At 32.7% G+C, this 61,548-nt stretch overlaps 3 protein-coding genes and 1 long non-coding RNA gene across 6 annotated transcripts; 3 read left to right on the top strand and 1 right to left on the bottom strand.

Moving 5' to 3' along the window:
• The first annotated feature begins 1,260 nt into the window (after positions 1-1,260).
• On the top strand, positions 1,261-5,581 carry LOC147393362 (uncharacterized). Its single transcript, XM_086456757.1, has 3 exons — positions 1,261-1,629; positions 3,369-3,423; positions 4,928-5,581. Exons 1-3 carry the CDS (start codon positions 1,402-1,404, stop codon positions 5,374-5,376), a joined length of 732 nt encoding a protein of 243 aa, XP_086312883.1. The 5' UTR covers positions 1,261-1,401; the 3' UTR covers positions 5,377-5,581.
• Positions 5,582-7,171: 1,590 nt separating this feature from the next.
• LOC147393361 (uncharacterized) lies at positions 7,172-8,609 on the top strand. Of its 2 annotated transcripts, XR_015182192.1 has the most exons (3): positions 7,172-7,303; positions 8,017-8,135; positions 8,222-8,609. It is a non-coding gene; the product is annotated as an uncharacterized LOC147393361 (long non-coding RNA). The 2 variants fall into 2 exon arrangements; XR_015182191.1 differs by lacking the exon at positions 7,172-7,303 and having other exon boundaries at positions 7,998-8,135.
• On the bottom strand, positions 7,763-15,276 carry LOC147393360 (cationic amino acid transporter 9, chloroplastic-like). Of its 2 annotated transcripts, XM_086456278.1 has the most exons (9): positions 14,976-15,276; positions 13,989-14,109; positions 11,931-12,343; positions 10,921-11,097; positions 10,603-10,827; positions 10,339-10,515; positions 9,454-9,690; positions 8,260-8,349; positions 7,763-8,099 (listed from the first exon to the last, which is right to left on the bottom strand). In XM_086456278.1, exons 2-9 carry the CDS (start codon positions 14,098-14,100, stop codon positions 7,968-7,970), a joined length of 1,563 nt encoding a protein of 520 aa, XP_086312404.1. In that variant the 5' UTR covers positions 14,101-14,109; positions 14,976-15,276; the 3' UTR covers positions 7,763-7,967. The 2 variants fall into 2 exon arrangements, with proteins under 2 accessions (XP_086312404.1, XP_086312402.1); XM_086456276.1 differs by lacking the exon at positions 13,989-14,109.
• Positions 15,277-27,501: 12,225 nt separating this feature from the next.
• Positions 27,502-34,038, top strand: LOC147393359 (nudix hydrolase 8-like). Its single transcript, XM_086456268.1, has 9 exons — positions 27,502-28,108; positions 28,379-28,650; positions 28,729-28,794; positions 29,563-29,700; positions 30,120-30,197; positions 30,338-30,388; positions 31,445-31,479; positions 32,522-32,630; positions 33,685-34,038. The coding sequence occupies exons 1-9, from the start codon at positions 27,976-27,978 to the stop codon at positions 33,889-33,891; spliced, it is 1,089 nt and encodes a 362-aa protein (XP_086312394.1). The 5' UTR covers positions 27,502-27,975; the 3' UTR covers positions 33,892-34,038.
• The last annotated feature ends 27,510 nt before the right edge of the window (positions 34,039-61,548 follow it).

Here is a 61,548-nt window from a genome sequence, read left to right as displayed (position 1 = left end):
CCTCTTTTTTTTTTTTTTTCTCTCCAAACCAAAAAAAAAAAAAATGTTCATGACTAAGAACACTAAAAATTACAACTCTACATTTTTTTCTTTCTAAACTTAAGTTTTTTCTATCGTAAAATCAAACAAGATGCAAAGAAACTAGATTTCGTCTTTTTTTTTTTTTTTAATGAGTTTATTTTCTCTTCATTTCTCTCTATCCAAACAAAGGGTAGAAGTTGGTGTGGCAATAGAAGTTCTCGATACCAAAGAAAATACTATACTCTAAAGTATCCTTGCAACTTCGACTAAACAGGTCTGGACATATCCATAGAGGAGGTTAAATATGTTTCAAACCCAACAGAAAACCTTCCTCTTTCCCGAGCCACTTCTATTGTTGCTTCTTGCCCTCATCTTCACCCCCAAACAAGAAGAGAAAGGTTGATAATGTCAAAATCCAATTACTTCAAGATATGTGCGCAACTTATGTCAAAATTCCGGTTTGGGTACACTGTTGGTTTTTATTCCAAAAACTTGCAATTCGAGTGAATTCGTCACTTTTATAATCAATGAATTCACTGGTATTCGTAGATGTTAAAAGTGACAAATTCACGAGTTCGACAGTTATAACAACGACGAATGCATGTTTTGGGAATTAAAATAAACAGTAGAATGAACTTGAAATTTTGTTATATTCTACATACGAAATTGAGATTGGCCCTTAAAAATATAGTGAATGGTGAGAATAAGTAAAAGTTGGGGTCTAAAAACGTGTGCAACATATGACAAAACTCCATTTTTGGTACAATGCTCATTTTAATTTCCAAAACATGTTTTCCCAGTGAATTCGTGAGTTAATAAATTACCGGTAAAACCATTGATATGACAAAATTGTTAGTATTTTATCAATGAATTCGTTGATTATAAAAGTGACAAATTCACTAAAAAAGATATATGTTTTGGAAATTAAAATAATCAGTATATTAAACTCGAAATTTTTTCATGTCCAGAGTATGAAATGAAGATTCACCCTATGCTATATAACTGACACCAACAAAGAATGATCGCACATTTTAGGTTACTCTTTGTAATGGTGTGTTTGGATTGAGAGATCTAGAGAGAATATAAAAGAAAATAATAAGTTTTTCTCCATTTCTTTTGTTTGGATTGTTTAGTGAAGAGAGAAAAGAAAAATAACGAAGAAAAAAGTGGATTAATTTTTTCTCTCCAAATTAAAAAAAAAATGAAGAGAAAAGAAATGTTCACAATTAAGAGCACTAAAAATCTCTCTCTAGTTTTTTTTAATGAGTTTCTTTTCTCTCCATTTCTCTCTATCCAAACAAAGAGTACGCTCTCGATACCAAAGAAAAGACTATACTCTATCATCCCCGCAGCTTCGACTAAACAGGCCTGAACAGATCCATGGAGGAGGCAAAATCTGTTCCAAGCCCAACTGTCGAAACCCCAAAACCTCCAAACCCAACAGAAAACCTTCCTCCTTCGCAAGCCACTCCTACTGTTGCTTCTCGCCCTCCTCTTCATCCCCAGAACAAGAAGAGAAAGGTTGATAATGTCGAAATCCAGAAGCAGAACTCCAATTACTTCAAGATCCGTGCCATTGTTAGAGACCTTCGCCCCCATTTCATTGAGGTACAAAACCCCATTAAAATTTTCTTGATTTTCTTTTATGGTTTCCTTTGTTTTGTGTGATTAATGATTATTTGAGTTTGCCTTTTTTTTGGGGATATCTAGGTCATTGTAATTTGTGCATTTTAGTTGTGTTTCAAGGCAAAATTGTATAATGGATCATTAAACAAGTGATTTTTTTTAAGGTATTGGTTAGTGTTCTTGATGGGTAGGAGAAATTTGTGATGGTTTTTATTGTTTAGGGATTGTACCCAATTTGAAGAGTGTGATGATTGAGCCTTGTCTATATGTTTTTTTTTTTTTCCTGATTTAATGGACATAAGTAATTCTTATTATGGATAGTAATTATTTATTTATTCTTTTAAAGCTCAAAACTGGTGCAATTGTGATCTGGATAAAAATAGATCTCATTGTGAAACATGGATGTGGTTTGAGGTTACTTGGTTGATTGGATGGGTAAATATTTATAATTGAGGTACTGGTAGGCATGATCCTTTCTGTCGGACAAAATGCAAGCAGACCATGGCCTTCTAAGAAGATCTACATATAATACCAATTAGACTGCCCAATTTGTTCCCATAAAATGGGTTATTGATGCTTGGAAATTGAAGTTGAGTACGATGAATGGTTTTGGGGATTGTTTTGTTGGAAAATAATTTGAATTTGGGAAGGATATAGAGTTAGAAAAGAAAAAAGGAAGAAAATTGAGAGTCCACTTGGACTTCAAGGGAAGACAATACCTTTAAAATGAAGTTTTAGGATAACATTTACAGATTTTCAACCTGAGATGTTCAAGAAAATGGTTTAAATCACCTTTTACTTGTTCATTTTATATATTAAAAGTCACTTGGAGGAAGGGGAATGATTTTTGGGGAAAATTTTAAAAAATAAAAGTAAATTATGACCTCTGTTTGGGCTGTTTCCTTGCACCTTGCATGCTAGATCTTATGCCTCAACTGGGTGAGGCATTAAAACTCTGAAGGATTAAGCCTCAAATAAAATGTCATGTTCTTGGTCTAGAGGGGTGTTTTTTAAACAATGCTAGATACTTTTAGGGGATGGGTTGGTTGCCTACAAATAGGCTTTCTTATTCAAGGTATGATTTATTTATTTATTGGATAAGGTATGATCATTTGGTTCACCCTTCTCCTTCCAGTATCCAAGATATCCAACTGTACAAGTTCTCAGAGGTGGTAGAAAGCCAGCAATGGTCTACCTGATTTTCACCCAAATTACTTTAATTTTGAAGCCTCCATATGTTTATTTGTGGCTTGTTAGTGGAAAAGGGACTCAACCAATGCCCATGGAGATTTCTAATAAAATTGACCAAATCCTTGATTGGACCTGAAGCATTACTATTTATTATTTTTCACTCTTAGAAGTGCCAATGAATTTTCCAACTTGTTGGCCGTGTAAAGTAAATCTTTTTTGCAAAGGCATCTCTATTCTCTAATTCAGAATACTTTGCTTGATGTCATAGATTTTGATTACTTATACGTAAATATTTTTTTTTTCATGAACTGATTTTAGCCAGATAATGCTGCCCTTTACATACAAAATGGTGCACCACATTCTGATTAATCACTAGGAAGTGAAAACCCCGTTTGTGGCACTTCATATTACCTATATTTTATTCACTATTTCACCTTTCTATATCTCTCTCTCATGTCATCGTATTTATCTTCAGCATCTGTTCATTATTTTATCAAAAATATTAAAAAAACATTTTTGTTTTCTTGAAGGTTCTGCGGACCCCAGACTTTCGAAATAGTAAAGCGGCTCATGAAATTCGAAAACGTAAGATATTCGAGATATACTTTAGGCTTCGCATTTACTTTGCATAAATGGTTATATCATGTTCACAAATGTTTATTCTCTATATTGATATGTTTTTGCTAACTCAATTTCAAGCTCTTGAAGTGGAAGGGTTGCTTTCAGTTAGCATGCATTAAAATGTTCAAATTTTTTAGAGAGTTTCTATTGCCACACCAGCTTTTGCTAATGCCACCCCAAGATGTGCGCTAATTCTCTTTGGTGATTTACATGTGAATTGGGGTGGCATTAGCAAAAGTTGGTGTGGCTAATAGAATCTATTTTTTTGTTCAACACCAGAATGGAGTTGATTGGTGGGAAATCAAGAAGCGACATGCACTTAGATTGGGCATAGCAGAGATGAGGTGGATGAGTAGAAAAACTAAGAAGATGAAATTAGAAGAAATGAACGCATTTGTTAATAATGTAAGGATAGCTCCAATAGGTGGACAAATATTAAAAAGTTGATTGAGATGATTTTTTCATGTGCGACAAAGGGCAGTTATAGCCCCATTTAGAAGGAATTTTCAAGTTGAAGGTTCTAAAAAAGAGTTAGGAAGATAAAAAAGAACGTGGATTGATGTGTTGTGAGTGGATATGAAAACACTAGAATGAACATAAGAGACGGCTTTAGATAGAATTTAATGGAGGAACAAAATTCGTTCACCGACCATTTTCTGGATAGATCTTTGGCAATGATTGATATGTTTCTAGGGTTGTTGCACACAAACTAAAAAGGGTCTCTGGTGTACGTGTGATTGTGTGAAGTCTGTTTCATTTGTAATTCTAATATCAAACTCTTATTCTTAATTTATTTTCTTCCTAATTGGACCATGCTTTACCCATCATGGCTAGGGCTCATGATCTAGGACTTGAGTTCAGGCTTGGCTCTCAAGCCTCCCTCCCCACACTCCCACACACTGGCAAAAAAAGATACCACAACCATCACGAGGCATAAAATGGGTTTTGCACCCAGCCACCCACATATAATAATTTGATGTAATTTTATAATAAATAATGATAAAAAATATTTTAACAACCCGATCCTGATCCAAGCTGAGCACCAAATGCTCTCTGTGCCCATTTATTTTGAGCCTAACTCAGCTTTTAATAGTTCTTGAACCCTACTTGACGCTCTTGCACAAGCTTCTAGGTTAGGCTTAAGAGTCAAGACAATGGACTTGAAAGCTCAGGGACCTTGGTTGGCTTCTTTAAAACCCTTGTTCCCAGATCCTTTAAATTTTACTAAGAGAGATTCTATTGCCACATCAACTTTGACTAATAGCACACCAATTCATATGATTTTAGCACACATCTCTGTGTGCTCTTAGAAAAGTTGGTGTGGCAGTAGAAATTCTCTTTAATAAACTATTTACACAATCTTTTTTTCCTCCCCTTCTTTTTGTGCTTATAGTTTGAGTCAAGAAACTAGTGACTATGTTAGTTGAAATATATCAGTGCTAATTATTTCATAAACTAAAATTTCCAGAGATGAAGCTTGTAATGGATTGTTGCAAATTGATGACGGTTGAGACAGTCTCTATGGGTAAGTGTAATAAACCACCCGAGGGCCGGTCTTTATCTGGTGAAAGCAAGCATGAACAAAAACCCCTCGAGAAGCACTCGTCAAGTGAAAGTAAGCATGAGCAGAAACCCCTCGAGAAGCACTCGTCAAGTGAAAGCAAGCATGAACAGAAACCCATGGAAGGGCCACAAGAGGAAAAGCAGGGCAAGCAGCCTCATCCTGACCGTGTTCAAGAGAAATCACTCGAGCCTCCTTTGGTCGAGAACAACTCTGAGAAGAAGTTGGTAGATGACGAGATACAAGGGATGTATGTTATTGGAGGTTCGAACTTGGGTTGGAATTTTATTTTGTATCCGGGTGGTGAGCCAATCTATTGTGGAGTAACAAAGGAGTCGCGACGAAAAACAAAGTGAGCTTTTCGTCTTTCCATCATGTTCAACTTTTGTCTGACCTATATGAAACCACCCTGATTTTGAAAACCAACATGTACACCAAAAGTTCCAAGGAAGTGCTTACCTTAATGGGTATCTTCTTGTTGAAAGGATTTCAATATAAAATTTAGACATCTTTGCATTTGTTGTCATTTTGCTTTAAACTGGAATGAAATGTTTTGTATCACTGGAGTTCCGTTTGCGTTATAACTGTTTTTGTCGAATCAAGAATTGTATATATATATATTCAGAGGCAGAGCCAGGATTTTGCCCAGGTGGGGGCAACCAATTTTTTTTTTTTTTTTTTTTTTGTGGGAACAGCTAAGAGTGAAAAAAAAAAAAAATTGTGGGGGCAGCTAAGATTAGTGTTCTTTTATGAATAAACAAATGACCTTTTATGGATAGATTTGTGATTGATTGTATGAAATTTTATGTTTGTTTTTTCGTTAAAAAATATTAGTTACAATTTATAATATATTGGCAATCCGTAGAACTGAACCAAACCGATTTTAATTTGGTTTAGGTTGGATTGGTTCCAATGGAATTTGATTTGGTTTTGGTTCTTATTTAGTGGAACCGACCTATATTGGTTCAATTCTAATTTGAATTCAAACCGGACCAAGTTGCTCTCCCATTTGTAACTGTTTGGCATCTATATATTGAAATTACAACAATGACCCAAATATATAAAAAAAAATTAACATTTTTGGTCCCATTAGATTTAGAATTTTTAATTTTGTGAGATTGGATACATTTGAGAGAAATAACTGTTTTATCTCAAGATGGGAATTGTTAATATGAGGATGTTTTCAAGGTTTTAACATGCTAAAACCGTTTTTATGCAATATTTTCACTAAAAAACAATTTTTCATGTATTTTGAAAGATTTCGGTTTGGAAATGGAAACAGGCCCTAGTAGGGGTATTTTAGTCTTTTAGAAAAAAAATGAGATTTAAGAAAATGTTAGATTAGATTCTAAGTATATAATTTCTATGTTTTGGGATGATTTTTTCCTTTACGCAACTTGGTTTCTAAATGGTATATGGGTAAACGGTATTTTTGTCATTTAAAAAAAAAAAAAAAAACCTCTTATTGCTTTGTGATATTGGGGCTACAAAAATGTGTGTTTTTAGGGCAGAAGGTTAACGGCATTTCTTGCACAATTGCCGGTAATTGTAAACAAACAATGACATTTTATGTTGAATTGTCGGTAATTCCTCTTTCAATATATTTTTTAAAATTTATTAATTATTAAAATGCAACTAATGACGATTAATAAATGCCGGTAATACCAAAAAAATAACAGCATTTTTTTTAACACTGCCGTTAATTCCCTTGATTAATGTTTAAATTTATTTAAATACATAAAATAGATTTAACGTCGGTTTGTTTGTGTTGATAATACTTATGATATAATGACGTTTTATGTTGAATTGTTGGTAATTCCTCCGTCAAATATTTTTTTTTTTTTAATTATTAATTATTAAAATGCAACTAACGGTGATTTATAAATGACGGTAATACCAAAAAAATAATGACATTTCTTAGCCACCATTGTTAATTCCCTCCATTTATTTAAATACATAAAAGAGATTTAATGGCGATTGATTTGTTTACATAATTACTTCTGATAATTAAATCTGTCATTTTTTTTTAAAATTAATTAAATATATAAAATAACCTTAACAATATTTTTTAAACGTCGGTAATACATCATTTAACGATATTATTTAAGGATTGGTCATTAATACGCTAGTTACATGTTAAGTTAAGGTGGCAAAATTTTCCCTCTCATTATTTCCCCTCTCTCTCTCTCTCTCACACACACACACACTCTCTCTCTGTCTTCTCGCTCACGAATCTCGCGGATCCATGATTTTCCAAAATCTTTCAGCAATTGAAATAATCAGGTTCGACTCTTCATCTCTGTTTTTTACAATTATTCATCAAATCAAATTTGATGAGTTAGGTTATGAGTTTAGAAGAAATTGGGCATGCCCTCAGGTCATGGAGTTTTGAATATTCTTATCTTGCTAATGGAGGCATGAGTGGGATGTAAGAAATCTTCATTTCTTTCTTGAGTCTCCTTTTATTTTGCTGTATGACATTTAGAGAGTTCAAAGGGGACTTCTCTGAGGGCTTCCTCATTCGTTGGGATAGGGGGGAGCATTTCAAATGTGTAATCTTGTTTTTTTTTCCTTTTCTGTGCGTCTCAACTAGCTGTTCTAATAAAAATTTCAATCATCAAGAAAAAGAAGCCCATCTAGTTGCCAATGCCATACCTTTAAGGCTTCACAACATGGCTGGTCATTGTGGGAATCCAAAGGGCAAGGTTTTTTCCCTATATTTCTATTATCAACATCTCTATGTGGCCAATGTAGTAATCATTTCTGGCGCAAAGCCCCCATTTAAAGGAAACCATGTATTTATAATACAAGAATATGACTGTGCTACCCTGACTTAAAGAAATACAAGACCATACATTATGAACCAATGCCACAACAATATAACATAAGTTCAATCAAGTGGGCATATAAATCATTCTTAAACGTCATTGGTAACTAAAAGTTTCTTCTACGGTGCCCTCTGATCAACAATAGTCTCATTTGAACTTACCGGGCAGGCATGATACTGGCCGTAAAATGCATAGATACCAACTGAGATGATGCTGAGGACAACAAACCTTATCCATGCTTCATGGTGTAGCTGCAAAGAGGACAACGAATGGGACTTGTGTTTAAGGTTAGAGATATATTTTCCATTTTTGTTTGAAATTTTGAATCACGTATCTTTTTACTCAATTATAATCCAAACTTTATTGTCAAAAGTTACAGGTGTTCTAGGGTGGATGTATAGGAGGCAAAACCTGAGCAAACAAGAAGATGTTGAAGAAGATACAAATGGCCGGCACAACAGGAACTCCTGGACAAGAAAACCCTGATGGATTCGCATAGTCCTGAATTAAATTATGAAATAGGAGACCGTTTAGATAAAGGAAACAGTGAGAGAACTAAAACATAGACAATTATGCATGGTTCATTCATAGGTTTGGAAAATATGTGTGACTCCAGCTGGAAGATACACTCTGCATGAAAATACTAATTCCTTGACTACTCAACAATGCTACTTTTACGAAGCCCAATTTATGTAATTTACTTACTCCCGAGGGTTTACAAGTTTGCACTCACACCCTAGCGTGAGTCTTTTTTCCTTCTATGTTACTCAACATCTATTTAGAACCAAACAGAAGAGATACTTCAAAATTTTCTCAACTTCGCTCATGTGGACATCAACCAATCTAAGTAGCGAAATCAATCTTGACACCCTCAAAGCTCTGATATAGAACCAAACAAATGGAAGATTAATTTGGTAGTTATCAAAAAGGGTTTAATTCTGATAATTTTGGTCTCTTACCATAACAAATCTGACCACCCCAAATGCCTTTTATGGATTAATAGAAGATTCCAACATTTATCGTGGGTCCTATGGAGTTTGATCAAGCTTGGAGTCCTCAACTTGAAATTTTTCATTGGTTGACTTTTTCATGTCAACAATATGTTTGGTACTGCTTATCATAGAGTTTTGGGTTGCATAATATTTTCTAGATAAATTTGACAAGTGTTTTGTAGCAAATTTCTAAGTTTCCAAACAGGACCTCAATAAATTTGGTAAGTGATTAATGTCTGATATAGTTTATGTACTAAGTTAGTCTTTAAAGGTAGGATGTAGGATGCTCAAGTCTATTAATCTTGTTATAACGGAAAGTTTAGTATGAATGAAGAGAGATTTTAATTTGGAGGATCATCACCCTTGAAGTAATTGTTTAGGAGGTTGATCCCCTTGAAGAACCTTTTCTAATTTCCCCTGGAAATTATTTTCAATTCCACGTTTCACTTAGATAACATCAACGCATTGTGCTTAATATAAATACATATGTATATAGATTCAGTAACTCAAAACCGAAAAGGTTTGTAAACTAGGTAATATAATGGAACAAAACTTGCATGATGGAAGTCATAAAAATTAACATCTAGTATTGATAGTATAGAATAGTACTCACTTGACGATAATGAAGAGCAATAGCAGCAAGTAATGCAATCAGGACGACTACTACCACAAAGATAAATGAAGCATTAAAACGATAGCAAAGTCCGGCAACAAATCCACAGCAGGCAACTGTGGCAAGGCAAATGAAACCTTCGCTCCAGTTTGAGATCCACTTTGTAGAAACTTGACTTGCTGCCTTATCCTTCCAACGAAGGGTTACGACACAGGCCGCAACAACAGAATAGCCTGTCTGCAAAACAACCAAGTAAATGTCTCTACAAAGTCCATATGATATGACCCATTACCACCAAACGCTTGAGCACAATAGTGCGTCTGAATACCACACATAAGGTCCAAAACCATATAAAATAAAGGGTAAATTACGCTTTCATCCCCTATGGTTAGGCATAATTCTATGTTGACCCCCTAATGTTTTGACAATTGCACTTACCTCCCCTATAGTTATCTAACAGGCTGACTTACCTCCCTTTCGCCTATTTACAGTTGACCAAATAGTTAAAAAATGATTTTTTTAAACATATTATACAGACCATTTTACCCTGTTTAAAATTTTATTCTTTTTTATAAATAAGAATATCGTTGTGAAAAGAATGGATTCACGCGTGAAAATGTGAATGCTTAGATGGGAACATTCTTGTAGGTTTGAAATTAAAATTTTTTTTAATTAAAAAAGAAGATAAAATAAGAGGTAAAATATTAAAATAACAATTGAACTTTAACATTGTCTGTGAAAGGGGAGGTAAGTACAATTGTCAAAATGTTGGGGGGTCAATATGGAATTGTGCCAAACAAAAGGGGGTCAAAGTGTAATTTACCCTAAAATAAAATTAAAGAACAATCTTAGCACATACCAGGGAAGAGTTGGACAACACCGTACCAATGAGCCAACAGAAAGAATGTGTGAGAGTATGTGCACATTAAAAAGCCCTGCCAATATGCCAGCAACAATACCAACCCAGACCTGAGAATGGATGGGAGTATGACGTGTGGGGTGTACTTTTGCAAATAATGAAGGTAGTAAACCATCCCTTCCAAGCCCAAGATACAACCGGGACTGCTCAAGAGAAACACTACTTCATTAAGTAAATGACACAATATATATTGATGGAAAATCAAACACAATAGTTACTAAGTGATTCACCTGAACATATAAACCAACCAGAAGGGTTGTGGTAAGTCCAACAACAGCGCCTATGCTGATCAAAATGGAAACATACTTCAAGCCTTTGGATGTAAATGCATCAGCCAGAGGAGCATCTTCACCAAGTAATTGGTACGGTACCATTCCAGTAATTACTAGGCAAACACCAATATATAATATTGCACAAATGACAAGGCTTCCAATAATGCCTATTGGCAAATCCCTCTGCAATGTTGAAGGAAAAACAATGGATGAAAGAGATTAGGTCATGGGGCACTCAGCACAAAAAGGGACTAGGTCATTCTCATGTCGACATACCCGAGGTCTTTTAGATTCTTCAGCTGAATTAGCCACAGCATCAAACCCAACATATGCAAAAAATGCTACAGTTGCTCCAGTCACAATTGTTTTAAAACCATTTGGAGCAAAAGGAGACCAGTTAGATACATCAACCTCAAAAGCTCCAACAGCAATGACAACGAGGACGATGATTACCTGCAACACAATTGTTCTCGTATCAGTTTCATCTAACAAAGCATTTAATTGTTTGTATGCTGGTCTTTAAATAATGATGTTGACAAGACATAAAATTTGAAGATCAATAGGCCACTTATGAGGTTTCAGAGCACTACAATGGTCTAATAAGATGGTAAGCTAGAGGAGTCTTGACTACACAATTATTAAATGCAAAGCTATGATAAGGTATTGGTCCAGGGATAATTATTCGTTTATGTGGGTCAGAGTGAGGATAAAACTCCAAAAAAAAATTGGAGCCCTAGCTCTTCTTCATTACTAAACAAAATCATGGTCCAAGGCAAATCTAGTAGCACTATTTGGTGGGATTTTGAGGAGAATAGGTTCCCCAAGAATCTTCCATACTGTCAGAGAGATTATAGGACTCAGTTTCATCTCTGAACATATAATTCTCATGGCATTGTGGCAAGGTTAGCTAATTCAAAACCAAGGTCAGCTAATTCAAAGATTGGTTTATTAACCAACAAAAGAGTTCACAAGGAAGGGCACACTTCACACACAAAGCAGTTATGCCTTGTAATTAAGGACAGTTCCAGTGGCAATATAGTACAAAGCAAACATAACGGGGTTGAGCCCACCAAGGAGACCTCTTACACCAAAATAGTTATGTCCATATGATCATTTCATCAATGGTGGTGGATCCAACACTACGGCACATGTTCGATACTATCGGTAGACTATCCTTATGTTCCACATGAAAGGTTCCTTAAACTTCTTCCCCAACCATGTTTGACATCAACCAACTTAAATAACACTAATAGGTATGATAAGACATTCTAGAATAAAAATGCCACCTTTGTCGCAGTCATGATTGAGTTCACGGCCGATGATTCTCCAACACCTCGACATAGAATAATTGTCAACAACGTGAGAAGAATTGGAGCTAATATATTAATTGATATAGCTCCTCCAAAGAACTCAATGCCCCCATGTCCAATCCACCTTGGGATGTTACCCTTGAAAAATGGAAAAAGCTCTAGTACCGTCACTAGATAGCTTGCTAAGCTTCGGGCTATGCTAGCTGCCCCAATATGGTAATCAAGCATCAACTGTGTGAAAACAAGGAAAGCAGTGATCTCATTGAAAGCCGTGTATGAATACATGTATGCTCCCCCAACAACGGCAGGAAAACGAGAAGCCAACTCGGCGTAACACAATGCATTAAGTACACATGCTGCTCCAGCGAGAATAAAACTGATTGTGACCCCTGCATGGTAACAGTCAAAAGATAGATAAGAAACATAAATGAATAGAAAATAAACTTGAAGATGGAATAAAATATAGCGGTAGAATCCAAGATCCGAATGTTTCCTTACCGTTTTAGTGGGTTCAGATGCTTGGAATGGGAGCAGATTTGGATGAAGTGTAATATAAATGATTTTGATATGGTAGTGGGTCCTAAATATGTGAAGTGGGACATTAAAAGAGATCAGTTAGATTTTTGGGGAAACATTTCTTCCACCCTAGTTTTCAGTCTGCAAGTTTCACCCCAATTTTTCATTAAAGAAAAAAAAGCCCAAATTGACCCTAAGACTTGAAGATGTTACAACACTGTTTCAAACTGCCTGAAGAGCAGAAAGGTATTAGGGCACTCCACATTTTTTCCTTCTTAATTGAGCTTTTTACTGGCAAACCCCAAATGTAGGTGCCATTTACACATTCTCCCCCGCAGTTCATAAAATTCTGTTCACGCGCAGCTTTATCGATTTCATTACAAATTCTCCCTTCGAGAGCCACTATGTTATATCTTAAAAGAGACAAATTACCTCATTTACCATCAATTGAATCATCTATTCACTTGCTTTGTAATGATAATTAGACTTAAAAAAGTAACTTTTTTTACTTTCAAAAGTTTTTTTGATCCCGTTCGTCAAAGATTACTATATATAATATATAATTATATTATTGATTTTTTTAGATTTTTTTTTTCTAGGGTTATCAGAACCTCTTTGTTTAGATTTATAATATATTTGTTTAGATTTATAATATAAAATATAAATAAGAAAAAGAAATAGTGGGCAAGCAAAACAAAAAATTGGGGGATTGAAAAGTTAAAAAATGTTGTTTGAGTTAACTTTAAAAGTAAAAAAATCTAAACATTAAAAAAAGAAAAAGAAATGACTTTCTACTTTCTAAATAATACTTTCTCCCACAATTACTTTCTACTTTGTATCCACATAAGGACTTAGTATCCAATTGTATCAGACACAAAATCATCCACCCAACTAAATCTTTATGAGCGAGCCACTACATGGATTTGAAACCATAGAGGATTAAGTTTTGCCTGCCAAAGGAAGGCCCAAATGACTATGACATTGGCATTCAAAAAGATATGGAGTTGTGTAGCTACAACCTAGCTATCTGAATGATGTTGGATGCTTTGTATGTCTTAACAACCTTGGATGCTATAATTACCTGACTTGTATTTCATCTAAAAACTAATTGTTCAAGTGATTCAATTGGTTGTAATAGAGGGATATTTGAGTCTGCTGAAGATAAATAACATTGTGGGGCCAATCTAAAGGTGGGTGTGGAGAGAGTTTTCTGAAATTATGGAGAACATTCAAATTGCAGAGTTTCTGAAATAATTACGTCGTTTCAACTTTCAAGTCATATGTATTTGTCGTCAAATGAAAGTAGTTAGTACGAATTTAGTTGTATCCAGAACAACAAATGCAGCTCCACATCTAGACCGGACCTGTTTCATGCCCTAAATTCAAAGAGAATGAAAATGATTTTTTTTTTTACAAGTTTAAATTTTATTATGACATACTGAAATAACATCTGCAAAATCAACTTAATTTTCAGAAATGACACAGAAGTGGCTAACAAAATCAAATTTCAGAACTCACAACCATGGTTTTTAAACTCGGTATAGCTTTTGTCTCGTTCAGCTCCAATACCGAGTTGACTCGGACAATACGTCTCGTCTCGTTCGACATTGAAACAATGGTTTTTAACCATTTAAAAAATCTGAAAAATTCTGAAAAAATTTAGAAATGATTCATATTAAAAAATGAACCCAAAAAAAATATAAAATTAAAAAAAAACCGATTTGGACGAGATTTTGAAAATCTCGTCAGATACGTCCCGTTTAACTCATGAGTTAATCATGTTCTGCGCTGTCTCGTTTGTATCGCCCGAGATATTGGAAAATATCGTCTGAGACGACTCGCTTATCTCACGATACATGGTCGTCTCAAAATACTTTGTGTGTTGGTCTCGTTCAGCTCTGATACCGAGTTAACTTGGGCGGTACATCTTGGTCTCAAACGAGTTTAAAAACCATGCTCACAGCATAGATAGTACAAGTTCCAGTCAAATCAGGATCAACAAATGCGATTTCACATCTTGAATGAAACTATTGCATACCCTAAATGCTATGAGAAGAAAATGCAGAAAATGAAATTGGAATTAACATTATGACATCCAACAGATCCAAGCCACAATATCGAAATCAAAATTGACATCAAGTGAGGAAATTCAACGTAAATTTCAGAACTGATACCAAAGATATTAAACAATCAAACAAAAAGAGGATCAAATTAGCAAAAAAATGAGACCGAAGAGATTCAAATCTACATCTAATGAGGAAATTCAAAGTAAATTTCAGAACTGACACCGAAAAGATTAAACAAACAAAAGGATCAAATTAGCAACAACAAAAAAAAAAAAAACGAGAGATTCAAAGCTAGAGAACTGATACCGAAGAAAGATTCAAAATCTACATCTAGTGAGGAAATTCAAAGTAAATTTCAGAACTGATACGGAAGAGATTAAACAAACAAACAAACAAACAAAAATAGAGATTCAAAGCTAGAGAAAAAGAGGGGACTAACCAGGTCCAGCATCACGGGAAACAGTACCAGTGACAACAAAGATACCAGCACCAATCGAAGCGCCAATGCCTATAAGAATGATATCGAAGAGGCCGAGGCGACGAACCAGAGATTCTCCAGAAGATGTGCTGCGGACATGAGGTTCTGCTGAGTAAGGAGTTAGGGTTTTGGATCTGAGAGCTGAAGAACATAAATTAGATAACCATGACGAAGACGAAGACGAAGATGAAGAAGTTGAGTAGTTATTCCCCTCTCCCATTTTCGTACCAATTAGACCTGAAGCTGGAAACATGTTCTCGTTATATTACAGTAACAAGAAACATAGGGATCAGAATTTAGACATCTGATGACATGATTTCTTGACTTCTGTCTCTTAGCAAAGATTAATACAAAATGACCTAAATTTCCTTAACTGCAATTCCCTTAACTAAGTTGATTACTCAATGAACCTTAGAATGGCATCCACAACTTATTAAAAAATAAAAATATTAATACTTGTAATTCCCTTAATTCTTTCTTTAAAATAATACTTCTTTTATTTAATTATTTTAAAAGATGTGAATCCTATTCTAAGATTTAATTTATATTATTAAAAAAAAACCACTTTCCATATTAAGGAAAGTTTGGTACCCAAAAAAGCATGATATGATATCAAAGGATTTTCAGATGAAAATTTCTATGAACTTTCTAAAATAGAAATTAATTTTCATCTTAAATTTTAATTTTAAATTGGGAGTTCAGTAGCAGTCCATTTTCAACATATTGGATAGACTCATTCGAGTTTTTGAATGAAATCTAAAAGACTGTAAAGTTGGATTATCCAAATGGGCGCAATGAGTCTTATTAAGATTTGAAATCTTACTATCTTAGTGAGGATAGACTTTGTTCATAAGGTAAGGCTTGTTAAGTTACAAACTACACACGATTCTTGGGCTGAGTTAATGTGATTTTCATTAAAAAAAAAATGTTTAATTTTTAATGTTTTAAATATTATTTTTTTGACAAAAATAGAAATATGATCTTCTTATTGAGCATATTCTAATTGAACACATTTTAGGAAAAAACATTAATTTCTGAATATAATATATTAATAAATAAATTTAGATAAATGATTTATCTCATCTGAATCAACTAAGTATTCATGTGGCACAAGACGAGAAGGAATGTGGATTTTAAAAACCATGTCTTCAATCTCTTCAATAAATTTTTTACTTTCGTCTTCAACGATTTTTTTTAGCCACCGTCGTTGATTCCTTCCATTTATTTAAATACATAAAAGAGATTTAATGGCGATTGGTTTGTTTTCTTAATTATTGCCAGTAATTAAATCCGTCATTTTTTAAAACTAATTAAATATATAAAATAACCTTAACAACATTTTTTCATTTAACGGCATTATTTTAAGATTGGCCATTAATATGCTAATTACACGTTTAGTTATGGCGGCAAAATTTATCCTCTCATTATTTAAGATTCGACTCTTCACCTCTGTTTTTTTTATTAATAATTATTCATCAAATCAAATTGGATATGCCCTCTGGTTATGGAGTTTTGAATATTCTCATGTTGCTAATGGAAGCATGAGTGGGATGTAAGATGTTGATGTGTGAGAAATCCCTTAAATATGAAGAGTGGGTGGAATGACTATTAGAGTGGGGAAAAGTGCTTTTGATTATTTCAAAGTAGAAAATAAGGCAAAAGGTAACAAGTGTACTTCGACCATTTTAACAAAAAAAAAAAAATTTATGATTTTTTTTTTTAAAATGTTGGCGTGATCCTAAAAGAGTCGGTTTCTAATCTTTGGAAGATATTTTAAGCGAAAAGAAAATATCTAAAGTTTTAGAAAAGATCTAGAATGACAAATAATACTTTTAGAACACTGGCCATCATTGAAAATTTGTTGCAATGGGTGACGAGTTGATAGGTCAAGCGAGTGTCAAAATGAGGGTGTCTACAATGTATTACTATAGCAAGCACTGAGGGTTATTTTTGTAATTTAAATAATTTATTTGATAAGGGGTGTTTTTATCATTTTGAAGCTTATTATGGGTTCTTTATAATTTTCTAATTTTTAGTGTGGAGGGTATTTTTCATAAATACATATGCATGTTACTATGACAAGTAATAAAGGCTATTTTCAGAATTTTAAAAATTTCTTCGCCGAGGAGTATTTTTGTAATTTCAATGTTTAAGTTAATATATTTTCTATGAGTGGTATAATTGTAAACTAACATACAAGTTAATGTAGAAAATACAAAGATATATTTTGGTAATTTGACTAATTTCTTTGATGGGAACATAATTTTTAAATTTTGATATGCAAATATGTGTATTTGATGATTTGTAATTTTGATATTCAAATTAATAGATATTTGATGAGGAGTATTTTCATTAATTCATATATGCATGTCTTTGTATCAAGTACAAAGGGCTATTTTTCGTTATTTGATACGGGATATTTTTAATTTTTAATTTTTTATGTTTTTTTGATAACCGAATATCTTGTAGACAGCTGATCGAGCCGTATATGAGCTTTGCCCAGGCCATAAACCATTTCTTATCCAAGGACTAGTCTTGGGGCACGTGCAACACCCGCACATCACATGTACAAGGTAAAATTATGCATTATTCATTAAACCTTGAAAAAGAATATATCATGATAGTCTATCTCATTATCTCATGTGAGAGAAGAGTTTCTTTTAAGTATAATGGACCCTATGGAAAATATTATTTTTTATAAATGCACTTCGCCTTTTAGGTGGCTGCTTAATAATCCAGGTTGTCAAATCTTTATTTCTTAATGCCTCCAACCTTACGAAATCTTTAGAGTGGGGAAAAGTGCTTTTGATTATTTCAAAGTAGAAAATAGGGCAAAAGGTAACAAGTGTATTTCGATCATTTTAAAAAAAATTATGATTTAAAAAAAAAATGTTGGTGTGATCCTAAAAGAGTCTGTTTCTAATCTTTGGAAGATATTTTAAGTGTAAATAAAATATCTAAAGTTACAGAAAAGATCTAGAATGACAAATAGTACTTTTAGAACACTGGCCATCATTGGAAATTTGTTGGAACGGGGGTCAAGTGAGTGTCAAAATGGGGCTATTTACAATGTATTACTATAGTAAGTATTGAGGGTTATTTTTGTAAGTTGAATAATTTATTTGATAAAAGGGTGTTTTTATCATTTTGAAGCTTTTTATGGGTTATTTATAATTTTCTAAATTTTGGTGTGGAGGGTATTTTCATAAATACATATGCATGTTACTATGACAAGTAGTAAGGGCTATTTTCATAATTTTAAAAATTTCTTCGTCGAGGAGTATTTTTGTAATTTCAATGTTTAAGTTAATATATTTTCTATGAGTGGTATAATTGTAACTAACATGCAAGTTAATGTCGAAAATACAAAGAGATATTTTGCTAATTTGAATAATTTCTTTGAGGAGAACATAATTTTTTAATTTTGATCTGCAAATATGTGTATTTGATGATTTGTAATTTTGATATACAAGTTAATAAATATTCGTCGAGGAGTATTTTTGTAATTTCAATGTTTAAGTTAATATATTTTCTATGAGTGGTATAATTGTAACTAACACGCAAGTTAATGTCGAAAATACAAAGAGATATTTTGGTAATTTGAATAATTTCTTTGAGGAGAACATAATTTTTTAATTTTGATCTGCAAATATGTGTATTTGATGATTTGTAATTTTGATATACAAGTTAATAGATATTTGATGAGGAGTATTTTCCTTAATTCATATATTCATGTCTATGTATCAAGTACTAAGGTTATTTTTATTTTTATTTATTTGATAAGGGATATTTTTTATTTATTTATTTGATAATCGGGTATCTTGTTGACAAGAGATCGGACATTATCTGGGCTTTGCCCAGTCCATAGACCATGGTCTTGTTAAAAGACTAGTCATAGGAACCATGCAACGCCCGCACATCACATGCACAAGGTAAGTAAGGGTGCTCCCTCGCGGGTGCTCCTTGAGGAATTAAAGCTCATACTAAGTATTGATATGAGCGTTAACCGCTTATCGGTCCAAAATTACCATTGAGCTAATCCCTCGGGGTTATTTATTTATTTGTTTTTTTAATTTAAATGTGTAAGCTAATATATATTTGATTAATGGTGTTTTTGTAAGTTCACATGCATGTTGTCGCACGTATAGAGGGTTATTTTTCTATTTTGAATAAATTTTAATCAAAGGCATTTTCATATATATATATATATATATATATATATATATATATATATATATATATGGGAACGGATGAAGGGATCTATGTAAAAATAATGTAACATTAATAAATTTTCAAAATATGAGTTAGAAGTTTCGGATTGAACTGATTTTTTGTGAGGATGATCTCTATGATGGGAAGATCATCCGAAAAAAAAAAAAAAAAAAAAAAAAAAAAATCAATCCAATCTGAAACTTGTAACCCCATTAAAAATGATTTAGAATGTGGATAGTTGATTTTTTGTCAATAATTTGTAAATCACTTTTGATCGATTTAGAAGTTTCAGATTGAGCTAATTTTTTATGAGGATGATTTTCTCATCATAGTGACCATTCTTGCAAAAAATCAACTAAATCCAAAACCTCTAACACCATATTTTGAAAAACCATTGTTTTTACATATGTCCCATGAACCATATGTTTTTATAGAGAGCCAAACATTTCAATGTATAAGTTAGAGATTTCATAATGGGATAAATTTTTGTGAGAATGATCTCTATGATGAGAAAATCATCCTCACCAAAAATTAGCCCATTCTGAAATTTTTAACCCCATCAAAACTGATTTACAAAATCGGACGGTCCACATTTCTTCAACTTGTAAACTAGGTTTAAAAATTTCGGAATGAGCTGATTTTTTGTGAGGATGATCTCTTCACCATAGAGATCATCCTCACAAAAAATCAGCTGATTTTGAACGTTTTGGGGCTTATATATATATAGGGTCCCGTTCAGCAACAAACATTTTGGCAAAACATGAGTTACAGGTTTTGGAATGAGCTGATTTTTGGTGAGGATGATCGCTACGGTGAGGAGATCATCCTCATCAAAAATCAGCCCATTCCAAAACTTCTAGCCCCAGTTTACAAGTTGAAAAATTGTGGACCGTCCATTCTTTGTAAACCATTTTTGATGGGGTTAGAAGTTGTGGAATGGGCTGATTTTTGGTGATGATGATCTCCTCACCGTAGAGATCTTCCTCACCAAAAATCAGCCCATTCCAAAACCTCTAACCCATGTTTTGAAAAATGTTTTGCCAAAATGTTTGTCAAAATGTTTGTTGCTGAACATTTCCCATATATATATGGGGGCGGTTCAGCAGCCTTAAAGTTTGCCAAACATTGTGTTAAACATTTTTCAAAACATGGGTTAAAAGTTTTGGAATGAGCTGATTTTTTGTGAGGATGATCTCTATGATGAGGAGATCATCCTCACCAAAAATCAGCTTATTCCAAAACTTCTAACCCCATCAAAAGTGATTTACAAAAATTGGACGGTCCACGATTCTTCAACTTGTAAACTAGGGTTAGAAGTTTCAAAATGAGCTGATTTTTGGTGAGGACAATTGTAAAAAATATAATTATTTGACAAATCAGATATCGGTCTAACTTTAGCCAAGGCAAGATAAATAGAATTATTTGTCCATCAAATTATGATCATATATCAAGTCACATCATGTTAAAAAAATATGTATCATTCATTAAACCTTGCAAAGAATCTTGTCTCATTCACGAACGATATACGATGATAACTCGAATGATCTCATTATCTCACCCGAGAGAAGGGTATTCTTTTATACTTAATGGACCCTATTGAAGACACTTTTTTATAAATGCACTTTGCCTTTTGGGTGGTAGCTTAATAACTTTTGTTGTCAAATTTTTATTTCTTAATGCCCCCAACCTTAGGAAAACTAATTAATTTAATAAAAATACAAAAAATTATTTATCCGACTGAGTTTTATTATATCAGCCAAGATTTTAAAAATATCGCCTGAATCATCTTGAGTGTCAAATAATGCATTTGGTGTTGGATGATTCATATTGAATATCTCAACCGTTCTTGAACGATATTGGCAAGTCATCTCGGTCTCTGACGAGATTTGTAAGGCATAAAATGGGTTAGATTTTATCCAAAATCTGAGTAATCCAAAATTCAACTTTAACAGTGTTGGACCCTTAAAGTCGATTTGAATAAACAATAATGGGTTGAATGTGTTTGACGTCCCTTTATCCGGGTCAGATACGGATTTATCCATATATCCGACTAGATCCAAATGCTATATTGCTTTGAAAATTTATTAGACTTTTTAAAATATCATCTTCTACTACTTTAATATAAGATGAGTTCTTAAAAAATAAAAAGATTATAATAGTAAAATAGAATGTTATAGCAATTAGCAAAGAAGTATAGCATAAAAATGGTAAATGACCCTAAATTATCCAACACGACTCGACTTGAATCAAGCACTTGGTTCAGGTTGGATCCAGATCTAGATTAAGTGAAAGCAAAGTGATTTGAATATGATTTTACGTAGTGGGATCTGAGTTGTATTTAGATTCGGATCAGAACAAAAATCTCGAATTTCACTCAGTGGTCTCTATTAAACCTCTTGAGCCTTCATTAGCTCTACCAAGTTAACTTGGACTCTCCCGAGTTTTAAACCTCCCTCAAGTTCTTGTTGGATCTCTCGAGTCAATGCTGACTCTTATGGCTTGACTTAGGCTCGTTCGAGTTTTAAATCGCTCTTAGAGCATCTTCAATCAATATATATATATATATATAATATTTTCGGTAGAAACCTTTCCTCAGTCAATTTGATGTTCAATCATAGAATTTGATTATCTCAATTGCATTTGTGTAACTTCCTGTCGCCCCTTCTCAAATAATTTGACGTTATGGGTAAACTTGTTCTCTAAAATTTCTTTTAGCATCAATATTCTAAGGTGGTGCATATCATCCAGTTGTTGGTTAGTCCAATGTTCTAGTGGTTTAGATAGAGGTTTGGCCACTTCGTTTCTTTTCCAATAGAGAGATGATTTCAAAGCATATCTATGAACCCTTTAGAATAAATTTAATTAAAAAAAGTAACTTTTTAACTTTGATAGTCGAAAAGTTAAAAAAGTTTGTTTGAATTAATTTTAAAAAATAAAAAAATTTTATATTTTAAAAAGCAAAAGGAAACTCTTTTATATTTTCTATAAGTTACTTTCTTCAAAAGTAATTTTCTTTCACATTTATTTTCTACTATATATCCCCAACCTATATGTATAGGGGACGGTTCAGCAGTCCTAAAGTTTACCAAGTTTGGTGTCAAACATTTATCAAAATATGGGTTAGAAGCTTTGGAATGAGCTGATTTTTTGTGAGGATAATCTCTATGATGAGGAGATCATCCTCACCAAAAATCAGCCTATTCCAAAACTTCTAATCCCATCAAAAGTGATTTACAAAAAATGTTTGGCACAAAACTTGACAAACTTTAGAGCTGCCGAACCGTTCCCATATATATATATGGGAATTCCAAAACAACATCAATTCCCCATTAATTGAAGGGCTTGTGAAACCTATTGGGTCTTAAGTTTGAATAATGATGTCAAATAATCTAGAGATATTTATGAAAAAGTAATAACTTTTCACGAATTTACGATTTTGGCTCAATGTTCATATTAATTACCAAAACGTGAACAATAACGAATTCAGAGGTTTTTAAAGTGACTATTTAGTAGGGTTGAAGTGACAATTTCACTTTAAACTTGTTAAATTGTTCCTTTAAACTTGCGAAATAGTCACTTCATTCTGAATTTTTTTATAATGAAAATGTGATTATTCACGTTTTAGTAATTAAAATGAAAAGTGATCGGAATCGTAAATAACTCAATTTCAGCTCACGAAATAGTAATTCACCCAATAATCTAAGTCTAACATCCTCAATGATATTCCCATAAACTTCTATTGGATGAAAAGAGTTCTGGTAGGCTCTACCACATCCTTCTTCCATAGTGGAAAATGAATGCATTGAAGGACATCTTCCTCATCATCGTTGTCCAAGAATCCCCTTCGAATTTGTCCAAGACCCATTGAATCTCTCCCTTTCAACTCCCAAGATTTTTAACTAAGAAATTGGTTTGAGTACTCTTCTCAATAATTCCCTATCGAAGCCTCATTTCATGAATAGGTGGTTTCGAGTCTCTTCATGGTTTCGACAAATTGTACATGAGACATTGTAGACTGTAAAATTTTCAATGGATCCTACACCTTTCTTAAAATTGCAAGAAAGCCCTTGAAATCCATAAGTGGGCTTGTACATCCAAATTGGGCCCCTTTATTAAAACATACCTCTTATAGCTTGGGTCTTGGATTTTCATAGATAAAATCCATGGTCGAATAAGTCTAAGTGATCCACATATTAAGCATTGGGCCTTACACCCAAATAAATGAATTTGGCTCACCAATAGTCCATAAAATCTTTTAAATTAGATTTTGACGAATTTTACCTTTTGATAAGCCAATCAAAGCTCTCTAAATCAGGGCATAATTGAAAAGCTAAATTATCTTTAAGTCTATAAAATACCAAAACCTCCCTCATTTAGGAGGGATTTTGATCACTTTCTCTCAGAAGACAGAAGCTTTCTCTCTAAAGAAGAAAAAGTTCTCAAGCGCTCATCTAGAAACAAAGCAAAGGTTTTCAAGAAACTCGAATTTTAATTAAAGAGAAGATCAAGCCTAAAGTCATTCTCTGAAAGTCAAGAAAACTTTCTCAACCGATAAAACAAGAAGCTCGGATAAAAAAAAATCAACAAAAACCTCTAAGAAAATCAAGCACAAATAAAATCACTATCACAACAACCTTTTCCTCCAATCACGCGTGAAGCCTGGAAAGAAGAAAGCTATACAAGTCATCTTTTATTTTTGTATTTGATTGTTAATCAAAGGATAATATTGAGATGTGTATCTTCTTTTTATCAAAATCAACAAAATCATTTATGATTTTATTTTACGAATCTTGAGGTAGATTTGTGAAATTTAATGTCAACAAATTTCTGGTACGCTCGGTAAGACCATCTTAGCCTCTTATCTTTTAGTCAACTGTAAAACACCAATAACATCATCAATGACATCTCGCAACGCCAACGTTATCGCATTTGCTATTTTTCAGAAATGTAAGAAAATCCTTCCCTCCAACTTTAAATCTATTCAAGTTTTTAGTTGCGATAATCCTATAAGACAAACAATGACGAAAACTGGTGGTTCCAAATTGGTTGAGCATCTCCAATGTCACTCTAAGAAATGTGCTACAAAATGGCATTCGCAATGAAGATATTATGGGTAGACGTTATGGAAGACGACTCATCGGATTCTGGATCTGATTCAAAGTCAAGCAAGAAATCATCCAGATCTCTGTCAATCACTTCTCCATTGCAAACTCACATTTCTATCAGAGTGGTGATGAAAAATGGAGTACTAATGATGGATCCGATGTGGGACTAAACTCAACATAAACTTACTCAAGAGAATACACACACATTTATGGAACTCTTGAAAGTTTTTAGGGATCACCCAAATTTGTGTGTTGTCAGTGCCTTGAGATGTGAGGAAACTTGTGAGATAAATTGTAGGTAAGACCAACTCCAATAAAAATCATGGGGATTGCTTGAGTGCCACACGAGTGTGACATCACAAGGGCTTTGGTCTTATAACAAACTCCGTAAGATTATATTTATTCCTAGAAATTGAAACATGCTAACTTTGAAAGAAGTTTGAGCTTATCTAGGATAATTCTAATGAATGTTAAATAGTGACATAAAATATAATAAAAAGAGAGCAATTAATAAGAATATAATTGACTAGTTTACTGGATGTGAAAAACTCAAAATAGTAAAGAGACAAAATCGCATAAAATACAAGGATTTACGTGATTCGACAATGTGCCTACGTCTACAAAATATAACAAGAACAATCATTATTTTCTCGTACATTTTACTGTCTTAAAGATCTTTATTGATAAAATTGGGAGTTACTAAAATATATAAACCTCCCCCAAATAAGAAATCCATTGCACCCATGTAGATCTGTGTAGCGCAATAGAATACAAGGCATTTACACAAACCTGGATTCATACAAGTCATTTATGGAGCCAAGCCCATATTTAGTCCAATTTAAGAAGATTATATTTTTAATTAGTTGTATTGCAACATTGAATAGGTTCTATGCTACCCATTTTTAATGAAACAAAAGACGTCTCTCTTCTTCCTCTTCTTTTTTTTTTTTTTGAATTAATTTTATATTTTAAAATGTTTTTAAAAATGGCCAAAAATTATACAAATTGACAAACAAGATTTAAAAAATTTGAACCAAAACTGACCTTGATTGGCCCCGATTTTTTGAATTGCCAAACTAGTTGCACATACACCCAGATATAGTTAATTTGCATTCTTCCGGGCCTATTAAAGTATCGAATTTAAAATCCATCCTTTGATCCAACTTTGCATTTAAAATCGGTCTGATTAATAACTTTTAGCCATTAGATTTTTTCTTTATATCGTAGATAACATTGCTTAGCCAAAGCTTATATGATACAAAAAATCCTTGAATCTAGTAGAACTTGCCAAGGATGGCAAAGTTTTTGTTTGCAAGTCTCCCAAACCATGGGCCAAACATTGATGGATTTATAATAGGCCCAAAAGAGTGTGCCATGCACATAGTCAAAAATGGGAAAATTAAATTTTATGACATAATGTATTCCCTTGTTTATGGGTAGATGTCCAAGAATTGATCTCTTGTTTTAAGGGAAATCAGTTTCTCTCCCCAGTCCCGAAAACGCTTTGGGCGACAAAAAGAATTCCACAAAATGCCCAATCATACACTCCTCAAGTTTTTTTTTTATTGTAAAATCATTTTCCCATTTTCCATGCTTATTAATTCCTTTCTATCCAAAAATCACGTTCGTAAGTCTGCTTTTCCCGTACCACGTGACACAGATCCTCAACCACATATAAATTACAATAATACCAAAAAAAAAAAAAAAAGAGTTATATTTAGAGGTAGTGATTACATGCTTTTCTAACTTTGTAGTTACACTACAACCGAGTCTGTAATCCATCAACCAAAACCGTAAGAGAAACCACCCAATTGTGGATCACACGTGCCAAGAGTTCATCATCGTAATTATCAGATGATGATAATATAAAAGGAAAAGAGTTAGTAAGACTAGCCTTACTAACTTAACAAGATTTCAAATCCTACCAAGGTTTACCTTCTCGCATCCAAACTCATGTTCCATGACACACGGATGCAGAGGACAAGGTTTTATGGACTTCAAAGATAAAAAATTATTTTATACAGTTAAATTTTAATTTTAAATTTGAGAGTTCAGTAAGAATTTTACTCATCCGTTTTCAAAACCTAGATAAATCTAAAAAACATTATTTGTTATTATTATTATTATTATTTTATTTTAGGGTAAATTACACTTTGACTCTCTATAATTTGGTGTAATTCCAATTTGACCTCTAATATTTAGATGATAATACTTACCTCCCTTATAATTATTTAATGGGGTCACTTACCCTCCTTTCTCTCAACTTAACTCTTAGGTACCTTTTATGAAAGATCATTTTGCCTTTTTTTAAAGTGTTATTCTTTTTTATAAATAAAAATATATATGAAAAAATGGGTTCAATGAACAGGGGCATTTTAATATTTGTTTTAATACTTAATTTTTTAATAAAAAAATAATATAAAATAAGAGGTTAAATAGTAAAATGACATCTACATATTAACCCATTAGCAAAAGAGGAGGTAAGGACAATTATCAAAATATTAGGAGGGTCAAAGTGGAATTATGCCAAATGACAAGAGGTCAAAGTGTAATTTACCCTTTTATTTTATTTTATCTTTGTGTCTGATTTTTTATTCAAAATCTTGACAGCTGTACAGTGTTGGATTGCCGATTTGAGATTTGAAATCTTACTAAGTTAGTAAAGAAAGTGTTTTTCATTAGGATTTTATTTTATCAAATATTTGGCGCCAACAAGAATTGCATATGGCTTGCCCACTTTTTTCTGTCTGATTGATTTATCGAAGTAAGCTATTAAAGTGATCCGCATTACTAATTTATCATTCCTCCCATCATGAAAGAACATACAATAATGGAAGTAACTGTCCCTGGAATGGTACTCTCATGGTCCCTAGAAGATGATAGTGATGATGATTAAAATACGTGGCAGTTTCTCATTTGAAAAAAAACTAAACAATGATCCTTGTGGATCCCTAAGGCCAAAACTTGACTGCCACGTATGCGGACTACAACAATGAAAATGGCCTCAAGAGTACAAGATAGATCATAATTCAATCGACAAAGAAACATTAGTCCAACATCTCTCTCAAAAGCCTCAGCCACACATTGTGAGAGTCACGTGCTTCTGTGGGGTCCACACCAATACAGGTAAAATAACGTCCATTTAACTTCTCTCACCGTCCTTCACCCTCTGAATCTCTCCTCTCTCTTTCTCAAACTTTCAATTTATTGTTATTTTATTTAATTTTCCCTCGTTTTCTCCATTTTTCTAGTTTTTGAGAGTTTGATTGGATTTTAGCTATGGTTGTCTTTCTCACACAAAACCCATTTCTCACCACTCATGAAACTAAATACCCATTTCACTAATCTTTGTTTTTGGATAAGATTACAGCTTACATATGGCCTTAATTGGTTGTCCTTATGTGGGTTTGTGCTTAAAAATGCTCTTATGTGTTGTGTCTTTTCTGTAAATGATCTCTAAGTCAATCCGAAAGACGATGACTCCCATGTTTTTACTTTGTATTCGATCGTTACGGGTTATGAGAATCTAGATTTTGTATTTTAAGTAGCTGTAGAGGGTTTTAGATTTTATTTTGCTTTGGGTTCTATGTAGAACTAGATTGCTTTGGATGCTAACATTTGGTTGAGACTTAGAAGAGTACATAATGGAGTGGAAATTGTTCAATTCGAGGTCAGTGTCGGTATCGAAGATAGTTTTTTTCGGAAGGACTTGTTCGAATCCGTTTTCTAGACGTTGGAGTGGTGTCAAAGTCTGTAGACAGTCCTGTTCTTGTCGAGGTAGTTTTAATTTCTCCAACTCATATTATTTTTATTTCAAAATTTTGGATTGTCACAATAGTTGAATTGACGCTTGGATCATGGAGGTTAATAAAAAAAATTGAGTTAAATTTGTGCTGTTTTTAATCTGGGTTTTGTTGAATTTGAATTGTTTCGCTCTTTTGGTAAAATTTGGTTGGATTTGTATTAGAAGCTCATGCATTGTTTGATGTTTTGGATCCTTGTACTTGAAATTCAAGGTTTAATCATTTATTTGATTTTCTAATTCAGGAATTTTACTTAAAGCTTCTTATTCAACTTCAAGAACATCTAGTCAACCTGTTGACTCGGTTGGTCAAGAAAAATGTGTGGTGGTAAACGGTTCATCTCGGATCGATGGAGGAAATGGGGCCAGTTCAAGTTCATCATTTGAAGAAAGCACTATACTTGATGCCTCTGAAGATGATTATGAGGGAGTTGTGGTCAATCCAGAGAGATTGCCATCTAATCCGAACTCCTTTGTTTCGATCCTTCGTTCCTCTATTACGCAATGGAAATTGAAGGTGTTATCTCATACTTCTCGGTTCAATTAAGGTATCGTAAGCTTCCCTAATCTAGAACCTTGTGTGATTCTTTTCCAGGGAAAGAAAGGCGTTTGGCTTAAATTGCCACGGGAACGATCTGAACTTGTTCCAATTGCAGTGAAGGTGGAACTCAATGTTTATAATTGTTTAATTTGTGAGCTGAAAGTAATAGAATGCAAATTACTAGGAATCCCCATTTTTGAACTCTTAAGACTTGGCCTAGTGTCTCAATATTGGTGTCCAACACATTTGGTTGGCATTAGATGCTAAGTTATCTACATCTGAAGCTTTTAATTTACAATTGTCATAATTTCTTTCATCGTCGTGATCCTCCACAATGCCTTATTGTAACCATTTATAAATGGCAAATTGTGTGTCTCCATTCTAGTCTATCTCAAAATGTATCTTCAAATATTTTCTTACTATCTTAAGGTGTTTTTAAATTGACAATCGTTTTACATGCCCAAACCATCTCAAATGACTTTCAAGTCTTTCACTCATCTATGATAAAATCTTCATCTTTGCCAGAATCATATACAAACATGTTGTTCTTAATTAATTAACACTCTTCCCTACAAAGCACAGTAATTTTTTCTTCCATGCTAGATTTTTTTATAGGGTTGAATTGGTATAAAACTTCATAAGAGCAACTCTGCATTAATGACCTAGCTGTAATTCTATGGGCAACATCCTACTCAATCTTGTCCTTAATATGGTAATCCAACATAGATCTTAATTAAGATTTTGGATGACCCCATGCAACACTGCTTCTATGGGGCACACCTAACTCACCCTTAGTCCTCCATCATTTAGGCTTCGGACTAATTATGAGACATAAAATCTAGACATTGGGGAGGTTGCGTATAAGTTATGGTATTAATCTGATTTCAGGAAGGGTTCCAATACCACCATGCTGAACCAGGATATGTAATGTTGACATATTGGATTCCGGAAGGACCTTGTATGCTTCCTGCTAATGCTTCACATCAAGTTGGAGTAGGCGGGTTTGTGATCAACGAGAAAAATGAGGTATGCTTATGTAAATAATGATGCAAACTATAAAATATACGTGGTCAAGCCTTCTGCCCAATTTAAAAATCATTTGTGTGCAACCATGAGGCCATAGGTCTGATCCCAACTTAACTATCAAAAAACAAGCATGTATGTAGATTATTTGGTCAGGATATTTCCTTGAAGGCGCCTTAAGTTTCCTCTTCTTGCATATCTTATGTTTTTTGCGTTCGGATGAAACAAATAAACACATTTTCTATATGTTTAAAGACAGAATTGGCATCCTTTTAAAAAATTTCTTTTTTCTATGATTTTTTATCAGTTATAAGTGTGAAGTTGGGGTCTATGTTATTACCACACATGGATGTTGTAGAGTCACACAGTACTATATGTAGAAAATCAATTTTAATGCAGATTGTGCTGATGACTCTGTGCAGGTGCTTGTAGTGCAGGAGAAGCACTGTGCTCCAGCATTTGTTGGTGTTTGGAAATTACCAACTGGTTTCATTCTTGAGGTACACTGCCCTAAACCCATATTGTTTTTGAGTTTGAACCATAACTTTATTTTTTGGACCTTGTGTAAATGGTATCGATCCCAGCTTTTTATTCTGTTTTTTCCCCTCGAAGTTGAATTGCTTTGTTTTTTATTAACCAGTCGGAGGAGATCTTTACGGGTGCAGTAAGAGAAATTAAGGAGGAAACTGGTGTAAGAAGCTAATACTTCAAATCTTTCTCTTGTTTAATAATTTTTCTGAAATTAATTTTATGGGAGCTTGGTTACAAAATGCAAATGAATTGTATCGCGAAAAATTTGCATAGATCACCTAACTTTATAAGAAATTTCAGCAAATGATTTTGTGGCACAAAAAGTAATGCAAATCATTTGCAAAATTATTCGACTCTAACCAATCCATATCAAAATTACTAAAATACTCCTTTTCATAGAAATTAATGAAATTACAAACATACCCTCAGTATTTCTTACAATAATATACACTTAAATTTATAAAAATACCCCTATCAAAGTTACATTAAATTGCATATTGAAATTACAAAATAACCCCTCGTCAAAGAAAATTTTAAATTATAAAAGTGGGCCTCCAATACTTGCTACAATATGAATTCACAAAAATAGATCTCATCAAAGATACATTTAATTGTACGTGAAAATTACAGAAATACCCCTCATCAATGTTATTACAAAATATCCTTCATCATGATAGTAGTTTTTGTAAATTCTTGTGCATGTTATTGCAACAAGCATTGAAAGTATTTTTGTAATTTGAAAGGTTTCTTTGATGATGGGTATTTTTTTTTTTTTTTTTTTGCAATTTCAATATGTAGGTCACTATACCTTTGGTAAGGAAATTTTTTTTAAAATTCATTTGTATGTTAATGCAACAAGTATTGAAGGTATTTTTGTAATTTGAATAAATTCTTTTATGAGTTCGAGTAAGTTAAAATTGTCTCCACGTTTTATTTTAATAAGAAATCACCGCAAACATATTTTTGCATTGTAAATATCAACCAAAAACAAACATGATTTCTCAAGAGATTTTCCGATGGCTTCCAAACAATAGTAAAATTTTCATTGTAGAACGTTTTCATTGCAAATGCAAATGATTTGTTGTGTACCAAGCAGGGCCAGCGACTTAATATATATATATATTTTTATTTTTTTCCTAATCTTACACCATATGTTCTAAAATTGTTAATCAGGCTCAGTCATGCATGTTAACTGCATCCATTGTTTATGTTGCAGATTGATACTGAGTTTGTGGAAGTGATTGCTTTTAGGTAATGATGACAATGTTTACTTATATTCATAGAAATGGTGGTTTCTTTCAGTTACTTAATATCATAATCATCAAAGCCTTTATCCAAGAACTTGGAGTTGGAACGAATTTTGTTACTCCATTCAATTCTGTCCAAAGCCATGTCTTCTGGTGATGATACTCGGCCTCATGTGATGTTAGCAACAATAAATTTAGATTTGTTGACTCACTAAAAAACAATAACCTGATTTAAAAACCAAGGCCCAGTTTGGTTGTGGTCTCATTCCATCATTTTCTTCTAATTTGGGTTGAATGATTGGTGCTCATTGGTCCTGAATGTGGATGACGTGTGCAGGTATGAGGATGGTAGATTGTCCTTGATTCTAGGAGAGAGGAGCCTAAGATTTCTACTTATTATATTTGGATCTCTAAGGTTTTTAGTTATATGGAACCACAGTAGTTAGTGGAAATGATTCGTGAAAGTGTAGGTCTTAAACGAAGACTTATCAAAGTCTCGGTTCTAAAAGAGTGAGAGGAAGACAAAATAAAACGTGGATTGAGGTAGTGAGAGTGGATGTGAAGGCACTTGAATTAATAGAAGACACGGCTTTAGTCAGAATTGAATGGAGGAAGGAAACTCATTCTACCGATTCATAATTTTTGGGATAAGGCTTTGATGATGATGAATACCGGAATGAAACAAACGTTATATATTTTGGAATGTTTCTCAAAATATTCCAAAACATGTCAGCATGCCCATAAAAACATGTAATGTATTACCTTCAGGACACGGATATTCGATACCAAATAAGCATTAAAAACTTAACAACTTTAAAAAATTCGTTTAATCAAACACACAAGGCTTCCCGCGAGAAGCAGAGAGACACGGACCTCCTAATCCTAACAATTTCATAATTTAATACCTAAACTTTGATGATGGCCCTAAATGACTATTCATTCAATGGATCCGACGTACTTTAATTAGTTATACTCACTTATGCCGTTTTTAACTTTCGTTCAATTGTTCCGCTGAATTTCTAATGCAGTTTGTATGAATTAATCAGGCATGCTCACCATGTAGCTTTTGAAAAGTCAGATTTGTTCTTCATTTGCTTGCTAAGACCCCTATCATCTCAGATCAAAGTAGATGACTTGGAAGTACAAGCTGCCAAGGTAACTATCATACTTTACACCACTAGAAAAACTGGCTTGCTCTTCTCATGTCTTTCTTACATCAACACAATTATGAACTCCATTAAAAACTAAAACAATGTGGATTTCCTACAAAGACAAACATGAAATGTGGCCATTGGTAGGCACTAGGCACACACCATCAGCTCGACCGTTTCCCTGCATCACCAAGTGATTTGCCTCACCCCTGATCACTTTCACTTGAGAACTATTGAATGGAGATAATTTGTTAGAAGAGTGCTGATTTTGGAACTCAACCTGACAGAATAACTTAAAAACTCACCGATGTGGCATGTGCAAAGAACCGTTTTTGTGTGCCTCGGGATACACAACTGCACATGTTTATAGAGATGCGCAGTTGTGTATCCCGAGGCAAAACATATACAGTCTTGCACATGCCACGCCGTTGAGTTTTTGAGTTATCCTGTCAGGTTTGGGTTACAAACTCATTATGTTTAGTCATTGGTTTATGTTGAGCAGGATAGTTTTGGTATACACTGTCGATTTAGTCCTAATTAGGGCTGTCACTGGATCGGAGATTAGCTCGATTTGATACTGATCCAATGAGGTTTGGATTGGATTGGATCTAAGACTGATCCAATAAGGATAAGTCGGACTCTTATTAGATTGGGTTTTTACTGGATCTCCATTAACAATCGAATTGGGCCAGACCCGATTTTACATATAAAATCTAAGTTAACTTCATATATCTCAACAAATATATAATATAATTTATATACGTTCTAACATATTATCAGATTGGGACATGGTTGATCCAGATCTGATCCAATAAGATATAGGATATACTATCGAAACCGAAGTTATTGAAACGAAACGGATTTCAGGTCTGATCCGATCCATTAACAGCCCTAGTCTCAATTGGTTACAAGTTACTCTTGTACTTAGATGTTCCTCTATATGAAAGTGATTATAAGTCTCTTTGTAAGACACCAAATTCAATAAAACCATTTTTCTTAACATCCTTATTCCTTTCCATATGTATTTCTGATAAAACTTTATTGCGTCAATCGCACAGTGGATGCCCCTCGATGAATTTGTGGAGCAACCAGTTATCCAAGAAGACAACATGTTTAAGAAAATCATAGAAAAATGTACTGCACGCCTCGGGAATTGTTATTGCGGGCTCACAGCCCATCAAATGATCTCAAAATTCGACGGAAAACCTTCTTCTTTGTACTATAATGTTGTTGATGCTCAAGATTTCAACTGTAAAGGTGGCTGAAGCCACATAGTTTTATCTTCCCTATGGCTATGTAACATATACATTTGTTCTCTCGTTTTTTTTACTCCAATTTGTAATTTGGGATTGACCTTACTACTTTGACCTTGGACAGTTGAGACCCAACCAGAAAGTGTATTGAGCTCGGAATACCATTTGGTCAGGTATTATAGTGTTTATAAAGATATTTGATGTATATATATCTCACAGTGTACAATGTAATTTAAATTTGGAAAAATTATCAAAAAAAAAATTATATTTTAAATTATTTATCAAAATAGTAACAAATTTTAAAAATTATCAAAAAAATATCAAATCGAAACTTAAGATTAATATTTTTTTATTAAAAAAATATTAAAAATCGACACTTTAAGTACTGAAAAGTTTTGAAACGACCGTTTTATGAACGTTATATATTTGTTGGAAAAATTTGAAATTTCTAACTGTTGCACTCTATATAAACTTATATTACACACTCATATTTCTCACAATTTTCATTCTCTTTTTAATTCTTATAATTCTATTATAAGATTTTATAATTCAATCAAAGATGTCTACAAGAGTTATTATTTGTCAATATAGAGGTTACTTTGAAGGTATTACACATATTGGTGGAAATACACGATTTTTATCGACTTCATCAGAAATTACATATTCTGAGTTACAAGCTCTTATTTTTTCGATTTGCAATATTCGACAATAATTTTTGATAAAGTTAGTTATCAATTTAGATAATGAAATTTTTTTTAATTAATATTTTTGACTAAGGAACTTGGGAATATATATTAAATAGTAATCAAAATTCATAGTGTATAATTATTTTTGTGGTACAACATGAAAATATTAGAATGTATCTTTCAAATTATGGTCAAAGTGGACCTAACTCATCGAATCAATATCTAAATACCGATATCGACCATAACATTGTGTATGATTTAATGCTGTAGCACAAAATAATTTCGATAGTGATGTAGATGCACTTGTTGATAATAATTTGAGTTCGTCGTTCGACAATGATGAAAATATATTTGATATTTATATTAGTAAAATTTTCAATAATGTAATTGAATTAAGATAAACAATTATTTTTTTAACTATTTCAAATATTTTTTTATATAAATAATGTTCTTAATAAAAAAAATTATAGTTAAATGTGATATTCCAAACTGTAAGTGACGTATATATGCTAAAAAAATTGTAAATGATAATTTATTTACTATACGTAAGTTTAATACAACTCACACACATATGAGTAGAATGGATTCACGACCTCATCCTCAATTTAGTAGTACCTGGATAAATGATAAAATTTTAACTCGCGTAATGAATAATCAATTTTATTCTTTTCAATCCATAGTAATTGATATTAGAGATGAATATAATGTATTTATCACATGTATAAAAGCTTGAAAAGTAAGACAAAAAGTCAATCATGAAACACATGGTTGTCAAATTGAGGCATATAAAAATATTGAATATTTTTGCCAAACTATTTTAGAAATAAATCCAAGAAGTTTTTATTTTCTTAATATTAGTCTAAATAGTCGTTTTCAACATATTTTTATGTATAGATGATTTTAAAACTGAATGTTTACCTATTGTAGGATTAGATGATACATTCTTAAAAGATAAAAATCAAGGCATACTGTTTGTTGTGGTTGCTCACGACACAAATTATGATATTTTTGTCATCTATTTCAACAAAAATAATTATATAAATAAATATTTAAACATTTTTTTTATCTAAATCTCGGTTTAAGATCTTGATTTAGATCTCGGATCAAGATCACGATCTAGATCACCAAGATTAATAATTTTTATCAAGATCTAGATTATGTTATTAATAATTTGCATCTAATCATCAAGATCTTGATTTTTAAATTTTTGTTAACTTGATCTACTAATTAAGATCTTGATTAAATTTTTTTTTTAATCTTGATTTTGATTTTTTAAAAATTTTTTTATCTTGATCTAGATTTACTTATTCATAATTTAAAAATAGGAAAAATTATCTATGTTACCTTTGTTAATGTGTCATCATTGGTGTCTCGAGGAGGAGGAGGAGAAGAAAATAGAAGAGAAGAAGAAGAAGAAAAAAAAAATTAGAGGAAAAGAAAGAAAAAAATTTGTGGGAAAGTACATCGGCACTTAAAGTGCTGATTTTTAATATTTAAAAAATAAAATTAACTTTGACACTTAAAATGTCGATTTGGTATTCTTTTGATAATTTTTAAAAATTTATTACTATTTTGATAAATACTTTAAATATAGATTTTTTTAATGTAATTTTCCCTTTAAATTTAAGGGTAATTTATCAAATAATTACTCGTATTTTCATTTATTATCAAAACATTACTAAGTTATGCGTATTATCAAAACATTAATGCATTTTTTAAAAGTATCCAAATTACCCTCATAAAATAAATGTTAGATTTGACATGGGAAAGAGAATATTGAAATCAGATTTGACATATAAAAGATAAGAGAGAAGATGTGGTGCCCCACAAACGCTAACACAAATTTCAATGTCAAATCCCGAGGTACTAGATGGCACATCGCAATTTCAACATGGTTTCCTCTATTTATATTAGCGTTTCAAAGCATTCAAAAACTTGATTGAAATTAAAAGTAATATCATATATATAATTATGCTCAGAAATGAATAAGTAGCGGAAGATTATATATCTAACAATGTAAAAGTAGATCAGAGTGCGAAAGATTAACAATATACAGGACTTCAAAAATACTCTCACTCTAACATGAACCTAACATTCGCCCCAAAATTTCTATCCATCATGGATGAAACTGACCATAATAATGGGTGTAGTCCCCATGCTCACCAGGAAATAGACTCTGGTCGTCTATATGACCAATCAGATGCTCTTCACTCATCGGTTCCACGCTTGATTCAGCAATGCAAGTTCTGAAGCTAAAAAAAATAAGAAGGAAATGGTGAGTAACAATGGTTATCTAGTAAATCCACAAACAATTTCTACTAATAACCTCTCCTAAACATAATTAAGTAAGCATACTGAAGCATTTCAATACATGTAACGTTTTAGAAAATAATTACGATTAACTAGTATATATAGTCAATGATGAGCAATTAAACATTTTAAAATATTCAAATTACATCAATCAATAGTACTCACTATATCATTTTTTTATACCATACTAATTTATAACATTGAAACAATAAAGATGATTTTCACTTTATAATTCTAAATAATGCAACATATACATAATACACAATGGTGAGGTAGTGGAAATAAAGAGTTGGGATTTTATGACTAGATCGCTCCCAATCGGGACATGATATTCCATACTAAAGTATTAGTTCTTGATCTTGTGATTGGTCACTATTTACTACATTTGCGAGATCATTTATCTGGTTCAGGTTGGCTGTTTGACTTGACCATAAGCAATGAGTCTCTTTTCAATGTGTCAGAACATTTAATTACTCTAGATTGTTAGTGATCACTGATAATCATCTTCGTTTATGCCTATCAATGTGCATGTGATTCCCATTATACAACCCATTTGTGTACGATCACTTTTACATTACAAGTTCATTGGTAAAGATAGAAAGGAATAATCCTGGATTCCAATTGTGACTCCACTCTCATACGTGTCCCACACCACGTATGAGCTTGGATCCCTATCGTACAACCTAGGATACTATCCCTTCAGACATTCACAAGCTCTTTAACAACTCACAAAATAGCTATCATTTTTCTTTGAAAATAAATGAGAAATTAACATTACAAGATTGATCATGGATATCCAGTTTCCTAACATACAACTATGGTCACGCGACCTAAAATAAATAACAGAACATAAACATAAATTGCGCCTTACGCTATAGAAAGTAAATAAACATGCAAGCGATATCTTTATCTCTAGATATCCGTTCACTAATCTATACACAACACAATAATGTAAAATGCAGATATCACCCCTCGGATGTGATTCTTATATTTTACCGTTTCATCCATTTTTCCAATTTTTTGGTATTTTCACCTTTTATCAATTCATTTTGATCATTCAATAAAAAAACTATCAAAATTTACTCAAAACGGGGTCCCAACGATGCGCGGAACCAAACTGTCAAAATTGTAAAAAATTGGTGAAAATTTGGCTAAGTGTTGAAAATGCGATTTTTCAAAATTCTTTAAATTAAAAATAGACTTTTGAAAATGAAAACTTCGAATATGAGAATCGACATCATATAATTTTTATAACTTAATTCGAAGTAAACAAAAGATATTCACTTTTGAATATCTAACGAAAACGTCGAAGTTTTAAAAAAAATCATAAATGCAAATTTTCGAAATCTACGACTACTAATAAGAATTGAGAGTCATTTACAAATATTGTGGTTGTCGGAGATAATAAGCTAGCATAGAAGTCAAGAATTGACAGCGAGGAAGCTCAAGGTTGAGTGTGTTAGGTTACGAACAAATGATGGTTTGCGAAACTTCTCGATGATGACACTCTCATTTCCTTCTACGATAAAAGATGGATCTAACTCTAACTCAATGAAACCCTCGAACAGAATGCGTTGAAATTCACTTGAACTATGAGATTGGTTTTTTATTTTTTATTTATTTTTTATAGAGAATGGGGAATAAGAGAAGAATCGACGATCAAACGCTGTGAAGATGTAGAGCTCCACGATGTCAGTAATTTTCCCTTCTACGATGAGGTTCAACAACAACTTGTTTGCAATGGATCTAGAAGAAAATAGAGAGAAACCCTTGGTTTTTAGTGGCTGGGGGTTTGATTCGTTGGAAAGAAGAGCTTGAGGGTAAAATGGGTATTTTCCTAATATTTTTCTATCGTTGGCCGTATTTCGACTTCTTGAACTCAAAAAATGACAAATGAGTACTCTATTTTGAATAATTTTTCATTGTGGGCCTAATGATGCAGTCAAAATTTTCATTCTCATTCTAACAAAAATTCATTCTTTAGGTCCCACCCAATACGAAATTCGAGGATTTTAAAATTTTTTCATCCAAATTCAAATTCGAGTGTACTTATAGGATAAAATATGTCTTTCGGCCATTTTGAATCCAATGAGAGGGTCAATTTCTATTAAAAATGAACAAAATCAAATCTAAGTATTTTATTCTAAGTCTCTCTTCTAGAATTTTCTCAAAATATTACTATTTGATTTTCTCGAGATACGAGTTAAAAACTCAGGATATTACAGAAGACAAAAGATTTATTTATAGGCTTTGTCTCATCTCTCCTTCCATTTTCTTCTTTTTCTTATCTTTTATTTTTCTTCTTCATTTTCGTCTGTGCGATCGATTGAAGGTTAAAATTTGCTTAAGTTTTTTTTCCTCAATTTCTTCTTTACTCCATTTTTATTGTTGTACAAGGGGGCATTAATGAGTTGTTACATAAAGGATTAATGTGAAAAGATTTTCATTTTTCCAATCGCCAAAAGAAGTGAATACGATTTTCATATTATTCTTCTCCTTCATGCAATCTGTGATTTTCATCAACGTTTTGAATGTAAGATAATCAATGTCAACTTTATTGAAAACTTAAACTTTTATTTAATGTGTTTAAAGCTTTAATTAATTGAAAATTTACTAACAAAACATCAACGAGAAATACACATAATTGTTGAATTAAAAAATAATAAGAGTTAGAGTTGATGAAAATTTCACACAATGTTGATAAGTCGTGAAGATATCGTTGACAAACTTAGCCTAAGCGATTGACAAATTTTTGAACAGTCAACCAAATTGATTAAAGAAGCAAATTTGACTTAAACAGTTAACAAATTTTTAAATATTAATTAAAGTTTCATTTACAGATATGTTTTTTTAAATCTTGCCCGAGAATAAGACGACTTGTCCGATACGTCTTAGTATTGGCAATTAACGATATGGATACACAAGTCATCTCAAAAACTAAAACCATCGTCAAATGTCGCTGATTTAAATCAATCCAATGTCTATTGAGTCATTGGTAAACAATACAACTCAAATAAGTTGGAAAACTTGTCCAAGATGACTCGGTGTCACTCATAAACAAGATGAGACGTCAAAGTGAGGTTTAAAACCATGCTTACAAGCCGAAAGTTATCAAGACTTCTAACTTGATCATCACTTTGATGGAAGATTTATTACATCGTTATCTTAACTAATCACATGAAGAGTTTTGATATGATCATATGAATTTTTAAACATAACAAAATATTAGTAAACCCTATTTCAATGATTAGATTGTGGAATATCTAAGAATACATAGTGTTGACATACATATCTTTAAGTGTTGATAAATCATTTTTTAGGGGTTGACAATATTAGTGATTTTTAATTTTGTCTTGACATAATTCTCAATTATTCGATCAGGATAATTTTTAAACATATCTATAGCTAACATCACTTAGAATATGTTTCAAATATTGTTACTATTTTTTTGGATGAAGACAAAATAAGGTGTATCTCAATAAAATTAGATGATTCACAAATCAAGCCACAAAATCACATCATTGTTAGATTTTTTTGATAAATGTGAGTAGAGACAAATGCTTTTAATAACTTTTTCATAGAATTTTTGTAATTTTCATTAAGTTTAAAGGTTCGCTTGTTAATTTTACTATTTAAAAAAAATGAAAAAAACTAATTGCTTATGCGTATCTTAAGAAAATTGAAAGGTTCTTAAAGCAAACAAGTCATATCACTCAACAAAATTTCCGTTAAACGTATTGAATTGAAATGCTTTACAGTTACTTTATGATGGTAACTTTGTAAATGTCATAAGAAAAAATGACTTTTATGTCCTTAAGTAATGAAATGGTAAATTTAAAAGTGCAGCAATGTATTTTGGTAATTAAAAAAAATACGAGTAATTATTTGCTAAATATCCTAAATTTAACTCAATATTAATGTATATATCTAACCATAGATTTTCCTTAGGATACACAACTACACATCTTCATAAAACATGTGCAATTGTGTAACCTGAGAAAAAATATATGATTTTTGCACTTGCGTTAGTGATTTTGTGAGTTACCATGTCAGGTTGATTTTACAAAAACAAAAAGACCCAAGGAGATTCTCTTTGTTTTTAATTTTGGTTACAAACATGCAAATGCTCTCTTCTTTTAATTCATTCGTACTAGGGCAACGGATCGATACCTTCATAAGTATATATAGATCTTCCTAACTAGTGGTGAGTTAGTAAACCATTTGCTTCTTCATTGTCCTTTAGCCTTCAAGATTGTACCTTATATTGCACATCCTGACGTGAAAATGTCTAGGAACCATAAATGCTTTTTGACTTGTATCTTGATGAAATCATCTATGGTTCCTACCCATTTTCACGTTAGGATGTGCAATATGAGGTATAATATTGAGATCACTTCAACATTATTCCCAATTTTATTTTAGGGGTTTACTATGATTTCTACATTTTCTCATTATAATTGTAAAAATAAAGAAAAAACAAACGATATAATGTACATGGACAGACTAAATATTTGATATAGCCAATTTCCCATCAATGCACATGATTCCGACATTGCTATCCTAAAATATGGTGGACTAGCAACGAAAATGTCAATCTTTGATCGACCAACATTGATAATTATTTGATTATTTGTACTTCAATTCTTTATTATACGATGATAATTGTAAAGGCTATTAAAAATTACAAATTGGATATGAAAACAAAATTCAAAGATGGATCCACCAAATTCATATTTTATCTCATCTTGACAAAGTTTTATTGATTTTGTTGATGATGACCAAACCAACAAATGGCCTAAGTGGCCCTTAATGCGTATCACATGGATCCCTTCCATGTCATATGTAGAGGATTTCTCCATGGATCATATATATATTGCCTTCAAACAACGGCAACAATTAACCTGTGACAAATGCATTTGATATGAGGATGGAATTACTAACAACAATTGGGTTATATGTTTAACCAATCACAAATAGTTATTTGACTTTATTTTTCATATTTAATTTGATAATAAATTTTCGTAGCATTAAAGAGTAAGATTTTTCAACCGACTTGCACAATTGAAAAATTCTTATAAATTTTGTTTATTTTTCATGGTAATCATTTAGTTTATTATTTTCAAAACTATTACTTTTATTTTAAGAGAAACATTTATCAATTTCTTTTGATTTATTAAGATTTTTTTCATTTTAAAGAGTGAATTTGTTTTATTAGAAATTAGAATGACCTATTTATAACTTTTCATTTCTTAGGACTATGCTTTAAAAGATTAAAATAAGACTGAGATGTTGGAGAAAATTGATTGAAATATGATAAGGGAATCATTCACCATTATATGAGCTTTATTTATTTATTTATTGATACATGTTATATGATTTATCAAATTATGTAGATAGTAATTACCCTTCATTAGTGAAATATAAAGATACATGATTAGAGATAGTCTTTAACAACTTCTTTTATTTCATTCGATATTTGATATTTTTGACTGTACATAAAAGAATTCTTTGGATTATCATCAAACTTGGTAGATTGTCAAGTCAAGATTAATTATATGATAAAATTAGTTGTTCAGTGGCTGACGTGGCTCTTAACCCAGCCCTTTCAATTTGGAAGAACAAGGATTGGGAATTAATAACTTTTAATATCACTAGTAAAATGCACGTACGTTGCTCGAGGGCAATACATTAATTTATTTCTTAGCAAAATATGAATTAATACTTTTAAAATATTGTTATTAAAACAAATGAATTAATTGATAATAATTTTCTCATATTTCATATTTTCTTTTATAATATGATTAATTTTGGGATGACTTGGGTCATTACATTTATTGCATATTTATGTTTGATTTTGTTATATATATATATATGAAATGTTCAACACCCTACACTTACCCTACGCTTTACCAAACATGTTTTGTCCTACATGGGTTAGAAGTTTTGGAATGGGCTGATTTTTGGTGAGGATGATCTCTATGGTTAGAAGATCCTCCTCACAAAAAATTATCCCATTTCAAAATTTCTAGTCCTATGTTTACAAGTTGAAAAATTGTGGACCGTCCACTTTTTGTAAACCATTTTTTATGGGATTAGAAGTTTTGGAATGGGCTGATTTTTGGTGAGGATGATCTCCTCACCATAGAGATCATCCTCACTTAAAATCAGTCTATTCCAAAACTTCTAACCCATGTAGGACAAAACACGTAGGGTAAAGTGTAGGGTAAAGCGTAGGGTGTTGAACGAGACTCATATATATATATATAAGGGATGGTTCAAGGGACATCTCACAAACCAGCTGAGAAATCGATGTGTGGGCTTCGTTGGATTTGCGACATTAGACGGCCTGGATTTCGTTTTAAGACAAAACGTGCGGCCAGCTGGAAAACATGTTTTGTTTTAAAAGAATTAATGTATTTTCAAAAAACTCTCTCAAATCTTTTAAAAGAATTGATTTATTTGTAGAAAACTTCCTCCATTCACTGCCCACCATTGTTTCTCTGCAATTTAAGTTTTTTTTTATAAAAAAAATGATTGGTTGAGGACTCTCTTCTCTCACTCTTCGCTGAAAACAAAGAGTGAAGCCCATCCTTTTCAATCACGAAGGTCGACGTATGATGAAATCCATTGATTTAGATGACCGCCGCCGAGAGTTGGCTCTCAAAATTGATGGAAGCTAGAAGAAGAACAATGAGAGTGAAGCTCTCAATCGAGAGAGAGAGAGAGAGAGAGAGATAGAGAGAGTGTGTGTGTGTGTGTGAGAGCTCGAGATAGTCTTGTACCTAGTTTAGATCACTTGCTGCCCAATTTTGAAGATGAGATTTGAGTAAAAGATGGGTTTAAGCCATGTTTTGAGGCTTAGAATAGTTTTTCCTAAAAAGAAATTTTGACTGTTTTTTTTATATTTAAATTTCCCTGCTTTATAAGTGATAAAAATAGTAGGATTCCATACAGGATTGAAGAATCTGAATGGATCATTAGACTTGAATGGATAAGCTCAAAGTGAGTAAGAGAAAAACAAGGGAGAAGAAAATGTCTTCATGGATTTTGTTTCATTTTGAGTAGGAGCTGAGTTCTAGAAAGGAAGAACATCATCAACATCGTCATTTTCATCGTCTATGCCTTAGCCCAGCTGTCTTGCATACCTCAAATATTTCGTTTCATCCTAGCGGTTTCGTTAGATTATAGTGAGAGATAATGAGATTTTATTTAAGTTAAAAAAGAAAAAATAAAAAAGGAAGGAGGTATTTGGAAATACCTCAAATATTTTGTTTCGTCCCAGCCAATTGACTTGAATAGGCAATCCAGGCCATTGATTCTCTTAGATCCAATGAAACCCACACATCGGTTTCTCAGCTGGTTTGCGAGACGTCCCTAGAACCATCCTCATATATATATATAGGGTCAGGTTCAAGGGACATATGAAAAAACATATGTAAAAATAATGTAACATTACTAATTTTTCAAAATATGGGTTAGAAGTTATGGATTGAGCTGATTTTTTGTGAGGATGATCTCTATGATGGAAAGATCATCCGAAAAAAAAAAATGTCTAATCTGAAACTTCTAACCCCATTAAAAGTGATTTAGAATGTGGACCGTCAATTTTTTGCCAAATTTTGTCAATAATTTGTAAATCACTTTTGATGGACTTACAAATTTCAGATTGAGCTGATTTTTTTGTGAGGATGATCTTCTCATCACAGTGACCATCATCGCAAAAAATCAGCTCAATCCAAAACCTCTAACCTATATTCTGAAAAACCATTGTTTTTTCATATGTTTTTACATATGGCCTTTGAACCACCCTCATATATATATGGGGGCGGTTCAGCAGCCCTAAAGTTTGCCAAACATCTTGCCAAACATTTTTCAAAACATGGGTTAGAAACTTTGGAATGAGCTGATTTTTTGTGAGGATGATCTCTTCACCGTAGAGATCATCCTCACAAAAAATCAGCTTATTCCAAAACTTCTAACCCCATCAAAAGTGATCTACAAAAAATGTTTGACAAACTTTAGGGCTGCCGAACCGCTCCCTATATATATATGGGGGCAGTTCAAGGAACATATGTAAAAACAACGGTTTTTCAAAATATGGGTTAGATGTTTTGGATTGAGCTGATTTTCTGCGAGGATGGTCACTATGATGAGAAGATCATCCTCACAAAAAAATTAGCTCAATTTGAAATTTCTAAATCCATCAAAAGTGATTTACAAATTATTGACAAAAAATCAACGGTCCACATTCTAAATCACTTTTTTTTCGGGATGATCTTCCCATCATAGAGATCATCGTCACAAAAAATCACCTCAATCCGAAACTTTTAACCTATATTTTGAAATTTTATTAATGTTACATTGTTTTTACATATGTTTTTTCATATGTCCCTTGATCATGACCCCATATATATATATATATATGGGAGTGGTTCGGCAGCCCTAAAGTTTGCCAAGTTTGGTGCCAAACATTTGTTGTAAATCACTTTTGATGCGGTTAGAAGTTTTGGAATAGGCTGATTTTTGGTGAGGATGATCTCCTCATCATAGAGATCATCCTCACAAAAAATCAGCTCATTCCAAAGCTTCTAACTCATATTTTGAAAAATGTTTGGCACAAAACTTGGCAAACTTTAGGGCTGCTGAACCGTCCCCTATATATATATATGGAAATGTTCAACGCCCTACACCTTATCCTACGCTTTACCAAACGTGTTTTGTCCTACATGGGTTAGAAGAAGATCCTCCTCACCAAAAATCAGCCCATTCCGAAATTTCTAGCCCCATGTTTACAAGTTGAAAAATCGTGGACCGTCCATTTTTTGTAAACCATTTTTTATGGGGTTAGAAGCTTTGGAATGGGTTGATTTTTGGTGAGGATGATCTCCTCATCATATAGATCATCCTCATAAAAAATCAGCCTATTCCAAAACTTTTAACCCATGTAGGACAAAACACGTTTGATAAAGGGTAGGGTGGTGAACGGGACCCATATATATATATAGGGGACGGTTCAGCAGCCCTAAAGTTTGCCAAGTTTGGTGCCAAACATTTTTCAAAACATGGGTTAGAAGCTTTGGAATGAGCTTATTTTTTGTGAGGATGATCTCTATGATGAGGAGATCATCCTCACCAAAAATCAGCCTATTCCAAAACTTCTAACCCCATCAAAAGTGATTTACAAAAAATGTTTGGCACCAAACTTGGCAAACTTTAGGACTGCCGAACCGCTCCCTATATGTATATAGAGGGAGCAGTTCATGGGACATACTTAAAAACAGACTTGAAACCGATGGATGAGAGCCATTGGATCTGGTGTTGTATGGTCAGATATTATTTTCAAGAGAAAACATGACTTACAACTGTTTTCACATTTCTGATTTGAGATTTTTCAAGTAATTGCAAAATCATCCCTCAAAATCTTTTTTTTCTAAACTGGCCATCAAAACAGATCAAACGTCTTTCACTCTTCTCTTTCTCTCTCTTGTATTGGAAGACAAGGGCGTGTTTAGATACCAGGAGCAGAACTACTGTTCCAAAGAGCAAGAGCTGGAGTACTCTGTGGAGGAGCTGAAAAAGTAATTATGTGCAGAAAAGGCGTTTGGCAATCAACTCTGTGAAGTACCGGCAGAAGTACTTTTGTGCTAGAAGTCTGTTTGGGAACCATACTGACTTCTCATGACTTCTAGAAAAAAGACCAGAATACCCTTATATTATACTAGTTACTGTTTTTTATTTTTTAGTATCATAATATGCCTTCAAACTATACTGTTTTTGACATTTTAACTATAAATATTAATATAATATAATATAATATTTTAAATATTAAATATGAATATAATGTGTTTAAAATGGGGGTATTTTCGTAGAAAATTAATAAAACATGGTATTTCGATAAAGTTAGGGGTATTTCGTAGAAAATTAATAAAGTTAGGGGTATTTCGATAAAATGAGCCGTTAGAATATTACTCCCCGCAAGATGCGAAATTGAGAAGTAGGTTTTAGCGACTTTTTCATAAAGAGCAATTTTTTGCTCTTGCGCGGAGTAATTCTTCGAAAGAGTTGTTTATCTAAATTATCCAAACGACTTCTAACTCCCCGCAAGAGTCAGAAGTAGCCAAGGAGTCCTATCCAAACGCCATCCAAGATTCCTCCCTCTCTCGGCCATTCAAGATAGCAAAAATCTATCTCGACTTCAATCCTAACAAATTGCCAACCATTGTTCGATAATCTCCAGTCATTGTTCAAGCTCTATTACTCTTGACTTTAACCCTGACAATAAGGTAACCCTTCTCCCACTTACTCTATCTATAAAACTTATATTTGTTGATGCTTCGATGATTTTATAAAAATAAATATGTTTGATTGAGTTTTGAATTTCACTTAATACATGTTGTTTGTTTGTGCTACACTTTTTTTTTTTGTTAATTTTATTTTTTAGTATTATTTTAAGTATTTGAATTGGATTTTTTTTAGTTTCTGATTTATTAGTAGAAATTTTCACTATTTAGTGATGAAAGAATCGGTTTTGCTGACGTATAAAACTTGTGTGTCTCACAAATCTAATTCATCAATCGGTTTTCTTAAATTTTTTATTTATTAATTGTAAATCAATTTTGTTTCTGATATATTTGAAAGCCTTTTCGACACAGAAGAAGATTCAACTCAATCCATTGATGAAAATCCTAAAACAATTTCAACTAAAGGAGATAATTTTTCTAGACATACTGGTGGAGAGACTTGTGTAGAAGACGATGATGATGGTTCGGTTAGCCATGATCCAGAGGATGAGAAATCTTCATGTGAACAAAGCCTTTTCGACACAGAAGAAGATTCAGCTCAATCCATTGATGAAAATCCTAAAAAAAATTCAACTAAAGAAGACAATTTTTCTAGACATACTAGTAGAGAGACCTGTGTAGAAGACGATGATGATGGTTCGGTTAGCCATGATCCATAGGATGAGAAATCTTCATGTGTGTTCAGTAACTGTTCAAGATGAGGATGCTTTTGAAGAGCATTCTCAATTTTGGTCCTAAAATTATTTGTAAAGCTAATGCAGATATAAACTTTATGGATTCTATTGGTTTGAATATCATTCAATTTGAATATCTTTGCAATGTATATTGTGGATTCTATTGGTTTGAATATCATTTAGTTTGAATATCTTTGCAATGTATATTGCCAAGGGTGTGGTGATCTGTTACTTTACAATTTGTGAAATGAGAATTAAGTTACAACAGCAGCATGTGATTGTGATAGTGGTGATCGATCCATTTTCTTAGCACAATAATGTATGAGTTGGTGCTCAATAGCATCAATGGGGGAAGATGTTGATTTGGCAACTTTGCAAACTAATCCACCAGTAGCTCCACTTGGTTTGCGGGGAGAAAAAAATTGTTAGCTAATCTTGATGAAAATTTTCAGCATTGGAGTTCAGAGTATGTGGTCTTTTTTTTTTTCCCTTGTTTAGAAGTAGGTTGGGGGATGTATGGGAATGAATGTACTTTGTTTTTTAGTTGACGTGTAAAAAATTATTTGAACTTCAGATTTTGAGGTTATTGAGGTTTTTGAATTGGAATGTAATATAAAGGTCAGTTTGAGCCTTAGATTTTATTTATTGATACATGGAATGTTCATGAAATATATATAATCTTTACTTATTTCTAGTTTTATTCCAAGTGAAAATGTATATAATTTCACTTATTTCCAGTTCTATGCTTGTTGGTGTTGATATCCCTCTTCTCAAGATATTCTTCATTTATTTATCATTGCATAGGTTACAGGTGTGATGGGTGTTTAAATGGGTTTTGCTATGGTTCTTGGTCATTTTAGTGCTCTCTATTGGATAGCTTGGTTTTGCAGAATTTAATGGAGGTTTGGCTTTTGAAGTAGTAGTGATAGTTGCAAATGTAAGCCTTATAACTTAAGTAGCAAGCTAAGTATTTTGCTTATACTATTATAGGAAAGGAGTCTTCATGTTTCATTCCACAATCACCATAGACTAACTGAGTCCGGTGATAGATGATTCTTCCTCTTATAATAAAAGGCATGTAATCTTTGATGGATTAATGAAAATATTGGCAGTGACCCACAAGAGGGTCCACTAATAGACAATCATAGATGCATGCTTGATCAAGTAGATTGAAAGCCACTATTTAAATGATTCCAACAATGTAGAACTCCAAAATACTCAAGATGTGAACCTGGATTTTAGGTAGTCCATTTAATGTGGTTGCTTGCATAGTCACAAAATTATTCACCATATGCAATTTATTCCTATCCACATGCTAGCAAAGCAGTATCCAAGAATTATGCATACACTTTGATAACTTCAGTAAAATCTACTTCATCAAAAGACCAACTCTATGATATGATAATACCCATCAAATATAGAGACTTCAACCTTTATCAACTTTTGATTTTTCTTTTAAATCTATCTTGCAAAGGATTAGTTAAAACCTGAACTAACATGAGATTCTGGTCACACACACACAAGTATACATACATGTATGTTTAGGTACATGTCAAACTCAGAACATACAACATTGGTGTTGAACCTTCTTAGAAGGTTTCGAGACATCAAATATTATGGATTCCATAGTCCCAACAGATGTTAGTGCATCTGCTACTGTAACATAATTCTCATTTCACAAATTGTAAAGCAACAGATTACCATGCATAATATATCCATATACAAATATTACTTGAGAATGGTACTTTCTCTGAACAAGCTTTGCACAAAACTTCAGGATTTTCATCAATGGATTGAGTTGAATCTTCTTCTGTATCAAAAATAAAATTGATTTACTACTAATAAATTAGAAACTTAAGAAAACCGATTGATGAATTATATTTGTGAGACACAAAGGTTTTATGTGTAAAAAAAAAAATTGAATATTTCATTACTAAATAGTGAAAATTTCTATTAATAAATAAGAAGCTTAACAAAATCCAATTCAAAGACTTAAAATAAAATTAGCAAAAACATTGTAGCACAAACAAATAGTAGACATTAAGTAAAATTCAAAACTCAATCAAATGTATTTGTTTTCATAAAATCATCGAAGCATCAATGATATAAGGTTTATAGAGAGAGTAAGTGGGAGAAGGGTTACCTTATTGCCAAATCGATTTAACAATGGTTGGATCAATTTAACAATGGATGGCAATGGCGATTTCTCTTAGGGTTAAAACTAAGAGTGAGAGAGCTCGAATAATGACTAGAGATTCGCCAACAATGGTTGGCGATTTGTTAGGGTTCAAGCCGAGAGAGAAGACTGAATGAGAAAGAGAACCACTCACTCTCTTCTACATTTTATCTTAGGGAGGGAGAGTGATACGTTTAAGGTTGAAGCCAAGCGAGAGATAGAGAAAAAAGAGAAAAGTGAAAGAGAGTCTGATCTCTTTTGATGGTCAAGTTAGAAAAAATAGATTTCGAGGGAGGATTTTACAATTACCTAAGAAGTTTCAAATCAGAAACGTGAAACAGTTGTTAGTCACGTTTTCAAGAGAAACGATATCTGACCATCCAACAACGCCAGATCCAACGGATCTCATCCATCAATTTCGAGTTTGTCCTGTAAACCGCTCCCATATATATATAGGGAAATGTTCAGCACCCTAAGTTTTACCACACACTTTAACAAACGTTTTTTGTCCTACATGGGTTAGAAGTTTTGGAATGAGCTGATTTTTGGTGAGGATGATCTCTACGGTGAGGAGATCATCATCACCAAAAATCAGCCCATTTCAAAACTTCTAACCCCATCAAAAACAGTTTAAGGGTGAGGAGGTTTTTAGCAAACTTTTTGGCAAAACATTTTTCAAAACATAGGTTAGAGGTTTTGGAATGGGCTGATTTTTGGTGAGGATGATCTCTACGGTGAGGAGATCATCATCACCAAAAATCAGCCCATTTCAAAACTTCTAACCCCATCAAAAACAGTTTATAAAAAATGAACGGTCCACGATTTTTCAACTTATAAACATGGGTTAGAAGTTTTGGAATGGGCTGATTTTTGGTGATGATGATCTCCTCACCATAGAGATCATCCTCACCAAAAATCAGCCCATTCCAAAACCTCTAACCTTTGTTTTGAAAAATGTTTTGCCAAAAAGTTTGCTAAAAAGTTGGCCCTTGAACGCCACCCATATATATATATGGGTCCCGTTCGCCACCCTTAGTTTTCCCACACACTTTAACAAACGCGTTTTGTCTTACATGGGTTAGAAGTTTTGGAATGAGCTGATTTTTGGTGAGGATGATCTCTATGGTGAGGAGATCATCCTCACCAAAAATCAGCTCATTCCAAAACTTCTAACCCCATCAAACTTGATTTACAAAAAATGGACGGTCCACGATTTTTCAACGTGTAAACATGGGGCTAAACATTTCGGAATGGGCTGATTTTGGGGGAGGATGATCTTCTAATCATAGAGATCATCCTCACCAAAAATCAGCTCATTCCAAAACTTCTAACCCATGTAGGACAAAAAACGTTTGTTAAAGTGTGTGGTAAAACTTAGGGTGCTGAACATTTCCCTATATATATATATATATATGGGAAATGTTCAGCACCCTAAGTTTTACCACACACTTTAACAAACGTTTTTTGTCCTATATGGGTTAGAAGTTTTGGAATGGGCTGATTTTTGGTGAGGATGATCTCTATGATTAGAAGATCATCCTCCCCAAAAATCAGCACATTCCGAAATGTTTAGCCCCATGTTTACACGTTGAAAAATCGTGGACCATCCATTTTTTGTAAATCATTTTTGATGGGGTTAGAAGTTTTGGAATGAGCTGATTTTTGGTGTGGATGATCTCCTCATCATAGAGATCATCCTCACCAAAAATCAGCCCATTCCAAAACTTCTAACCCATGTAAGACAAAACACGTTTGTTAAAGTGTGTGGTAAAGCTTAGGGTGCTGAACGGGACCCTATATATATATATGTGGGTCGGGTCCGTAGACACATAAAGCTACTCATAAAGTTACAACATTTTTGTCTTATATGATTAAAAAGGTTCGGAATGAACTGATTTTTTGTGAAGATGATCTCTGTGGTGAGGGAATCATCCTTGCAAAAAAATCATTCTATTCCAAAACTTCTAACCCCATCAAAATTGATTTACAAAAATTGGAAGGTCTAAAATTTTTCAACTTGTAAACATGGGGTTAGAAGTTTCATAATGGGCTGATTTTTGGCAAGGATGATCTCCTCACCATATAAATCTTCCTCACAAAAAATCAGCCTAATCCAGATATTTTAGCCCATATAAGACAAAACACGTTGTAGCTTTATGAGTAACTTTATGAGTAGCTTTATGTATATATGGATCCTAATCATATATATATATATATGGGTCCCGTTCGGCACCCTAAGTTTTACCACACACTTTAACAAACGCGTTTTGTCCTACATGGGTTAGAAGTTTCGGAATGGGCTGATTTTTGGTGAGGATGATCTCTATGGTGAGGACATCATCCTCACCAAAAATCAGCTCATTCCAAAACTTCTAACCCCATCAAAAATGATTTACAAAAAATAGACGGTCCACGAATTTTCAACTTGTAAACATGGGGCTAAACATTTCGGAATGGGCTGATTTTTGGGGAAGATGATCTTCTAATCATAGAGATCATCCTCACCAAAAATCAGCCCATTTCAAAACTTCTAACCCATGTAGGACAAAAAACGTTTGTTAAAGTGTGTGGTAAAACTTAGGGTGCTGAACATTTCCCTATATATATATAGTATAGGGGGCGGTTCAAGAGACGTTTTGGAAAACGTCTTAGAAAACCATGATTTTCAATTGTTGGATGTGAGAAAACAGACGATGCAGATGAGAAAACACGTCAGTTCCAACTAAAGAAATCGAATTTCTTTTATTTAAAAAAACTCCCTTGACTTTTTTTTTTCTTGTTTTTTTTCGTTTTTTTTTTTTTAAAACAACGAACTCTATGTTCTCTCTCTCGACAAACGAAGATTTTTCTCTCGACAGATGAACTCAACCTTCGTTTTTGTTTTTTCATTTTTTTATTTTTTATTTTTAACTAACGATCTCTATTTCATTAAAGGCACCCTTTATTTTCTTTCTCGACAGACGAACTCAACCTTTGACTGAAAACCCAGTGTCGTTGTTTCTTCGATTAAGAGAGAGAGAGAGAGAGAGAAACTACGCACCATTTCTCTCGACAGACGAACTCAAACTTCGACTGAAAACCCAGTGTTGTTGTTTCATTAAACACCCTTCGTTTTCTCTCTCGACAAACGACCCAATGGGGCTTGCATTATGGTATTTATGATTTTACACGGCCCATCGACACTCCTAGTTGTTATATGAATTGTGGTGCTGTAAAAGTTGGTGTGGCAATTGCGTGTGAGATCAGGTAAAAACATCCCCAAATTAGCAACCCAAATTTGAAAAAAACAAAAAATAAAAATAAAAATTGTCTCTCTTTCTCTCTCTCCATCGGCTGCTCCTCCACTTCGTCTTCTCCAAGCTATTACACGTATAGGAATAGTTGCTCCTTTTCTCTCTCTCGCTATCTGTCACTGTCTCTGTCACCGTATCTTTATTTTAAAGCTCGGCGGATGTCAAAATGACTCGAATATCGGACGAGTCAATCTGTTGAACGATTCACTTTAAATATCTCAATCTAAGATCAGAGATCGAGATGACTCAACTCGCTCTAGTTGTATCAGACAAGCTTTAAAAACCATTACTATAATAACAGTAATTTCCTATTTAGTGGGGGCGTGGGTTTGATGCGAAGTGTTCTGTTTAGGATTTCAGACAACAACTACTCTAAACAACTAAAAAGACTCCTTCTTTGCCCTTCTTCTCTCCATCCATTTTCTGCTTCATCAAGAGAAATGGTGCTCTCTCTCTCTCCCTCTCTTAAACGAAGAAACAGCGACACTGGGTTTTCAATCGAAGGTTGAGTTCATCTGTCGAGAGAGAAAACGAAGGGTGCCTTTAATGAAACAGAGATCGTTAGTTAAAAATAAAAAATAAAAAAACGAAAAAACAAAAACTAAGGTTTAAAGAAAAACCTTCGTCTGTCGAGAGAGAAAATAGAGAGTAAGTTGTTTTAAAGAAAAAAATGAAAAAAAAAAAGTCGAGGGAGTTTTTTTAAATAAAAGAAACTCGGTTTCTTTAGTTGGAACTGACGTGTTTTCTCATTTGCACCGTCTGTTTTCTCACATCCAACGATTAAAAATCATGGTTTTCTAAGACGTTTTCCAAAACGTCCCTTGAACCGCCCCCATATATATATAGATATATAATTTATTGTGTTTAGGATTCTTTTTCCTTTTTAATCTTTTAAGTGAAAATTTTCCTAATGTAAAAAAATCTTGTTTAACATATCAAAAGTGTAAAATTAGTTGTTACTATTAATAATAATCAAAACATTCGTTCCTACATATTTATTTTTCATGAATTAATCTCATACATATTAACATTAATTTCACAATATAATGTTTTTGAGTCAAACATACATAAAATTCTTATAGTTATAAATTTATTTTTAAAATTAATTATTATTTTGAAAAAATATAAATTATTGAGTCAAGAAAGCATACTTTTCAGTCAAAAATGTTTCCTAAAATTATTATATTTTAATTTATTAAAAATATGTTGAAGCCTAGACAACCAAAATTCTTTGGTAAATTTATTTTAAAAATAAGTTATCATTTTAAAACTCAACATTAATTTTTGTGACGGGTCATTGCACTTATCTCCTTAACTCAAACTCAAGTTAATGCTAGGCATTCATTTCCAAAATTTCAGCCCATGTGCTTATTAATATCTATTAGCACTACAACATTTTTGATTTACAACGACTGTTTATAACAGCGGATACTTTTATCCGACGCTATATATAGATTTTTTACAGCGGATAATTGTATCCGCCACTATAGGGACCCGCCCAGACAAAAATCATTCACATTAGTTCATATAGCAACGGAAAAATATATCCGCCACTACAAAAATCAATTTTCTTTTGCATAAAAATTTCAGTTTAGTGACTTCTCTTTATTAATTTTTTTTTAATTGAATATAGAAGTGGATTAATAGATCCGCCACTAAAAAATCAATTTTTTTTAATATAAAAAGTTCGGTTAATAAGTTCTTCTTTATCAATTTATTTTAAACTGAAAGTAGCAGCGGATTAATATATCCACCACTAAAAAATGAATTTTTTTAAATAAAAAATGTTTGGTTTAGTGAGTTCCTCTTTAACAATTTTGTTTTTTGAAATTGAATATAACAGCGGATTACTATATCCGTTACTAATAAATAATTTTTTTTAATTAAGAAAATTTCAGTTTAATGAGTTCCTCTTTATCAATTTTTTTTTTTAATTGAATATAGCAGCGGATTAATATATCCGTCACTAACAAATCAATTTTTTATATAAAAACTTCGGTTTAATGAGTTCCTCTTTATCAATTTTTTTTAAATTGAATATAGCAGCAGATTAATATCCGTCACTAACAAATCATTTTTTTATATAAAAACTTCGATTTAATAAATTTATTTTTATCAATTTTTAAAAAAAATTGAAAATAGCAATGGATTAATATATCCACCATTAAAAATACTATAATATTTCTCCACAGTGTGATATATTTATTGCAGCGGATAAAATTATCCATCGTTATAAGGACCCATGCATACGAGTTTCTCCCTCGGTATGGTATATTTTGTTCTCACTCGATATGGTATATTTTGTGCAGCGGATAAATTTATCCGCCGCAATAGGGACCCTACACATATTGCATATTGTTTGCAGCGGATGAATTTAACCGCCGCTACAGGAACCACGCATATAACACGAATCACTCAATTTATCTATAGATCGCAGCGGAAAATAAAATCCATCAGTAAAGAATACCACACATTAAGATTTAATTCGCGAAAGAAGAGCCCGTGAAAATCCATTTCCCTCTTCCCTCTGATTTTCCTGTCACTCTTCGTCTCCGTCACTCTCTCTCGTTCTCTCGTCTGTGGGTGCTTGTGAGATTACTTCGACAAGCTGGATTGCCATTGAAGAAGGCGAAGGCTGGACGAGAGACTGGGCTAACTTCCTGCTTACTGCCATGGTTGACGCTGTAGGCTCCATAGACAGAATTATGTTTTAGGTATTAGGGAGGAGAGAAAGAAAGAATGGAGATTCTTTTTGTCGGAGGTTCGAGGTCCGGGTAAGCGGTAGATGATAGATTCCCTGTTGCATTCGACTTTCCTTTCGGATAGGAGACAAATCCTTATTTTTTTTCTCGCATCTGGTAAGCTCTCTCTCTCTCTCTCATGTTTCGATCTTTCATTTCTTGCAATTGGTACTCTACAACTCACTGATTTAGGGTTTCTGATTGAAATTAATGATCAGAAGTACAAATTCAACCACTCAAATTTATCTTAAACTTGCTTCAATCACACAACCCATCGATTTCTATCCGATCCTTCAACATCCATGGATTCAACCACCCAATATGACACAAATTTCAAACCCTAGAGTTCCATTGGTCCCTGCCTTTTCAACTCAATCGACCAAACTCCCAGAATACGAGATGCCATCGTCTCTCGTGTTATAATCTTTGATTACTTGAAGAGATGCCATATGTTTTTTCTTTTTTTTATCGATACAGGCATTACAGAGATTTGAAGAAGAACTCCATTTTGTTAATTTTGATTTGTTTTTGTTTCTTTCATAAATAGGTTCGAAGCAAAAAAATATAAAAAAATCCTTATTTTTCTTTGGAAATGGGGTTTTTCAAATCTCCTGTTTTTATTGATTTTTTGTTGGGCTTGAAAGAGTGGAACATCTCATTTCTGCTTATGGAGACCAAACTCTATTTCCATTTTTTTTTTATAAGTATTCTCCAATATTGGAATCAGAGTAATTCTTCCTATGGATTTGCCTCGTTAAAATTCTATACTTATTGTCTTCTACTTTTTTATTTTGTTTTATTTTATTTTTTATATCAGATATGAATGTACTCATCTTTTAAAATAGTCAGTTTTTATTGCTGTTTATCTAACTTGGGAAACTTTTATATATATATATATATATATATATATATATAATGAATATGAGGTGCTTCTTTCGATGAAGGGTGTTTTTTTACCAAAGAGGTTGTGATGAAAAAATGAAAAAGAAAAAGAAAAAGAAAGGGAGATAGATTTAATATGCTAAACAATGAACTTTCCTTGTTTAGATATGGTTAATAATAATATATATTATATTTTGATAGGTAAAGGGTTAATGGTTAGCAAGTGAAGTTGGGTTCAAGGGCATTTGAATCTAGGCGTGTAAAAACACTCCACACTCTTACCAAATTAGCTAAGTTGGCACTTTATATGGTTTAAACATGCATGCATAACTATATTGTACACAGTTTTTTAATTTCATTTTCTTGGTGATTTTTTGGTCATGCACTTTATTATCATAGGATGTTATATTTCTTAGGTGAGTTGAAGCTTAGATAAGGAACCTAGAATTTGTTAGCCATTTTGTGAATCCTTATTATGGATCGCCAAGTTCTCAAATCTATTGGACTTTTTCTGTTTTGGAGTAAGAGGACATGAAATAGGGTTGGGGTCAGAAGAATATGTTGCTTCATGTTCAGTAGTGCTTGAACTGATTATTAAAGGTCTCATGTTCAGTGTGTGCGTGTGCGTGCAATGCATCCATGTGCAATCCAAATACATGGCTTTCTATGTTAATTGAAGGTCATGAGTGGGTCCAATATCTGGTCAGCTAGATTAATTAGTTGGAAATTTATTTAATCTGGAGTCTGAATTCTTTTTCTTTGATCAATAAGTATCCAAAATTTAGAGTCAGTTTTTATTTTTGAGTTTCTATGTTGGAGAGTAATTGTTTGATAAGTAACCTACAATTTAAGTGTTTTAATTTATTAGGTGTGTTCCCCCAGGAAGTCAAGTTAAGATAAAGAGTAGGCTTAATCTCATACCACCCCCCCCCCCCCCCCGCCATACGTGTATGAAGGAGTGAAATAAGACTTGCATCGGTTGATATTGTTACTGTGGTTCAATAAAGGTGCGACTGCTTTGCACTGATTGGTGTAACTTCAATGAGCTGAAAGTCTAGACCAAGGTGAGACTCTATAGATCTTTATTTCCATAATAGATTTTATTATCTTTTAATCCTATTTGACAATGATAAACAGAGTGAATTTTGTAGATCTAAAATTGATAAAACAAGTAAAAGTATTACAGAGTAGAGTATGTAGATCATGATAATACGAAAATTTACTTTATTTTTCCATTTGCAGTGCCTTCCAACAGAGAGAAAAAGCGAATGAATGAAGGAGAAAAATAACATGGAATAATGGAACAGAACCTAGTTAATTTAAGTCTTACTTTCTAATTTTGAAACACCCACAACAATACTTATAGAACAGTGAGAAGAAACACTTTGATGCCACATAATACTAGTTTGAAGTTTCAAAGAGGCGAACAACAAATTTTTTTTAGGAAAATGAAATTTGTATGGGTCCATACTTCTGCGAAACTTGCAAGCTGTTTGATGATGATGTAAGTAGCCAGACCTTATATAAGCCTTTCTCACACATTTTTAGAGTCCTCAACCTTCACTAAAATTCTGTTTCACAAGTGCCTTATATAAGTCTTTAGGACTGCATTGCTTATTTCGTCTATTACATCTTTTGTTAAGACACTTGTCTTGAAACATTTTCTTACTATTCTTATTCTTTTAAATCCTTGAACTTTCACCAAAGCATTACTTACATTGTCATTTTTAGTCTTCTATGTGCATGCCAAAACCATCTCAAACGATTTCATTTTATACCCTATTGGTGCTACATTTAAATTCCTGCTAATTTCATCTAGTTTTCTCTTACTTTTGCTACACTCTTTCAATGAACTGTTGTTTCTTGATTCCAACATTTTGTTCTCATGAAGTATAGCTAGTCTTATTTTAATCTTTTTGAATTGTCTATTTCCTTTGATCAGTATGTTTCAATCGAATAAAAGTTTGCCAGTACATCTTCACATAGACATCATACTCTAAATCTATTAGAAATGTAGGCATGTGTAATTTTTTTTCCATGTTTGTATTATATCATTCTTGTTTTAGCCTAAAACAAGTTTATTTGTTATGTTTCAAACCTTGTTGAAGTAATCAATGTAAGTTGACTCTAACTCGTAGAGCTGTTCCCCACAAAACCATAGTAACCATGTATTGAGTCAGATATTTTTTATACGATTTGCATAGGGAGTTTGAATATTCTTGAGATGTTGAGGGATTTGAGAGTTGGGCATGTGTAATTTTTTTCCATGTTTGTATTATATCATTCTTGTTTCCGGCGCATGTGTCGTGGTTCTTTTGGTAATTGTGATTTCGATTGGTTTCAAGGTTTAATGGAATAGATCATGTTCTTCTTGATTCAAAGTTTAAGTTTAATGGAATAAATCATGTGAAACGTGTTGTATTTGAGGTTGATATAGATTTAGGGGGTGTTTGTTTAACGCTGATTTCAGCACTTAATGTTGAATGCAATTCAGCTTCAGCAATCAACACGGTTGTTTACTCCACATTTTCAGCACTTATTGCTGAAAAATAAGTGAAAAGCATTAAGTGAAGTTGGATCACTTAATTTATTTGCTGAAGCGGTAAGCACCGGTCTTTTTCAACACGGACAAGTATGCCCTTATACTTGAAATGATACTACCTCTTATGTCCTATGGATAATGATATAAGCACCCCACAAATAAATAAGGCAACCCACACCAATATTATCTCTCTCCTATTTTCTCTCTCATCTATGTATTTAAATAATATTAATTCAAATTAAAATATAATATTAATTCAAATTAAAAAAATAATATTAATTCAAATTAAATAATATTAATTTAAATTAAAAAATAATATTATTTCAAATTAAAGAGAGAAGTTTCCTCTTTCCTTTTTATTTTTTTGGAATATTTAATATTTAATATTTAACGAAATATTTATATTTAATATTCTCTCTTTTAATTTGAATTAATATTATTTTTTAATTTGAATTAAAAAAATTTAAAATTTACTTTTTAAATGATGTGGAGGAGAGAATTTGTTCGGCTAGGTTCCCAAAATAAATTTCATTAAATTTAGTATTTTTTTAATAAATAATTTTTATTTTTGGATTTTATTAATAATTTCCTCTTAAACATACAACTGTTGAAAAGGGTAATATAGTCAATTTACCAGTTTTCAGTATTAAGTAACAAACAAATTTATGTGATTACAGCGCTTAATTTGAATCAGTTCAATACAATTCAGATTGGTAAACAGACAACAATTTCAGCACTTAAATTCAGTGCTTATACAGTTTCAGCAATTATAATCATTCAGCACTTATTTGTTCAGTTTAACAAACAACTCCTTAGTTGGCTATTGTGACATTATATCTTGAAAATGTAAGGCATCCTGAAACACTGCAAATGGAAATTCTTACATACTTTGGAAGTAACCATTTGAATGAAGTTTTGTATTACCATCGCCATTCTTTTCTTTTTCTTATGAAATTTCCTTGATTTATTAGTTTTAGTTTTGACAATTTACTTCTATGTTGCCTTATTCCATTATCTTGATAGGATGGTCAATGGACTTCTTAAAACTGCTCAATTAATTTCCTTTTGGTGTTGCCAATAGCTTATTGCCATCACAGGATGCCACCATGAAACTTGAAGCAAAGAAATGCTTAGTGGGGATCAACGACGGGATTACAGACTTGTACTTCTGGTAGACAATTTTACAATATTTTTGGGTATCAAACAAATTTTTTTCTTCCCAAGTACGTTCTTTCCAATGGATTATTGCTATGTGATCTAATATAAGACTCTTGGCAGGAAGGTATATCTCTTTTTAATTGGAAACCCAAAAAGGGTATTAATTTCCTTTTCCTTTTTATTTCCCCACATAGAACTGATATAATAGTGCCTTATTTTTTTCAGCTGCCACACCTATTGCAAGTAATGGAGAAATGGACTCGCTTGGTGCTCTCTCTGATTTTTTGAAACCATGTGCTGGAGTCTTACTTGTGAGTTTACTTGTCGTTTGACAGCATTTCCCCTATTTGTAATTGTCTTTAAAGCCCACTTTTCCATTTGTTTTTTTCTTATTAGAAGCACCTTGTTGGAGAAAAGGGGTAGATTAGGCTTTAAGGCTTCTATGGTTCAAAGAAACTATCATATGCAAACCCTACCTATTTCAGGATTCAGTTTGATTTCTCTCTTTTACTGTTACTCTCTATATCACTAAAGCTTGTGTTTCTCACTTAACCAACAAACTACCAAATCACTTCTCCGTAGAAAAATTCCCCAAAATCCTTCTCGCGAAAATTACCGATTCAATTCGAAAACGAACGTCTCGTTCTGCTCTCTCTGCATCTTCTCCTCTAATGGCGAAAATTTGTTGAAGACGAACGTCTCTCTCTGCTCTCTCTGCATCTTCTCCTCTAAGGGCGAAACTAATGGTGAAAATTTGTTGAAGACGAACGTCTCTCTCTGCATCTTCTCCTCTAATGGCGAAAATTTGTTGAAGATGTATCTTCTCTCTCTCTCTATATATATGTATGTATGTATTCGCTCATTCGATTTAAAGAAATGGTTTAAATAAAATGGCAGAAATCATCT

The sequence above is a fragment of the Akebia trifoliata genome, chromosome 10, assembly GCF_017979445.1.
Source record: "Akebia trifoliata isolate Shusen 1 chromosome 10, ASM1797944v1, whole genome shotgun sequence".
NCBI classification, from domain to species: Eukaryota; Viridiplantae; Streptophyta; class Magnoliopsida; order Ranunculales; family Lardizabalaceae; genus Akebia; species Akebia trifoliata.
This window is presented reverse-complemented; position numbering and strand designations above follow the sequence as displayed.

Excerpts from the sequence above, each read along its gene's own strand:
- LOC147393360 (XM_086456276.1), bottom strand. The coding sequence starts at position 15,267 with ATGTTTCCAGCTTCAGGTCTAATTGGTACGAAAATGGGAGAGGGGAAT. Across the intron at positions 10,828-10,920 it reads AAGAATCTAAAAGACCTCGG|AGGGATTTGCCAATAGGCAT; the intron begins GTATGTCGACAT and ends TCAACATTGCAG. Across the intron at positions 10,516-10,602 it reads TGGTTGGTTTATATGTTCAG|TCCCGGTTGTATCTTGGGCT; the intron begins GTGAATCACTTA and ends TCTCTTGAGCAG.
- LOC147393359 (XM_086456268.1), top strand. The coding sequence starts at position 27,976 with ATGGAGTGGAAATTGTTCAATTCGAGGTCAGTGTCGGTATCGAAGATA. Across the intron at positions 28,795-29,562 it reads TTGTTCCAATTGCAGTGAAG|GAAGGGTTCCAATACCACCA; the intron begins GTGGAACTCAAT and ends ATCTGATTTCAG. Across the intron at positions 29,701-30,119 it reads TGATCAACGAGAAAAATGAG|GTGCTTGTAGTGCAGGAGAA; the intron begins GTATGCTTATGT and ends GACTCTGTGCAG.
- LOC147393362 (XM_086456757.1), top strand. The coding sequence starts at position 1,402 with ATGGAGGAGGCAAAATCTGTTCCAAGCCCAACTGTCGAAACCCCAAAA. Across the intron at positions 1,630-3,368 it reads TTCGCCCCCATTTCATTGAG|GTTCTGCGGACCCCAGACTT; the intron begins GTACAAAACCCC and ends GTTTTCTTGAAG. Across the intron at positions 3,424-4,927 it reads GGCTCATGAAATTCGAAAAC|AGATGAAGCTTGTAATGGAT; the intron begins GTAAGATATTCG and ends TAAAATTTCCAG.